This window comes from Xenopus tropicalis, chromosome 7, assembly GCF_000004195.4.
Source record: "Xenopus tropicalis strain Nigerian chromosome 7, UCB_Xtro_10.0, whole genome shotgun sequence".
Taxonomy (NCBI): Eukaryota; Metazoa; Chordata; class Amphibia; order Anura; family Pipidae; genus Xenopus; species Xenopus tropicalis.
The window spans coordinates 62,656,727-62,728,815 of record NC_030683.2 but is presented as its reverse complement, the minus strand read 5'-3'; the positions used below and the strand labels follow the sequence as shown (position 1 = coordinate 62,728,815).

The window sequence follows — 72,089 nt, the reverse complement described above, 5'->3', positions numbered from 1 at the left end:
GCATCTTTTAGGTTTTAAAAGGCATCCTGCTGTTCAGGATTCCACTGCCACACAGTATATTTGGAGAGCAGGAGCCTGAGTGGTGCAGTTATACTTGGTTCATGTGCAATGCACTGCGCAAGTTAGCAAGTCATACCTAGCAGCCTCTGCAAACTTTTTCTGTCATGTGGGCTTGGCATTTCTGTTATTGCCTTCACTTTGTCAGGGTCAAGCATCACTCCCCCACTGGAAATAATATGCCCCATGTAGTGCACTTTCCTTACTTGATACTGAAGTTTGTCTTTGTTGAACTTAAAGTGGACCTGTCACCCAGACATAAAAAGCTGTATAATAAAAGTCCTTTTCAAATTAAACAAAAAGCCCAAATTCATTTTTATATGAACACATCCAAACCCATTATAAAGGCATTTAAAAATCCCAGCTGTCAATCATATATTGCCTGCCCCGCCTCTATGCCTTAGGCATAGAGGCAGGGCAGACAAGTACTTTAACTTTCAATTCAGCTCACACTTTCCCCCTCCCTCCTCACCATCTAATTGTGTAGCCAATGCATGGGCATGGGCACCAGGTCCCTCATTCTGGCACATACACACGATTTTGGGGTGATACAAAGCTTGCCTTAATAACTGTGTCCACAAAATGGCACCTGCCTATTTGATGTGATTGTGTAATTCCAGGACTGAAGGAAACATGATTTATATTACTTATATAGTGTAAATGAAGTTTATTTTGCTTAACAAACACAATACAAAATAATTTCAAATTATTTCTTAGGGTGACAGGTCCCCTTTAACATGCAGCTTGTGCGCTCTGTCCATGGCTCTTTGTAAGATGGCATCATGTTCCTTGCAATTATCATATCATCAGCAATAATATGGACACCTTCAATATCCCCAAAAGATTCAAAATTCTTTTGCTGAAACACTTCACCGATGGAATTTGTACCGTCCCCATGGAGTGTTAAAGGTGCACAAGTCAGCAGATTCACTGTCAAGCTTGATTTGCTAGTATCCACCTTTTTATCTAAGATAATCAACAGCTTTTTTCCAGCTAAGTTGCTTATTACATCCTCAGTTGTTGGGATGGAGAAGTGCTGTCTTAATATAGCTTTATTTAAGTCCCTGGGGTCCAAGCACACCCTCAGTGATCCATTTTTCTTATCTGTGATAACAAGACTGTTCATCCAAGCAGTGGGCTTAGTTACTTTGCTGACCACACCTTGCTGTTCAAGACAAGTCAATAGAACACTTTAGCTTTTCTGTATATGGTATTTTGCGACAGCCATGTATTACAGGGGGAACAGTGGTGTCTATAAAAAATGTGGTGTGTGCCAGGGAAATTCTCCCAGCCCCTCAATCTGCATACTGGCCCATTAGCTGATCTTGTTGTAGGTACAGACTTTGAAAGCTCACAGACTTTGTTTAGCAGATTCAGCTGAACACAGGCTTGCTTTCCTAAGAGAGAGACATCTGACACATTTGTTGGGGCTTGTGCAGTGAGCGTTGCAACCCCTTCTGGTTTAATGCATTCTCCCCCATATGCAATAACCATTGTGTTTGTAGACTTTACACGAACACCTGACATTTGTGAAAGGACTGACACTGGCATGGTATTTGCTTCAGCCCCAGTATCCAGTTTAAATTCAATAACTGCCATTTACAGTAAGTGTTGTGTACCATGAGCTGTCTCTGGCTTTTCTGTGTTTTTTGAGAGCAGCAATGAATAAAGTGTTGACATTCTTTACGAAGGGTTTATCTGTGTTTGTATGAGGAATTCTGGCCCTGCACATTTTGGCAAAATTATTTCTCTTTTTGCATTTATTGCACTCTACTCCATATGCAGGACACCGCTGAGGAGGGTGCTGTCTGCCACATCTGCTGCATGGCTTTGTCTGGGTGCTTGGTTCAGGCTGTGCACTAGCAAAGGAAGTACCTTTACAGTTATTAAGGGCTTGTTGAGTCTCTCTGGGTGTGATTTGTATCGCATAAACACTGCTATCAGCAGGGGTAGTTGCCACATTGCAGTGGTCTGAGCTGATATGATTTCTTTAGCTTTGCATATTTCGATTGCCCTTTCTAGAGTTAACTAATACTGAAAACTATTTTGTCTCTCAAGCACTCCTCCTGGTCTTTAAATTCACAGTTAGCTGCTTTTAGTTTTAGTTCAGTAACAAATTTGTCTATGCCTTGATTTTCTACAAAGGTGTGAGTCCAAAGCTGGTGTCTTTCAAATGCAACATTTCTTTTGGGATGAAAATAAGCTTTCACTGCTTGCATCACTGAATCAAGGGTTCTGTCTGCAGCTTGTGTCTGTGCTGTCCCCATGGTTTTATACACCTCCTGTGCTGCCCCAGCAGTTAATATTTTATATTATGTTTAAAGTTAATGGTTTACATGCATGTCCATTGTTACACTGTCACCTAGTGACCAAGGTTTTATTGCAACTTGTTTACATCTAAGTCTCTATACCCTCCCATCCCCTTTCCTTATATGTGACATCAGTTAATAGAGACTCTGGGCAGAAGGGCTAACGGGTATGTTGTCTCTTCAATCAAAGGTAACATTCATCTACCTTTACCTACTTTAATTGAATGTGATGAAATCCCTAATAACAGGGAGGAGATTCCTACACCAGAAGCTGCATACTACCATTCCCACTTAAGGCACCTGGCCAACCAAATTCCTGCCATTGACAAAGATGCTGAAATCTTGCTCTTGTTGGGTAGAGACATTCTTAGGGTCCATAAGGTACGTCAACAGTGCAATGGCCCTCATGATGCTCCCTATGCTCAAAGACTTGACTTAGGCTGGGTAATAGTGGGTGATGTGTGCCTTGACAAAATGCCCAAGCCGTCTGAATTAGACTCCTTTAAAACTCATGTATTGAGAAGCGGATGCACTACTCACTTCAGACCATGCCCTCGTCATTTCGAGAATACTAAGGATATGATCCCAGCAACCAGTGTCACTCCTACTTCTTGTGATGACAGCTTTGGGAATACAGTATTTCATACTACAAATGATGACAACAAAATTGCACCTTCCATTGAGGATAAAGAGTTCATCAGAATAATGGACAATGAATTCTTTAAAGACAATTCCAACAGTTGGGTTGCACCATTAACATTCCGCAATACCAGAACCAAACTGCCTTTTGTGAGCAAGTCATTTCCAGATTTACCTTTGTTGCATTTGTGAAGAAAATATTTGAAAATTATCACGCGGAACCAGCCCCACCACTACAAGAACATGATGAATGCTGGTACCTACCTTCCTTTGGCGTGTATCACCCCCGTAAACCAAAACAAATCAGGGTGGTATTTGACTCAAGTGCCAAGTATCAAGGTATACCTCTCAATGATGTTCTTCTCACTGGTCCCAACCTAACTAACAACCGTGTGAGAGTGCTCATGAGGTTCAGAAGGGAGCCAGTTGCAATCACGGCTGATATCCAGCAGATGTTCCATCGTTTTATCGTACGAGAGGATCACAAAAATTTCCTCAGATTCCTCTGGCACCACAACAATGACATCAACAGTGAAGTGATAGAATATCGCATAAGTGCATGTCTTTGGTAACAGTTCATCACTTGCTGTTGCAACATATGGCCTAAGAAAGACAGCTCGCAGGGGTGAAAATGAGTATGGTGCAGATGGCACCATATGGCATTTTGTAGAAAGAGACTTCTATGTGGATGACGGCCATAATCTTTACCAATAGATGAAGAGGCTATTGACCTGCTCAAGAGGACACAAAGCATGCTCTCTGTGGCTAACCTGAGACTTCATAAGATTGCTTCAAACAGCAATGCTGTAATAAATCTGATGATCATGCCACAGAATTTAAAGACTTAAATTTGGGAATAGACAATCCACCCATTCAGAGAAGCCTTGGCTTAAGATGGGACTTATTGAATGACACATTTGGTTTCCAGGTTACCACCACAGACCAAACCATTTACAAGGCGTGGTGTCCTGTCAATAGTGAACAGCCTGTATGACCCACTGGGGTTTGTAGCACCCATCACCATACAAGGTAAATCTTTACTAAGACAGTTATCAGAGACTGTTAAAGACTGGGACACTTCTTTACCAACTGATAAACAATCAAAATGGGAGTCTTGGAAGCAATCTCTAAAGGACCTAGAGGAATTCCACATACCTAGATGCTACACTTCAACTTCCCTTGCTGAAAGTCAGAGGAGAGAGATTCACATTTTCTCAGATGCTTCTACTGAGGCCATAGCAGTAGTGGCCTACCTGAAGGTAAGAAACACCTGTGGTAAACCCCATATAGGTTTTCTGTTTGGAAAGGCTAAGGCCCCAAAACCTGAGCACACCATCCCAAGACTTGAACTTTGTAGAGCTGTATTAGCAGTTGAGATTGCAGACTTTATTTTGTGTGAGCTGGATATTCACATTGATGCTGTTAAATTCTACACAGACAGTAAAGTTGTTCTAGGCTACATATACAATCAGACAAGACGCTTTTACGTGTATGTAAGCAATCGAGTAGAAAGAATCAGAAAATCACCAAACCTGAACAGTGGCATTATGTACCATCTGAAATTAACCCTGCCGACCATGCAACCAGGCCAGTGTCCACAGCTATCTTTGCAGGTACTTCCTGGCTAAAGGGTCCTGAATTCTTACTGGATCACTCAGAGGCTACAACTCCAGCAGATGTCTTCAGTCTCTTAGATCCTGACAGAGATCCTGAGATTCATCCTGATGTTTCAACGCTTGCTACAAGAGCTGAGCAAGGATTCAACTTAGGCTACCAGCTAATTAAACGCTTCTCCAAGCGGACAAGACTTAAGTGTGCCTTTGCAAGGTTCCAAAGCCTCACCTCATCATTTTTTGCAAGTTGCAAGGATGGTAATACAAAGACTTTCAGTCGTCCCATCACTGAACTTATACTGCTCTTACCTTTTGAGCACTGAACTCTTAACGTGCTTTGAATTTGCTTAAAGTAAGAGACTCCCAATGATACCCAAGGGAACCTGGTATGGACATACAGTTTACACTGCCATGTTTGTTGCATTGCATGCTTGTTTCTTCTTTATGTTATGTCACAGGAAGGATCTTCAAACAAAATTGCACTAACGTTTATTTTGCACTTCCATAACTGCTGTTATGTTTATAATATAGTGGTACCTAAAGATACCAAACGGGGAGTGTGCTGCCCCAGCAGTTAATATTGTATATGATGTTTAAAGTTAATGGTTTACATGCATGTCCATTGTTACACTGCCACCTAGTGACCAAGGTTGTATTGCAACTTGTTTACTTCTAAGTCTGTATACCCTCCCATCCCCTTCCTTATATGTGTCATCAGTTCCTCCCATCATGCTATTCATGTTCCTGCTTTCTATGTTCCTGTGTGAGGAGCTGCTCCAGGGGTTGGGAAAGCAATATTCCTTTTGACCTCCAGCATTTGTCCATCCACCCCAACATTTGTTCACCCACAACAAATAAAGAACCATTTGTGGATTCCAAGTGTCTGGTGAGTTCTACTATTTGGCAAAGATTGCCCACAGTGGTTGTGCCCAGCTCCATACAGGCCCAGGAAGAGAGGTCTCAGGGGAAACTCAGCCATTATCACAGCGATTGGAGTCAGAATACCTCAAGTGCCTCATCCCCAATACTGTGCAGTAACTGTGCCAATTTTCAGACAGATTGGCACTGATACACATGGGCTGTGGAGGTTTGAAATGAACCATGGCTATGCAGCGTATTTTGCAGTATCAGAGTCTGGTACTCACTATTACTGGAGACTGTTGTGGTTCTTTTGAATATTTGCTTGAGGCTGAAGAGGCGTTTGATACAACTACCTCTCAAGCGAGCACAGGTACCCATTTCCGGTGGCTGTCCTAGTAAAATCTTCACCATGTTGTGTTCAGCTTTTCAGTTTCTGCAGATCATATCAAGGTTCCAGAAACAGGCAGCACATTAAAAACTTTATGTAAATTTATTATTTATAACAAGGAAGATCTAAATCCTAAGCACAGTGTGTAACTCTGTTGTACAAGAGAGAGAACAAGACTTAGCAGAACAGGCACTGAAAATAAAACCACTGCAGGCATAGCACAGCGCCCTCTATATTACTCCCAGTGGTAAACACACAGATAAATATACTACACACAGTACAGTGAAAAAGCTGGCTTTTTTGGTAAAGCAAAATGGAAAATGAGGTTCAATGTTGAAAAGTGCAAAGTTATGCACTTTGGTAGAAATAAATGCAGGTTATACACTAAATGGTAGTGTGTTGAGGGTATCCTTCATTCAGCAGGATCTGGGGATTTTTGTAGATAACAAGTTGTCCAATTCCAGGCAGTGTCATTCTGTGGAAAGGAAAGCAAATAAAGTGCTGTCTTGTAGAAAAAAGGGCATTGACTCAAGGGATGAAAACATCATTTTGCCTCTTTATAGGTACCTGGTAAGACTCACCTTGAGTATGCAGTGCAGTTTTGGGCTCCAGTCCTTAAGAAGGATATTAATGAGCTGGAGAGACTGCAGACATGTGCAACTAAACTGGTAAAGGGAATGGAAGATTTAAACTATGAGGATAGACTGTCAAGGTCGGGGTTGTTTTCTCTAGTACATTATAGGGGGTTAAAGACAGATAAGGGGTGTTCATTTCCCCTTAAAGGGATCAGCGCACCTGAGGCCACCTATTTAGATTAGGGGAACAGAACTTTCATTTGAAGTGGCGTAGGGAAATTTTATGGTAAGGGCAGTAAGGTTGTGGAATGCCCTTCCTAATGATGTTGTAATGGCAGATTCTGTTAATGCCTTTTTGGATGATTTCTTGAACAAGCATAGTATCCAAGGCTATTGTGATACTAAAATCTACAATTACTTTTGATGTTGCTATATATGGTTTGTATGTGTGTGTAAGTGTATAGATAAGTCGGTATAAGTTTATGTGTGTATTGGGTTCACTTGGAAGGGTTGAACTTGATGGACTTCTGTCTTTTTTCAACCCAATTTAAAGGACAAGTTAACCCAAAATATAATTTTTTGTCTGATAAAATAAAAAATAATTCTAAGCAACTTTGCAATATACATTCATTACAAATTTGCAATGTTTGACTTATTTGTATATATAAATGCTATTAGAAGTAGTTTTTGTCAGTCCTTTTCTATTCTGTGCCCTGATGGCTCTGACTGTTGAAACAATGTAACACAAGGCAGTAGACTGACAGACCTATCTTGCTGGAGGAGACTGACCTTTGCAACATTGTTTAAAAAGTAACAACCAGGAGCTCAGCAAATGCTGCTTTCAATAGCAATTACATTTACAAACTTTCAAGCCTCTAACTGCCAGATGATTTGGTCAAAGCCGAACTTGTATTGCCAGACCGTTTTTGAACATTTTGGGCTTTTACTTTAGGTGCTTTTCCTAGAGGGTACTTTTAGTTTACCTGGGAAAACAATGTATTATTTTTTTTGGGACAGCCTAAGCTTTCAAAATATGCTAGAATTTTTGTGTAATTCCACTTCTGTAACAAGATATAGGCTTCTAAATGTCTAAAAAAAATGAAGAAAAAATAGTTTTTAAGGGAAAAACAAAAGACAAAATGATAAAAAAAAATTAAAATTGTGTATACTTGTGTGTACACCTCCAAAAAGTATGTGAATGTGTGTAAGTGTATAAATATGTACAAAAGCATAAAACAAAGTCAGAAAAGCAGATAAAAGCTACATTTAATAAAAGGTGTGTTGTGTGTGTAAATGCATGTATGTGTGTGTGTAAATGTGTGTATATAGGTAAAAAAAAAAGCCACTTTCAACAATCGCATTTCAGGACCGACTTGCCAGCCCCCTTGGCTCGTTGCCTAGGCAAATTCGCAAAACTTCCGTGAAATTCGCAAAACTTCCGTGAAATTTCACCGCAAAAATTTACAGTTGTAAAAAAAAAGGGTGCAGTTTCGTAAAAAAGTGAAAAAGGCAGATTAATGAAAAAAAGTTACATCATATTTGCTGTTTAAACCATCTGGTATTTGAGTATGTAGATGGAATATCCATATCGTTTCAAGTTGTACTAGTCTGGGGATGGGGTCTCCACCCCACTCACTTTTTTCCACGTATCTATAACTATGGTGTAACTTACTGGCATCACTTACATTACATTCACTAAAATGTTTGCCAATGTTTGAGTCAAAACTTATTTTATTGATATCCAAAATACTGTATGTTCTCTTATATAGTGTTTTTACAGTGATCCCCAACCAGTGGCTCCTGAGCAAGATATTGCTCCCCAACTCTTTTTACATTTGAGTGTGGCCCACAGGTAAAAAAGGTTGTGGATCCCTGCCCTACATATTGAATATGGCAGGTCAGACATTCCAAGAGATAAATTACATATGTTGTATTACAATTTATATAGTATCTAATGTCATATTTCTTTTGGGTAATGTGACAGAAAGACATTAGTTTTTTGAACGTGAGAGCAGGAGAGGCATCGTGAGGCACCAAATTTAAACAAGGCCCGACCTTGGTTACATATTTTTTCTTTATGTTGTGGAGACTGCAAGTTAAGGGCTTTTTTTAAAGGGTTATTTAGGTGTATCTCGGAGTACCCTTACAACACCTCTGTCCCCCGGTTACTGTCCATACACGGAGGCGCACTCATTTTAAATCCTCTGCTCACTCTCTTCACTCTTTTTCCTACTATTGCTGGCTGCAGGGGATGTCTCTCCAAACCCTGGGCCTCGTCATTCCTCTGCTGCTTCTAACCTTATTCAGGTTCCCACTCTTCCTTCTTCCAGCCTTCCGTTCTCTTGTGCCCTTCTTAATGTCCGTTCCTTAACTAACAAAGCTACACTAATCCATGATCTGTTCTGCTCTAAATCATTTCATCTCCTCGCACTAACAGAAACCTGGCTTTTGCAAAATGACACCGCCACTGAAGCTGCGCACTCTCATGGTGGTCTGTCTTTCTCCCACACCCCCCGGACCAATGGACGCGGTGGGGGAGTTGGAATTCTCCTCTCCTCCCGTTGCCGGTTCGCATCTATTCCTATTCCCCCTTTTTTGTTTAACTCATTTGAAGTGCATGCCCTTCAGATCTTCCATCCTCTCTCTGTACGGGTGGCTGTCATTTACAGGCCCCCGTCAGCCTCCTCCCCTGCTACCTTCCTCTCTGATTTTGAAACCTGGCTCTCTTTTCCTCTCTACTGACGGCCCTGCAATTATCCTTGGGGACTTCAACTCCCACATTGATGATCCCTCGCAACCCTGGCCCTCACGTTTACTCTGCCTAAGCTCCTCCTTTGAACTCCAGCAGTGGACAAACACTCTGACTCATAAGGATGGCCACTTTATGGATTTAGTCTTTACCAAAAATCTGTCCCTTTCTGATTTTAACAGTGTTCCCTTCCCCTTCTCTGACCATCACCTGGTTACATTTTCTGTCTCTCACTCTCCTTCCCACCCTGCTCCTTCCCCCACTTTACTAATTTAAAATAGATGTGACATAGACCTCCCACCCTTAGCTCACTCTTTCAGGTCCAGTCTCTCCTCCTTTAATGAGATGTCTGACCATGATACCCTGGTTAGCTAGTACAACAGCATACTAGCCTCCACCATTGATTCATTTGCACCCCTTCAGCCTAAGCGTACTCGGGTTCAAAACCCACTCCCCTGGCTGAATGTGCAAACGTGCGGAACGTATGTGGAGGAAATCCCGTACGCAAGCGGACTTTAGCTATTATAAATTCCTATTGGCCTGCCTCAATTCTGCGTTGTCGAAGGCTAAACAGGAATACTATAACACCCTTATAAAAAATAATAAATCCAACCCGAAACGCCTGTTTTCTATATTCAGTTACCCTTCTCCGTCCCTCACAGACTCCATTACCTCACTTTATGCACTCTCCCCAGGACTCCTGATTTCTTCATGAACAAAGTGGAGTCCATCCGCAATCAAATTCCCCCCTCTATTAATACTAACCAGCTCCTCCTTCCTCAGCCCCCTGCTGCATGTCTTAACTCTTTTGGTCCCATAACTGTCACTGAAGTCTCCCGGCTTCTATTGTCGGTTCCCCTCAGCACTTGTTCTCTAGACCCTATGCCTTCTTCTCTGCTTAAACACTGTGCTGCTGAACTTACTCCGGCTCTTACTCACATCTTCAACTCTTCTCTGACTTCTGGAAGTTCCCCCTCTTCCTTCAAACAGGCCTGTGTCAAGCCTATCCTTAAAAAGGCCACGCTGGACCCGTTCTGTCTCTCTAGCTACCGTCCTGTCTCGCTTCTACTGCTTGCCTCCAAAATCTTAGAGCGTATTGTCTTCTCCCGTATAACTAGCTTTCTTAATGCACATAATTTATTGGACCCGCTGCAATCTGGCTTTCGGCCTGCGCACTCTATTGAGACAGCGTTGTGCAGAGTTACGAATGATCTTCAAGTTGCCAAAGTCAAAGGCCACTTTTTTTATACTAATCCTCCTAGATCTATTGGCTGCGTTTGATACGGTTGACCACTCCCTCCTGATGCAGATTCTGCATTCGATTGGTCTCCATAGTCAGGCTGCATCCTGGATCTCTTCTTACCTCTCTAACCATTCATTTACTGTCTCCTATGCTAACAAAATCTCATCTCCAGTTCCTCTTAATGTGGGGGTACCCCAACGCTCTGTACTTGGGCCGTTGTTGTTCTCCCTTCACACGCTGTCTTTGGGAGATCTTATCCGTTCATTTGGCTTTAAATATCATCTGTATGCTGATGATACCCAAATTTACTTTTCGACCCCTTCGTTAACAGTCGAAACTGAGACTCAAATCTCTAACTGCCTCCTGGCCATCTCCAATTGGATGAATCAACGCCACCTCAAACTGAACCTAACAAAAACTGAACTAATGATCTTTCCGCCTAAGCCTGGTCCTACCCCCCCCTTCTCTATCTTTATTGAAGGCACCCTCATCAACCCGGTCGATTCGGAACGTTGTTTGGAGGTGATCTTTGACTCCTGTCTCTCCTTCTCTGACCATATTAACACCACTGTCAAAACCTGTCACTTTTTCCTGCGCAATATTGCCAAAATCTGTCCCTTTCTCTCTACTGCAACAGCTAGGCTGCTCATGCATGCTCTCATCCTATCCCGACTTGACTACTCTAACCTGCTACTAATCGGCCTCCCTAACTCCCATCTTTCCCCCCTACAGTCTATATTAAATACTGCTGCCAGAATTTTCCTCCTCTCATCCAGGAGAGTTCAGGCCCTTCCCCTGCTAAAGTCTTTATCGTGGCTTCCTATTAAACAAAGAATATTTTACAAACTCCTTCTCTTAACCTTTAAAGCCCTCCATTCCTCTGCTCCTCACTACATCTCTTCCCTTGTGTCTCCCTATGTTCCTGGCCGACTCCTTTGTTCCTCGCAGAGCAATCGTTTGGTTGCACCCCCCACTACAACTGCTGTTTCCCGCCTTAAACCTTTCTGCCTTGCTGCCCCTTACATTTGGAATGCCCTCCCTGATTTCCTCTGGAGAGAATCCTCCCTCATTCTTTTTAAAACCAAACTAAAAGACTACCTTTTGGAGCACTCACCCAGCACCTGACCAGGGAACTAGCACTTATATTGTAATGTCACCCACTGTGACCTACAGCACTTATATTTGCCTATTTGTGTCTGTAAGTTACCCTCCCATATAGATTGTAAGCTCTACGGGGCAGGGACCTCCATCCTCTTGTGTCTTTGACTCTTAACTTATTACAATTGTATATTTTATTTATTTGTGCTTATTGTAATACTTTGTATTTATCTATTTTAATACCCCTGTTTATATTAATTTATTCTACTGTACAGCACTGCGTACATAAGTAGCGCTTTATAAATAAAGTTATACATACATACATACATACATACATACCCTCTAGCCCAAAGGATAAATTGTCTCTCATCTGAACAAAGCCGACCTAATCTCATGAAATGTCCCGTTAACTCTGCCCTAATAATATGTTTTGGGTGACACAAGGTGGCTTGTAACAGTGAGTTATAGTCACGTTTTTGTGATTCCCCTTGATTGGACTTGAATGGGGTGTGACCACCTGCCTAAGAGTAAGTGCCCCATAAGGCACAAAATGCATTAGGCTGCTCCTTTTTGGCCTAATTAACACGGGGAGATTAGTGTACCCGAATTGGCATCCCACCGGCGAAAATGTAAATCACCAGTGGGATGGCATACATGGTGCCTTCAGAGGAAACTTCCATGATTTTGTTGAAACTGCGGTGCCGCGTATGCCATTCCACCGGCGATTTACATTTTCACCAGCGGGATGGCATTTCGCGGAGATTAGTCGCCCGAATTGGCATCCCACCGGCGAAAATGTAAATCACCAGTGGGATGGCATACATGGTGCCTTCAGAGGAAACTTCCGTGATTTTGTTGAAACTGCGGTGCCGCGTATGCCATTCCACCGGCGATTTACATTTTCGCCAGCGGGATGGCATTTCGCGGAGATTAGTCGCCCGCGAGGCGACTAATCTCCCCGTGTGCCAGAACCCTCAATATCAGCTTTCAGTATAAATTATCTGCTTAAAAATCTATTAATTCTCCCAGATATCATCTGTTTGTAACCCATTTTTATCAGTTGTTTGATAAACTAGTATGTTAAATAAACTATAAACTTAAACTGTACCTTTCGGTTAAACAGCAAAATAATTAGTGTGGCAGTGGCAGTTACCATTACCAGTCTAGAAGAGGCAATGACAAAAATCACAGACGAGTTTTTGAGAAATTGGCAACATGGAAGTCTTTTTTTTGTTGTTAAAAAGGTAGTTGTAACATAGTGGATCGGTTTTCTGAGAAAAATGCAAGTAATTTTGCCTTCCTATTGACTCTTATGCAAATCAGCTAATTTTTAAGCAAACAGATTTGCTCATTGTGGCATTTTTTTGCACTTTGAACGATGTGTGAGGCATTGTTAATGAGCCCTATTATGTCACTATCCCTTTAAACTGGTGTGTTTTGTCTAAATAACATACAGTTACTGTATCTTAATTCTTGAATTCTTCTTTTAAAAAATATATAAACATTTTGTAGGTTTTCAAAATGTTTTTACAGCTGTTCCTTTTGTGTGGAGAAACCTTAGTTTAGCAAGTGTTACAAATGAATATAAAACTCAATACTGTTTTAATTCAGCCCGATAGACCCCAGTAATATTTTAAAAGTGTATTAAACACACAAGAAAATTGTGAACAAACACTATTTATTCTAAATTAAATAATGGTTAAAGGTTTCTGGAATATAGTGGAAAAAACAATCTTATCAACAAAATCTCTTCCAAGGCTCCTCTTTTATGTTAACAAACTTTGTTTTTGTACAGCTTTCTGCTTTGGCAATATTAATATTAACTCAATATCTTATGTTCTGGACAGAACTAAGTGTTGTGAATTTTATCCCTCTTACAGTGTGAGTTCCAGAGCAGTCAGAGACCAACAGATTGCCAAGATAAACCTTCCCTCTTGCTGGCACAGGTTAAATATGGATCTGCAACTTGTGAACTTGCCATCTGGAGTTCAATAAGTACAGGGAGGATGAGGGGAAATGATGCATTTTAATACTCACCCAGAATTGTATACTTAAAAATGCAGATTTATTTTTCACTATAAGTGGCAGCTGATGCCGAAGACTGCTGTGGTGTTGTTATTACTGTTTGTTGAACCATTATTGCAAAATGATTTATTTCTCATAAAGATGCTGCCAAAAATCAGTAATATCTGCTTTCAGTGTTGTAATATACATAACAGCACATTTCTGCAAGTGCAATAAATGATAACTCTGCCCTTTCTAAGATGCAGCGAACACAGAAGGAATTGCTTTATATTGGTCACAGTGGAATTGCACCAAATTATGCCAAATGGATACAGTTTCCAGTGCAACAAAATGTAACTAAAAATGTTTGAGATTAGGTATTGTTAAATCGTCTGTGACAAGGAACATAGCAGGCAGTCAAAACTTTCTCATGTAGCTCATATTTTCCCACAATTTCTATAGAAACTGCAATAACAATATAATGATAAACATACAACATATCTACAAGAAGCTGCAAGCCATGCAATTAAGTCATCCTTTCAAGACCTGCCTACAAGTGACTAAATTTGTTATCTAATTGACTAACAGAATACCAGAAAAAAGGCTACTATAATACAAACTGATCCTAAGGGGGCTAGCCCCTAACTTTGTATTACCCCAAAACCACACACTATTTCGGCGTTATGCCCCCCTTCTTTAGGTGACACCAGGGCCAGATTTCATTTTTGGCACCCAGAGGCCACCCTCATTCTCTGCCCCCCTCAGGATTGCGCACATGGGCATCCTTGTAGCTTGCATACAGAGCACTGGGGATGGGATTCGCTGAAGTTTTCTGTGCATCCCGTCCCCAGTGCTGCGTATGTGAGCACATTTTACCTGCGGCTGGGCGGCATGCTGCCCCACCAAAATTTATGCCGCCCCTGTTGCCTTGCCACAAATGTGGGCCTGGGCGACGCCCCAAGATCTGATTCTGGTTTCTATTGGCAACATCACCAGTGATGTTTGTCAGTGATGTTAATAAATACTGCCACAAATTCACTGCCCTACAGCTTGTTAAGCCAACCCCACTGCAAACTCCCAGTACCACAGTGAGCCTAGGATCAAATCGCCACTCAGAAAAAAGGATCCACAAATGATTGCCAATACTTGCAAATCATCTTCAATTAAACACTGCTTGCAGCTTCACGTGTAACAGCAGCATGTATTTTTCTGCTGCACTAAATTAAATTATTTTTGCAGGGCTAGAATGCTAGTGAAGCATTCATGGGTGCATAACTCTACCCTATGCATTTAGTCACTCAATGTGACTTTCTCAGGGAGTCAGGCTGGCCGGCCCTGTCCTGTGGAAAGTAATAGTGCTTTTAATTTGTGACATCACCAAGGTAACTACAACTTTTCTTCTATCAAGGGTTTTGAATCACTTAAGCTTTATTTATACAGTTGTGCAAACATGTAAGATTATGTTACTTACATAATTTAAAATGATCATTTGTGGCAAAAATTCTAAAAGTTTTTTCTCAATAGTAAATCTCTTACACAAGTGCTGTTCAACTTTTTTGGTACCAAGGGCAGGAATTTTTGTGGTCTACATGGTGGAGGGCTGATAATGGAAGCCAGTTTTGACCACTCACCCTTTTTAAACTGCACCCACTGCAAACCACACCCATGCTATCACAAGAGCTTTTAAGACCATACTCACATTAATGGTGGTAGCACAGCAAAATCCCAAACGACAAAGACATGCACTTAAATCCATATGCCTCCTCCACCCCTGTGGATAGGACAGCAACCCCCTGCACATAATTAGACACCTTAGGGTCCATTTTCAAATGCTAACAAACTCCCAGAACAATCTGCTGCCCACTGGCAGAGTATGGCACACACAGGCAGCATAAGGCAGGCAGAGTATGGAACACACAGGCAGCATAGGGAAGGCAGAGTACTGCCTGTGTGTGCCATACTCTGCCTGACCTATGCTGCCTGTGTGTGCCATACTCTGCCTGCCCTACACTGCCCATATGTCAGTCACAGCAGCCAGGCAGGTGAGGGGGGCTGTTGAGAATTCATTTTAAATGCCATTAAAAGTCAAGTTTTAATATTTAGTACACAAAAAATTATTTGATATATTTGTCCTGTGCATAAAACACAGTTTGGAAACCACAATCTCTGCTTATCTTTACATAATAAACAGAATATGGCACTGTGTGCTATAGGGTGCATAGATTGCATATACTTTTGATAATGTTTTTACAGAAAATATTTGTAGTCAAAAGATTCAGTTGTGACAAAATTCATTGTCACAATTCTACCCAAAATTCCAGACATTTCCTATATGCATACCAAGTTTTTTTCAAATCTCTGGAAACTATTGTCAGCAGATTCATATGGAGTAAGAAACATCCCAGACTACGGAAATCCATCCTCTATATCTCCAAAAACTCAGGGGGTCTAAGCCTACCAGACTTTACATCATATTACCAAGCCAGTCTATTGACTAAACTAATTGAACATGCCCAAACCACCATAAGCAAACAATGGAAAACACTAGAGGACCACTGGGCAAAACAACCACTACAAAATATCCTCTGGAATAAAGAAACACACCTACACATGAGTATGGGCCATAAACCCCAGATCCAAGCCTTAACTACCTTCTGGAGACCCTTCAATACAAAATATCAACTCACCCCATATCCATCCCCACTGACACCATTGAGCTCTAATCCAGAATACCCTCCTGGTATGACAGATGATAGCTCAACATACGCCTTTGGATTACAAAACCTCCAACTTCGAAATATTCTGGATTCAACTGACAAACCTTTCACGATCAAAATAAACCTCCCGCAATGGAACAAAAGAGACTATTGGAGAAATACACAAGTCAAACATTATCTACATAAAAACCCTGTGCTACAACAAGCCAAAAGGACTCTTACAGACTTGGAAAAAATATGTGACTCTAAAACACCGGTTAACCATCTGATCTCTGTGCTCTACAAATTGATTATACTGAAAAAATACCCAAACTTACCTTACTTCACACGCCCCTGGAAAGAAGAACTCCAATTGGATCTACAAGAGGAAGAATGGGGAAAAATTTTCAGGCTCATAGCAAAATACTCTATTAGCAACAGATATCAGGAAAACTCCTACAAAATTCTTTCAAAATGGTACAGAACTCCTTGTCAACTCTTTCAAATGCGCTTATTACCTAACGACTTATGTTGGAGATGCAATTCTGCCCAGGGGTCTATATCACATATATGGTTTTCCTGTCCCACTCTCATTTTTGGAATACTGTACAAGCTACTTGCCAGGAGATCCTGGGTTGCCAGATAAAACTTACTCCTCAACTAATACTACTAAACCATACAAATTTACCTGAACATACCTTTAAACATAGCCTCCTACTAAAAATGCTACTAGTAGCAAAGATCCTAATCCCTAGGCACTGGAGGGATAACAATCCCCCCATTCAAATATGAATGATATATATCTTATGAAAGAAATTACTTCTTTGATACATGAGAAACAACAGGAGTTTGTTTTAAACTGGCAACCCTGGGTATCTTATTTAAATACTCATAATAGATTATAATCCGAAACAGTAAATCTTGAAATGCCATGCTGAGACACCAAAAATCTACTACACTTACCTTAATAGTGCCATCCAGTTAGATATCTTGTCCGCCTCTTCCTCTCCTCGTTCCCTCCTTCTCCAATTTACCTATAAGATACATCCACAACCAGCTTCTCCTTCTGCCCCTTCTCCCTTTCCTTCCACTCCTGTCGCCCCCTCCCCCCTGGTTAAGACAATTTATGCTACAATATTGTTAATAATTTTACATATTATGGAACAACAATGCAGTTACAATTGCTCTGTATACAACAATAAAGATCTTGTTGAAATACAAAAAAAAAATTCATTGTCACAACATTTTGTCTAGACAAAATAAATTGTTAACACATAAATAATTTTGTTGTCATAAAATGAAATTGTATTCACAAAATGCATTCTGTGCACACATTTATTTTCAGGTGTTTTACTAAGCTAGCGCTATCTGCAAAGGGCAAAATATTGGTGCATGCCCTGCCTAACCAAAGGCATACCGCCCAACTGTCCCGCTTTCCGCGGGACAGTCCCGGTTTTGGCAGCGCGTCCCGCTGTCCCGGATAGTTCCATGAATGTCCCGCATTTCCGTAATGCGGGACATTCATGGAACTATCCCGACAGCGGGATGCGCTGACTGCAGTCAGGCATTCCCCCAGTGGCTCCTCTCTATATGCGGCTCCTTGTTCTGTGGAGCCAGGTCCTTTTATAAGGTTGCGCCCGTGCGTATTGACGTCACGCACGGGTGCAACCTTATAAAAGGGCCTGGCTCCACAGAACAAGGAGCCGCATATAGAGAGGGGACGCTGAAGAAGAAGCTGCAGCATCGGCAGCATGTATGGAGGCACTGTTTGGGGGGCACCTGTGTATGGGGGGGCTAATGTGTATGGGGGGACACTGTGGGGGGGCTACTCTGTATGGGGGGCTAATCTGTATGGGGGGGCACCTGTGTATGGGGGGGCACCTGTGTATGGGGGCTAATGTGTATGGGGGGCTAATGTGTATGGGGGGACACTGTGGGGGGGCTACTCTGTATGGGGGGCTACTCTGTATGGGGGGGCACCTGTGTATGGGGGCTAATGTGTATGGGGGGGACACTGTGGGGGGGCTACTCTGTATGGGGGGGGCACCTGTGTATGGGGGGCTAAAGTGTATGGGGGACACTGTGTGGGGGGGGCTACTGTGTATGGGGGGGCTACTCTGTATGGGTGGGGAACCTGTGTTTGGGGGGGCTACTGTGTATGGGGGCTACTCTGTATGGGGGGGGCACCTGTGTATGGGAGGGCTAATGTGTATGGGGGACACTGTGTGGGGGGGGGCTACTGTGTATGGGGGGACTACTGTGTATGGGGGGGCAAATGTGTATGGGGGACACTGTGTGGGGGGGCTACTGTGTATGGGGGACACTGTGTGGGGGGGCTACTGTGTATGGGGGACACTGTGTGGGGGGGCTACTGTGTATGGGGGACACTGTGGGGGGGGCTACTGTGTATGGGGGGGCACCTGTGTATGGGGGGCTACTGTGTATGGGGGGGTACTGTGTATGGGGGGGCAAAACTGGTAGATAGTTAGAACTCACTTATAACTCACTGCCTTCTCTCTATATTTGTATTTTATATGTAGGAGTTGCTATATGGTTTTCCTTAGGTAGTACAGTATGTGGGTATAGCACATTTGCGTCTGATCCCGCCATTTCAACTATATAAAAGGAGTATTTTTTTTAAAAATGGGGAGTGGCAATTGGGGCGTGGCCACACAAAGTGGGCGTGGTCAAAAAATTTGGCGCGCTAAATATTTTTGTCCCTCTTTTCATTTTTCGAATGTTGGGAGGTATGACCAAAGCCTCCTTCCCCATCTTGGTTCACACATCAAACCACCTGAACCCTGCTACCGTTCTCTCACCACGCCTCCCTGATGCTCTTCAATCACTTCCTTTCGAATTGCACCCCCATCAACTGTGTCTGCACCTGTGTACCTATGCTGTATATCCTAGGTCTGGACCTGGTTTCTAGTGATGAGCAAAACTGATGTGTTTTGCTTCCCCCCCAAAAAAATTTGCCAGGCAGAATTTTGCCAAAATACATTGTCAGTGAGTCAGTGGGAAGGCAAAATTACATTGTTGTTAAGGCTTTTTTTTACTCTGAAATAGCATAAACATGGTCCTCCCTTGCTAAAGAAAATGCTTTCCTCTATGCTACAACTGTTTTTTCATAAAAATGCTGTTTTCAGGTGCCCAGACAGCTCCTTAGGTAGATGGGGGGCTGTGATCCTATTGGTTTATTTGAAAGGTAAGTTTTTTCCTGCACTTAACAGACTTTCTTATTTTTAGCAAAACAGAATGCACGGCAAATTTTACAGCAGATTGGTAAAAGTTTTTGCTGCTTGTACAAAACTGTACTGGATTAAAAAGTTTGCTCATCCCTTTTCTCCCAGACAGAAATATAAGCAGCAAAAGTCAACAGTATCTCCTAGTGACACCACAGGACCTGACCCATGCCACTGTGTACTTTGTGCATAATGTTCTTGGCACTATGAAACAGCATAGCTTGATAACATGAATAAAAAAGAACTAAATATTGAGGAAGATTTGCCATTTGATGCCTCATTACACAATGTCCAATCAACTGACAAAAAATGGCATAACAATTTGTAGGAAATATAAATCAGAGAAAAGCAAACCAGAATAGTTCTTTCATGTGCATGCAGTAAACTGCAGTAAGCTTTTTACTTAGGGTATGATGTTTTAAAGTTACTAATGTTGTAACAGTAAGCCAAAGCTTAAAGCCTTTATTGGTATATGTAACAACAATATCAGGGGAGTAACTTGGTGTGTGGCCTGCCAACATCACTTTATAATTACTATACCATGTAAGTAAAACCTCAGCAGCAATCTATTAAGGAGCTTTAAACACAGGCCTCCCAGTCTAGCCCCATTCCACAGCATCTCTTGGGGACTCTTGGCTCCATGTCCCTATAAAATCTTAATAAAGTCAATGTCAGGAAGCTGCTCTTTTTCTCTCCTTTCCTAAGGGATTGTGGAGATACTAATAGAAGGTCTAAGGAATGTCTCGCCCATTTTGCCTCTTGGGAGAGTCCTGGAATCACATTGCTGACAATTTAACATTTTTGTAAAAAAGGACATGAGACAAAAGAGTTGCTGCACTTAGACTTTTTTGACAATTCACTAACACAGACACATACACCTATAAAACACATAATGAAATGATACTGAATCATGAAATAACAATTATTCCATGGTCGTTCATACTTTAGCACTTGCTTTTACTGAAGTATGATGGTCATGCTGCACACATTCACATTCACACATCAATAGATACACAGAAGGGGTTTGTGGGAGCATTCCAAGGCTAAATAGAGTATACAAATACAATGGATGTGCGACTGATCTGGCCAAATTAACTACAAGCATACAAAAATGAGAGGGGGATTGATTAATGCACATTCACTGGTCCCCTATTTCATAAGTAAATTATCTATGCTAGTGCATGTATTTACCAAAATCAGGGGTTTTTAGTTACAAAATTATGATCATAAGATTGGTGAGCCACCATACCACGTCAAGGTAAACCCCATATGGTGGTCCTATCTATTTACCTCCGGTCATATTTTTCAGAGTTACTCTGCAGGAAGAATGGCCAAACCTCCATGCGCCCCCATACCCGTCACTTTAATGGTGGTCTTATGCCTTTAAAAAAATGGGTGTTGGTTAATGGGCAGTGTCAGGAATGCACTACTCCGAGACGCGTCTGACACCGGGACGGGGCAACAAGGGGGTTACACTCACCTTTCTTTCACTCACCATCTTCCTGCCCCAACAAATGGCTGGATACGGCTGGTCTGATGAGGTTGCTGAATTTGTCACCTTCCCGCAGTCCCTGGTTGCTTATTAAATTAAGGGTCTCTTAGGGGTGTCTGGTGGACAAAGCAAAATGTTGCCAGGTTTCACAATTTACAATGCCAGGGCAATGTTGCCTGGCATGACAGGTGGTCTTCTCTTTTACAAGCCACAAGCGGGGGAGGATTAAACCTGTAGAACCATTGCTGTGGTCTTGGCACAAAAGCTGAAGGCATGGGGGTGGACTAAGCCCTCTGACTCAAACCAGCCCCCAGTTCAAGAATGGCTACTGTGCACGGGAGTGCCAGCCTTTGAAAAATATGACCAGAGGTAAATAGATCGGACCACCATACGGGGTTTACCTTGACGTGGTATGGTGGCTTACCAATCTTATGATCATAATTTTGTAACTAAAACCCCCTGTTTTTTGTAAATACATGCACTAGCATAGATAATTTACTTATGAAACAGGGGACCATGTAATGTGCATTGATCAATCCCCCTCTTTCTTTTTGTACACATTCATCAATCCATCCATCCATAGAGAGCCATGACCGCACAATGTGACACGTTTGCCCGTGCATGGCTTTTTGTATAGGGAGCACAAGCAGATCTCCAACCTTTATGACAAAGGATGATATCTGGAAGTTCTACCTCTCCTCCTATTAGAGGACAGGTAGATATTTTAATTAGTTTTGCTCAAAAGTGGAAGTGAAATGATGTGGCCACTTACCAAGGGAACACAATAGGTTCTGACTAATGCTAGGACTTCACTACAATAGTTGTCATTTGCACTGCTGTACCTGCATAATAATGATACCATCTGGGAAGACCATTGCTCCAACTGTCTTGATAGTTAAGTATTGTTACCAGGTCCCTATTTAGTCTGTACAGTGCCTTTCATATATTTGCCTCTGTGGCCTACCTGTAATTAAAATGGATTTACACAACGCAGTCCATTATGTAGAAAATTTATATAGTTTCAATATTTACAAAGAAAAAGCTTAACCCCCATATGAAATAAAATATGCTAAGTTTGCCCAGTAACAATAACCCATAGCAACCAATAAGATGTTTGCTTTTAAATAGTTGACTGGTACATTCTGTCTGCTGATTGTTTGCTATGGATTACTACTCCTGGGCAAATTTAGTGCCTTGCATTACATAACCCCCTTAGAGTCTAATTTGCAAAATAATTCACCTCCCTTTGCTGTGACATAACCAGTGCCAGCAGAAGTCATATTTTAGTTGAATAAAGTCTACCTGTATTTAACTAATTGTACAGGCTCAGAATACTGTACACTTGTCCCAGAGCTTGTTGAAGAACATATCTGAAAAACAACATGATGAAGACAAAGAAAAAAAAGAGATAGCAAACAAGTCCAAGCTCAAGTTCAAGTTCAAGTTCTGAAGAAGCCCCAGTCAGGGCTGGATTAAAAAACAATTTCCCAAACTTAGAAACTCATTTAGGACATCATTAAATCTATTACTAATGTAACAGGTAGATGGGATGGAGGTACTGCAAAATCACTATTACCTCTTTTGATGTAGCTTAGGCCCGGTTAGATTGGCATCAACTCCCGACAGGACACAAGACTGTGTTATACAAGACTCTTTTTTTTACTTAGGTCGGCCCCTGCTTACTGTTGGAGAAAGGGTTAACCACACTGTATATCCACCACAAAACAGATTCTTCAAAACATGAGTGCCTGTGGTTCTTTAAAAAGAAGATGAACTTCTTATTGACAGATGATACACACCATAAAGTACTAACCTCGTTGGAGCCTCTGACTACTCTAACTACCCTTATCCTGCCTCCCACTAGAGTAAGTTATTTATATCAGCTCCACAGCTGCAGTTCTAGAGGAAAACCTTTTTCATTTTGTATGAGACCTGAGACAAGAGGTTAACATTTTAGCTATGACAATGGTTATAAACAGATAGCTAATAATACACTGGAGTTGTTTAAAATAATGAATCTGACTAAGAATTTTTGGCAGGAATAGGTGGTTCTACCCAGTACTGGTGCAGGGGGAGGACAATTTTGCTACCAATGTTTGGTTTTCTGTTTGATTAACTTATGTGCAATAATAAGAAATATTTTGCACATTTCAAGTATTAGGAATTTTATCATATTAAAACAGTAAATTCCATTTTAATTTCAGATCATAAACTCCCAACATCTTTAAGTAGTGTTCAATTGTCTGGAGAGGCTGACAGTTGTACAACAACAGTATTTAAAGAGCTAAACATTATACATGCATGATAAGAACAATAAAAATACACACAACCAGCACTGTCAGAATTTCACTAATGGTCATTTTAAAGGCTTTTATCCTGATTGCAATAGGCACATTTCTAATCATAACAACATAAATTAGTCATCTGCATTATTTGTTCTATTCATTTTGTTTTTAAAGTAATTAGATGCTTATATGATCTTACTTTTCCCATAAAGATGATTAAAGGAGCAATAATTGGAAATCCTTTCAATATGAATTGTTGCAAACATGGATATATGTGGCATGTGAAAATTTTAGTTTCTGGAAAGAATTTGCAAGAAAAACAATGGAGATTGTTTTTCTCTTTATTTTTCATGCAATTCAGTCTTTTAACTCTAGAAATATATGGGAATGTATGATAATATATTCTAGCAAGATTGCATTGCACGAACAGTATAGACCTATTTGGTTCAAGCCGAACTTCTATTGAGGAAGTCATCCTCCACCCCCTCCCCCTGCACAGGATTGCACATGCAAATCTCTTGTCTGCCTAGTCCTCAGTGCTCTGGATGTTAGCAAGCTTCAGGTGCAGCTGGGTGGCCCTAGGCCCAAACCCAAGTGGCCTTGCCACAAATCCGGGCCTGGTCAGGAGGTGGCAGTAGTAGTAGAGGCACAGAACCTTATTCAGAATGGAAGGACTGAGTGGCGCTGAGTGCAACTATATGGGAGTGCAAAGAACTCCACCCTCCCAACTGTAATAAAGGACCCAATGTCCTGTTTGATCAGACTTAGCCACAGATGGTCACATTTCCTTATAGTGTTAGTTCCTAACTTTCAAAATAGCTAAAAGGGACACATATCTGGATTAGGTGAATAGGGCCTGCATCATAGAGAGACCAGAACTGATGCATGAAAGGCATTTACACAATTGGATAGTGAAAAAATTGTAATGAATGATAACATCCCTTACCATTATGGATATTATGTACAATGTAAAATGCACACCTACTCTCAGTGGAATCATGTCTTGAATAAAATTCACTAAAGGCAGGCAAGTCAGGAAGCTGAATACTAAAACAAGAAAATAAACAATTGTGTTGCAAAAATCTGTCAGATGGACGTGGGGCCCCTCCTGTCTCCCACCTCACGGTGAGGGAATCCCTGGAATGTGAACACCGATGGTTTTAAGGTTTTTTAATGCCCCTTAAATTTAGAGCTGAAGTCATGGAAGCTTGATTCTTCTGAGCACAATGAACATTGTGCAGAATGGGAGAGGGTGGGGGGGGGGGGGGCACTGGCAACTTGTTAGCTTACAGAGAAACTCACAGCTTCCTCCCAAGGGAGAAAGAAACTGTGCAGATCTTTTTTAACTTGAGAAAGAAAAAGAAAATAGCAGTAGGTTTTGAATTCTGGGAGCGAGAGATCAGGGTTATGACCAGAGAAAGGAATTTGGGCTTCAGCAGCTGAACTAAAAGAGGAGGGGGATTTTAGCTCAACCTGGCCATAAAAATAAAATACAAGTCTTCAAGGGGTTTTCAGGAAGGTTAAACTATACAAAGTGCATGGGAGTCTATAATAATATAGCTATAATAATTTAGTCTATATATGAGAGGCATGGCACATTGTCAAAGGTCCAGCAATAGAGCAGTTGCATTTCCCTGTATTTTAAAGTGGGACCTATATTTACCATATGGTAAGAAAAAAATGCTATGGCATAGCACCATTACTACCAAACATATTGTTCGATATCAACCATAAAGGTATGGTAGCAAAAAACACAACATGCCTTCCTCTGGATTAACTAGTAGTTAGGCAGGTTATATATAGGCATTATGGTTGAACTTGATGGACATATGTCTTTTTTCAACCCAACTTACTATGTTACTATGTTACTATGAACAACCACAGGATAAGGTCTCATTTTTTTTAGTGAACAATAATACAAACAATGTGGCTGTTATATTAAAGGGGTAGTTTACCTTTGAGTTAACGTTTATAGTTTTTTTTTTTATAGTTTTTGAATTATCTGCCTTCTTCTTCTGCCTCTTTCCAACTTTTAAATGGGGGTCACTGACCCCAGCCAAATAAATATTTCTCTCTGAGGCTACAATGTTATTGTTATTTTTTATTACTTGTCTTTCTATTCAGCCCCTCTACTATTCATATATCAGTCACTCTTTCAAACCACTTCCTGGTTATTAAGGTTAATTGGACCCTAGCAACCAGATAACTGCTGAAATTCCAAACTGGAGAGCTGCAAAACAAAAAGTAAAGTCATTAAAAATCTACTAATAATAAAAAACAAGAAAAACTGCAAATTTTCTCAGAATAGCTCTCTCTACATCATACTAAAAGTTAACTCAAAGGTAAACAACCCCTTTGATTTGACATGTTCCATGTGTTTACAGGAAGTTGTTGGACTCACTTAAAGTTTTTGCTACTAATCTCACATGTTGAAAGTAAGCATTTTCCTACTCCTCAAGCCACTTACAGTACATGTGTTAGGCTGTGGCACCTTTACAGTAAAGATCCAAATATCTGGAGCACTGATGATAAGCAGTGCCTTATAAGCAGGTTTTTTTTTTTTTATATATCATGAGCTTCCATACTGGGATAATTTTTTCTGTTACATTTAACTGGTTATATCAGGACAGTATAAAGGCGAGTAGGTGTGAAAAATGGTTCTGTTTTTGTCATTTGTGTTAGGATCTAGAGTAAAATAGTACATTTTATACTTATTTTTTTTTACTCATTTTGCACTTTTTCAGGTAAAAAATGTTTGATTTCGATATCTCTAATCCTTCTGCACACACCTCGAAAGGCGGACAAGTCTGTACAGTGTTGTACAGGAGCATTAGGAACCAAAGCCAACAAGTATAATTGCCCCTCCAATGGTGGCCAAAGAAAAAAAAAACCAGAAGTACTCATAGAAGTATCATGCAATATAGATGTGGTATTCCCATTTATAAGAGGCTCAGTGGTGATATTCAGGGCATCTCACAGGAATCTCATGGATTTCCAACCTTAGTTCCCAACTGGTGCTGAAACTGCAATGCGGGTAGCAGGGTATTTATTAAATCTGCAATAGAAATTGAACTGTAAAAAAAAAGTTGGAAGAGGTGCGTAGAATAGAAGTATTGTGGGAAAACTGGTATGGGAAATTGTAAACAATGTCTTTGAAATTTGATTGACTTTTTGGGAATTGGGGATATATATTGCTATTTGTTTTGCTTAGTATACACTTGGTATTTTAATGATGCAATAATATTTTATAGTGAATATGTGAAATTTGAACACAGTTGTTAAAAAGCAAAATTGTTTCATAATTGTTTTGCAGAATTCTGAAAATAAATACTTCCCTATAACTGAATTATTGTCGATAAAATGTTTCATTCCACCAACCTAAAACTTATTGCGTGTCTTAAAATGTAATTAAGCTGAATATTCTGGGCAATACTAACTTTGTCAAGGTCACACAGAAACCTGACACTTGGATAAAAAGCAGGTTTGCCGTACTAGATTAAGGATAAGGATTATTAAAGGGACAATAATATAATATTTATTTATACAGTAAGATGTGATACTTTTGAGTAAAGCCAAATTGTGGTACAAAATGTAACTTATTGTTTAATAGAAAAAAAGTATAAAATCACTTGTCATAGAGGCTTAGAAAGTTGCTTACATTTTCTCTATAAATATTTTAATATATTAAACACAATATTTCAAGTACAATAATAGTAATATTGAACTTATACAGAAGTAATTTTTATACTGGCATAGGGGTGGCCAAAGAGTTAGGACCCATAAATTGTATAGTAAATGTTTTCATGTTATTTGCAGACAATCACAGGTTGTATTAGCTGAATTAGCTGATCATAATCTTAATAATATTCTGCCATATTAGGAGGGCTAGTAAGAGTAGCCAGTAATAGTAGCCAGATTTTGTTTATAAATTTCACCTCCAAACCAAAGTTATTCTGGATTTTCCAGAAACGCTTTGCAAAAACACTTTAATAAAGCAAGGGCATTACTCTGGTGCCCCTAAGTCTTCTATATTTCAACTATATTTTTACCTGAAATAGAAGTTATACAGTACAAATATAGATAGTTCAACACACTTGATAAAATGTCTTTTATGTACTTTATGGTGGGATGGCCAGCACTGACTTTCTTTAACACTTGATTAAACCATTGACTTCTCCTACCATTTGATTATATCAATTAACAGTCTCAGAATATAGTCTCTAAATAAAAAATAAATGGACAATCTAAATAAACTGGATAAACCTGCAGTATAGGAGAAGCTTCTCTTCTATTTTGTAAACAAATACACTAAGTTGGGAAATTAAGCAGTGACTTGCAGTGACTTACTTAAAGTCTCAGTTTGTCTGAATAACATAACATACTTACTATGTAGACTCCAGAAGTTTGCTAATTTAGAAAATCTTGTAGCATTCACATACAGAGTTTACATACATTTATACCATAACATAAGGGTAGTACATATGTTGAGGAAACGCTGTTGGACACCAATTTATGACACTGGTTATTTTTGTCTTGAATGGTTATACATTGTTCCCCACAAGAACTTAATGGAGAGTTCTGTTGGCAGTGGCAGGGGACATAAAAAGGTGTGGCCCTCACCCCCTCATTGGTCAACTTACTGTACTTTGCAAGTGAATAGTAAACTCTATGGTCTCCCCTTTAGGGCTTCTGCATGACACTTCCAGGGCTATCATGTTAGGAACCATGGTCTGTGTGTAAGGCCTATTTCACCAGGCACTCAGTTTTGGTTGCTGTTTGTCTTGCCAAGCTTTATCCCTTGGAGGAAAGTATTAGCACCCTAAATTATGAACATGGGTAAACCAAATGCCCTTGTGAAGTCTTGCATATGGATGCAGTATTGCAACATGGAGTTCTCAATATATTAGGGTCAAAACTGCTGATATACCAGGTGATGGATAGGTTTACAAATAAAACAGAACACTGGAAGCTTAACTGTAGTTTACTAGGTTTCCACAAAACAAAATAAGTAACTCTTTACCTTTATAGCACATAGACAGGACCTTTACTGTTAACATTCACAGTACTCTCTGACCATTTTGCATAAATTATGTTCGATATTTAGACACTCTATACATCACACTTAGTAGCCCAAAGCAATTAACTTCTCTTTGTCATTACACTTGGTTAAAGTGAGAATTTTGAGTAACCTTTTCTTTTGTTTAACAAATAGCAATGTACAACATCACAATAATACAGAGTAAACCTAATGTACCTTAACAGAAGTGTTACCTTTACATAACACTACTCAGGAACCTGGTGTACACCGTGTGTACTATAGGACCAAACTCACTGGATGTAGCAGGCTCCAGTTATGGGATCAGAACAGCAGAGGTTTATGTTTATGGAGCATTTGAAGAAGGCACTTATGAAGTCTGGAGTCCGCAAGGAATTCCTTAAATAGTGCCTAGGGAATTTGTATATCCAGGTAAGCTTCTTAAAAAACTTTTTGCCAACAAAAAAATGGTTTTATGGAATTGGCCCATAAATTGGTTCCCAGTACATGGATAAGTCAGGATGAAATTATTGAAGAACAGGAAGGACGGATGATGCTGATGGGGCAGTTTAATGTTCTGGCCAGAACTGAAGTTAATGCCCTTAAACAAATGCAAATAAACTAGGCTTGAAGCCTTGGTGCAGCTTTGGGCAGCAAGGGTTAATGCAGTAAGCTATTGCAGTCTGTTGATACAACTTTGGTTTAGTTGTTCACCTGCTAGCATGGCTCCTCAGGATCAACATTCCCCAGATAGACTGGAATAATTCTCTTTTCTCTACCTGCTCCTGGTGCTGGAGGGCCCTCTACTGGTTAGGCAGTGCAGTCCGTTCTCCTCTTTCTGCTGCTCAGCTGTTCCGGTTCTCCCCTGTCTCCTTCACAAGCAGCTGGTGGGCGTGTCCCTGTTCTTAGCTGGTCCGTTCTGCTCTATTTCCTGCAAAGCAACTGGTGGGCGTGTCCTCCCTCTGCTGCTTCCTGTTAGCTGTTCCAGAGAGAGACCCTCTCCCCAGGTACATGTAACTCCCCTGATAGCCTCTCAGGTCTCCTGTCAGCACCCTGACACTTCCTCTGCACGTGCTGTTCCTGAGTCTGCCCATGTGCTCCTTCCATAGGCTGATCCCCTGCAGTGTCCACAGCACTAGTACTCAGATCAGCTGTATTAGTAGGATGGCATATTGTTCAGTACACCTCTGGGATCAAGGATCTTAAATATACCTTCCACTACCCCTCTGCTGTTCTTCACAATTAGGCACAGTAAAATGAATATTTACATTTACAGATAACTTAGAACCTCTCTTTAACTTTTCATGTTATTAACTTATTATTACTATGACTTCTTCAGTACTGCCCAAAGCTTCTACCAATTTCTAGTGACTTTATCAAGCAGATTATACATTTATAAAGTAAATACACATTAGTCACATACAGGTAAATAATGCTTTCTTGATGGTTGATACCAAGCCCCTACATGTGGGTGAACTATTTATGAACTCTAAACAAAATGATAAGACAACAAGGAGTTAACTGAGCCAGATGAAGAATACTTCAGTAGTAGCCCCTATTAGTTTGAACCTCAAAACATGTAGTGATACCAATATCAGTATATAGCAGATGAGTTCTGCATGTTTTACTGCTCAACTACCCCCATGATTAATTAGTTTCCTTCCACAATGTCCTTCTTTTACTCTTATAATACCCACTGGGAGGACATTAAACAGATTTTGCAGAGACAGAGGCCAAGTGTGGTCTTGACATCTGTTAACTGAGCTTATGGAGCAAATAAGTCTCAATGTTGTCGGGCTAATTCTGCGTATATTTAATAAAATTAGATAAATTTCCAATTTTAATATGAGATAAAAAATTTAAGGCTCCTTATTAGTCAAACAGGAGGAGTCTTAAATAATATATGCCCAACTCTGAATTCGATATCGAGCGTTCCCAATCAATTGGTATAAAGGTGAAAAATCATGACAATTATTTAATAAAATAATTAATTTATTTAAATATGAATATTACAAAAATGAAATTATTACTTAACACTCCCTGATATCTATCTAATAATTAATCAAAATGAACATTGACCAATAGACATTATTCAATAAATGGCAAGCATCCACAAGATAATATATGTACGTTCACTTTCAATACTTAATAACAAGGTAATTAAATATGTTGAATCAAAGGAAGGGTAAATGATTGATTTTGAGGTCTTAAGGAATTCTATCTTTAAATGTTCTTATTTCCCCATTAGATTGTTAACTTGGATATCATATATCTATACTAATGAAAAATAAAATGGACCCAAATTAAACAGATTATTCCCAGTTTGCAACTCTGGGAAAGTCAATGTTTAGGGTAAAACTATAATACACATAGGAATAATAAATATCCAAGCATACAACTTAATCGAGAAAAAGTATAACAAAATTTATATTTACCAGAGTAGAGTTTTCTTATAGTTGAGAGTAGTTTCTCCTTCCTCTTCCAGTTTTTAGATCCCTCTTAGATTTTCTTTTTCAGGTTCTTTCTTTTTAGATCCCTCTTTTCTTTTTTCTTCCCTTTTCTTAGTCCTCTTGTCTCCTAACTTATCCCTCATCTCTATCTAAAACTCCACCTCTGGGATTTATCAACTAACCAACTGGCATCAAAGGATGGTCTTTAAGTTAATCTATCACCAGTTGATTTAAATATTTATTACAGTGACCTTTGGACCCGTAATGTCCTCCACCATCTGTGGATGTCACTGTTTCCTCAATATTGTGGTCTGAAAATATTCAGAAAATATAAAATAACTTTTGACCTTCCTTAATTCGATGTTACACACTATTGTTGACATTGCTCCACACTAGAACAATGCTGTGTAACTACTTAATACCTTAGTACACATACAATATTCCTGTGAACACACTAGCCATACAAAATTGGTCTGTCCTTGATTAATTATTACCCTCTCAACAGGTGTGCTCTATATTGTGGAGAGTTTGTAAGATCCTTCAAGGTGTTCTCATCTTGTTCACCTAGACACCAAGGATTATATAACCTTTGATATTTGCTTTAACACAAAGGTTATACATCTGGGCTAGTAATCCGATACAAACCTCCTTTTCAACATATACGTTTCTGATCAACTAAACAAAATAACATTCATTATTTATTCCTATATGATTCATCAAAAAGCATAATATCATTCATGAATATATATTCTATTAAGTAACATAATCACGTTATCATTAACAAATCAGAATATTCTTGTAATTAATAATTATCTTATCTGAAAATCCGACAAATCCCCCTTGTTTTTCTAAAATGTTTCCTATAATATGAACATTTTAGGAAAATTACTTAGGGTTTTCAAACTCTTCCTTCATCATACTCATTATGTAAACTTGATCGGCGAGATTTAAGCCATAGTTTTTTTGATGATCTTCATCCAACTTCATCCAACTTCATCCAACGAATTGCTAAGATGGTGATTACAGTTAACCACCCTACTATAATTGTGACCAATATACTCCATATATAGTTTTCCCCCCATGACCAAACAGAAGAAAACAGTATTTCATCATCGGTTGGTGAAAATTATGGAGTATCCATGGTTTTAAGGGATTTGGAATTAGCGATTGTTACTCCGGTTGCAAACACGTTTCCTACTACTGCAAAGATTATAGCAGCAACAATAGCAGAAATAAACCATTTTGGTCTTTGGTTTGACGAAAAAGGCTCTCTGATTAAAGTTTTCCCGGTAGCTCCAGGATTTGAGTAATCCGCTTTTGTGAATATTCAATATGCAGCTGGTACCATGTTTGAATCTCCGGTGATCGAATATTGGATACGTTGACTTGTCTTTCGATGACACAACGTGGATCTAGGCTCATATAAATCTTCTGGGACAAGATTCTCTTGTTGGTCATGATGAATCCCGCTGTATCCTGTAGCATGATCCCGGATGATGGACCTGGCATCACAATCCGCTCAGCGTGTAACTCTTTCCCCAAGATCAGGACTGCATATAAAATAGCGATCATCTTGGATGGCATCTTTGCACCTATAGATAATCAAAAGAAATCATTAGGTTCAGCCGTCATATATACATAGCAAGTTTCAGTTCACTGAGAATATAAAGGATATTTAGAAGGTAGAGAGACATAGGCATATCATGATACAACATCTATATACAATATTAATCTCTACTTCCATCTTTAACTAAAATCTTACTACTCAGTTCTCGACTTGCTCTATTCTCCAAAGCTGTGGGCTAGGATGACAAACACGTAATTGGTTAATGTGCACCCATTTTTCAACAAAATCATCCCCCTTAGGAATTTTAACTTTATAAACCACAGGAGATAATTTATCAGTGATTATATATGGACCTTTCCAGGAAGGTAAGAATTTCCTTTCCTTTACTTGGTCTCTGGCAAAGTTATAAAGATAAACTTTATCATCAACCTGATATTCCTTTTGAGTTGTTTTTAGATCATAGTACGTTTTCGTACTTACTGCAGCTTTCTCAATATTTCTTTGAGCAAACGAAAAAGCATGCTGTAGATGCTTTCGTAAATTTTCTACATATTGATGTGTAGTCATTGCATTCATCAAATTGTGATCTGTGGTTCTATAAAGTAGATGTTGAGGTAATACCATTTTTCTACCCGTAATCATCTCAAATGGAGAAAGTTTGGTTGTCGCACTCGGGGTGGCTCTAATAGCCATGAGAACTAGTGGTAATTTGACATCCCAGTCTTTACCAGATTCTTTGACAAACTTTTTCAGAATGTTTATGATTGATTGATTGTAACGCTCTACTCCACCACTAGAAGCTGGTCTGTAAGCTATGTGTAGCTTCCTTTTTACTCCTAGAATTTCCCACATCTTAGTCATTACTTCGCTGGTGAAGTGACTTCCGCGGTCAGATTCAATACGTTGGGGAAGACCAAATCTGGAAAATATATGGTTAATGAGCAGTGATGCGCATACACTAGAATTACACATCTTGCATGGCAAACCGATGTATAATGTCATTTCCTAAATACATTTGATGTTGCGGTTCCTTTAACACATTGAAAACGTGTTCCGCAGATTTGTTTCCTAGGAAGATAGATAAAATGCATTTTGCAATCACATTTTGACTCTGGTCGTCTTTGTCCAGGTCATAAACCCATTCCTGTAAGGAAGAAAATTTAATCATCTGAGGATTTGTAACCTGCTTTAGAAGTCCTAAACTTATATAGCTGACTTCGGATTTGAGATCCAGCTTGGCATATTTCACCCAGGCAATATTATTTACCTATACGGGAACCAGCATAGTATCATTGGTCTTCTCGATTTCAACCAATGGTTGGATATGTCTGGTTATGCTTGCTACTTCCCGATTTCCCCCTTTAAGAGAAATGGTTAACACATCATCCTCTAGGATTATCTTTTCAATTTTGTCCTGTTGGATATTAATGATGTGGAAGGAAGTATTAATGCTTTCTTCAGGTTTACCGTTTTTTAGGATTGAGACATCTGGTACCTGACTGTTCCGGAAATGGATTTCGACAGAATTAGGTCTTTCTTCAATCATATGGCAACTATTTTGCGGTTTTGCATTGTGGGAACGTTCAAAAGAGATTGGGGTTTTTACCTGAGTCCATATTGCTTCATTAATAAAGTCAATTATGGATCTTAACCTTTTGAGCAGATCAATTCCAATGATCAGCCGATCATATGGAAGATCTACAATCAATGTTGGATGTCTAATGGTCTTTTTACCAATCTTATATGTCAGCCAGGACTTGCCTTTCACTTGTAGACTATCACCACCTACACTTACCAGAGATCCATCAAATACCGTCAATCTCGGTTTATTCTTTGAGGACTCTAAGATCTGTTGGAAATAGCTGAAAGACAAAATAGTGACCTGAGATCCGGTATCCAATAAACCTTGGATTGGTCCGACACATCCATCCTGAAGACAAATATCTATAAAATACCGGCCATCTAACTGTAAGAGATTACAGAGGAAATTGGAGTGTTTTATCATCTGTTGATTTAAAAAGTGATCTCTCTGCAGCGTCAGGATATTTGGAGATTGCTCCTCCTTGTTCTGTCTGCAGGGCATTTGTGTTCCTATGGACTCTATAAATGGAACAGACTGAACCGAAGGTACTTCACACACTGGTTCAAATAACACCGGATTATAAGAATTGTTCTTATTAGGCTGTAAAACAGATGAAATATTAGATTTTCCCTTCCCGGCCCTGAATTCAGGGTCTGGGCAATGCAAAACATGATCATTGACTGAATTTAATTCTTTCCTGTCCATTTCCATATAGCAATTTGGTTCTGTTTCCTTTATTTGGCGGAGCTTGGCCCCGCTTTTTCCTCTAAAAAAACTTCAGGTTGTTTTCCTGCAGAAACTTGAGATAATTTACTTACAATGTCAGTTAACTTGGAAACCTGATCTGCAAGCTGATCAAATCTGCTAGGTCTACCTGGGTTTTGATTCCGTGGACCATTTTGGTTCCCTGTGGGTGATTTACCCCTGGGTGAATCTGGTGATTCCTGCCCTTTTCTCCATTGCTGCCTGGGCCTATTGTTCCAACGTTTGTATCCCTGGGGATCCCGGTATCCTTGGTAACCCCCATATCTTTGGTTACCTCGGTATCCATGGTACCCTTGGTTGAAACGAGGACGGTAACCTTGGCTTCCAGAACCTGAACTATTTCCCTCTGACCCCTTGGCAATTTGAGGTTTAGTTTGTCTGGGATTTAGCTGTTTTTGGTTTTGTTGATTAGGTCCAGTGGCTGAAGGTATTTTTTTTGGCTGGGACTCAAAATTTAAATGAGGTTTTACCCTGGACTCATCAACATTGTGCTCTGGGAATTTTTTAAATTTCCTATCATTTAAGTTTTGGCCCTCACTAATATTAAACAGCAAAGTTGCTGATGTTACCAATCTTTCTAGAGGGTTTTCAAAATCCAGATCATGAGCTAGACTTAATTTGATCTGGGTTGGTAAGGCCTCATAGAATACTTGTTTAAATTCCACAGATTCCCAATCGGGGTTTCTGTAAGCTAAACCATAGGCATTTTTAAGTACAGAGAGAAATTCTCGAGGGCTTTGATTAGATCTACATGTGAGTTTATAAATTTCTCTCTTTGCGGCAGTGGTAGTTCGATAGGGCCCAAATTCTGATTTAATTTCATGTAGGACTGACTGCCATTTGGTGATTCCTCTCTCTTTAAAGGAGGAAAAGTAATGACGGTATCTGTCATCAAAGGCCCATGGAAGAAACCTGATTTTGTCTGCCTCAGATAATTTTAATGAATCCATAGTAAATTCATATAGTTCTAAGTGGTTTGCAATTTGGGAAGAACCTTTCTTAGAAAATTTTGGTATAGCAATATTCAAAAATTTAATTATGCTGGCAGAATTTTGTTTTTCTTTTGGAGATTGGGGATTTTTCCCTTTTGAACCCCTCTTATGGGTATTCTTCCCCCTGTTTGGGAAAGGACCGGATCCCCATGCTCTCTCATCACTCTCAACTTCACTTGCATCAGTATTGGAAACACTACTTCTATGGGATACATTTGACATAGGTGTTTGATTTCGCACATTCCTCACATTCCTCTCTGGGGACGTGTCTGAGGAAGAATCTCTAAGAACCCTTGTTCTGTGATTACCTATTAAGGTGGTCACAGCTTGGCAAGCTTCAGCCAACCGGCCCAAAACATCTTGTGCCTCTGAATCAACATTATCAATTGGTTTGGCTCTAGAAATATATGGTGCCCAATGTTTATATTGGGGAGTGATTATTGGAGGATCAGGAGATCTCTCCACACCATATACACCTGACTGTTGACTTTTAATGTGCTGTTGCTGTAATTCTTCGAAATCCTTTCTGAGCTTACAGTATGCTATGCGACTACGTTCAGCATCAGTTTCTAAATCCCTAATAAAAGCTTCCTTGTTTGAGATATCTATCTCTAGTTTGTTTTTATCAGATTTCATATGTTGGATATCTGATTCTATCTCATGTAACTGAGACCTCAATTTTTCTACATTTTCTTTTCTAGCTTTTGATAGGGTATCTACCTCCATTAATGCATATAAAACAGGAGGTAGGGCACATATTAATTTTTTCTCTTTGTCTGAACTGTTAGAGGCTAAGTTCATACATGTTAAATAGCGTTCAACCAGGCCGTCTGTTGCCCAGATATCATTAAGGTCTGCTCTAGCATTCCTCTTCAAATCATTAATCCAAACATCCATTCCTATATCAAATTTTACCCGTGTATATATGAATTCAACAATTCTGTGGATCATTTGCTCTGGGGTATTCCCATTCTCACTGCTTGCAACACTCATGGTCTCAATTAATAAAAAAATAATTAGCTTGACAGAAGTATTGGAATGGTTTTTCACTATTTGTACCAATATGAGAAAATAATCTCGATCTCAGCAGTGCCTCCAAATATATGTCGGGCTAATTCTGCGTATATTTAATAAAATTAGATAAATTTCCAATTTTAATATGAGATAAAAAATTTAAGGCTCCTTATTAGTCAAACAGGAGGAGTCTTAAATAATATATGCCCAACTCTGAATTCGATATCGAGCGTTCCCAATCAATTGGTATAAAGGTGAAAAATCATGACAATTATTTAATAAAATAATTAATTTATTTAAATATGAATATTACAAAAATGAAATTATTACTTAACACTCCCTGATATCTATCTAATAATTAATCAAAATGAACATTGACCAATAGACATTATTCAATAAATGGCAAGCATCCACAAGATAATATATGTACGTTCACTTTCAATACTTAATAACAAGGTAATTAAATATGTTGAATCAAAGGAAGGGTAAATGATTGATTTTGAGGTCTTAAGGAATTCTATCTTTAAATGTTCTTATTTCCCCATTAGATTGTTAACTTGGATATCATATATCTATACTAATGAAAAATAAAATGGACCCAAATTAAACAGATTATTCCCAGTTTGCAACTCTGGGAAAGTCAATGTTTAGGGTAAAACTATAATACACATAGGAATAATAAATATCCAAGCATACAACTTAATCGAGAAAAAGTATAACAAAATTTATATTTACCAGAGTAGAGTTTTCTTATAGTTGAGAGTAGTTTCTCCTTCCTCTTCCAGTTTTTAGATCCCTCTTAGATTTTCTTTTTCAGGTTCTTTCTTTTTAGATCCCTCTTTTCTTTTTTCTTCCCTTTTCTTAGTCCTCTTGTCTCCTAACTTATCCCTCATCTCTATCTAAAACTCCACCTCTGGGATTTATCAACTAACCAACTGGCATCAAAGGATGGTCTTTAAGTTAATCTATCACCAGTTGATTTAAATATTTATTACAGTGACCTTTGGACCCGTAATGTCCTCCACCATCTGTGGATGTCACTGTTTCCTCAATATTGTGGTCTGAAAATATTCAGAAAATATAAAATAACTTTTGACCTTCCTTAATTCGATGTTACACACTATTGTTGACATTGCTCCACACTAGAACAATGCTGTGTAACTACTTAATACCTTAGTACACATACAATATTCCTGTGAACACACTAGCCATACAAAATTGGTCTGTCCTTGATTAATTATTACCCTCTCAACAGGTGTGCTCTATATTGTGGAGAGTTTGTAAGATCCTTCAAGGTGTTCTCATCTTGTTCACCTAGACACCAAGGATTATATAACCTTTGATATTTGCTTTAACACAAAGGTTATACATCTGGGCTAGTAATCCGATACAAACCTCCTTTTCAACATATACGTTTCTGATCAACTAAACAAAATAACATTCATTATTTATTCCTATATGATTCATCAAAAAGCATAATATCATTCATGAATATATATTCTATTAAGTAACATAATCACGTTATCATTAACAAATCAGAATATTCTTGTAATTAATAATTATCTTATCTGAAAATCCGACAATGTGTATTCTCTGCATGAGGGACAAGCCGTTTTTCACTTGTATCCTTAGGATAGTATTTTAGACTGGTTTGGGTGTGGCCTCATGTGTTGGATTTATGACTACTTACTCTGCATGGCTTTACACAATGCATGAGATTATAGGACAAATTTTGGCCACAATCCATCCACTCCAATGCCCCCCCCCCCCCCACATCAACAGGATGCTTGTCTTCACACAACGTCAAAAATATATGTCTCTCACACATAAGAATGTAGTCTTCCTGACTACCCCAGGGCCTATTCTAGACTCTGGTCCACCCTGTTACTCACAGTTCTCAGTTTCTCAGCCAGTTCACACAGTCTACTACTTCCAAGCCAGCTTTACTGCAGCACTTTCCCAAACAGTGGCTTGCTCCAGGCACAGGCCCCTTGGTACTTTCTCTTCATCAGATGCACCTCTGTTCTCTCTCAGGCTTTCTCTCACACACTGGGAACAGCCAGAACCCCTTTTACCTCTACTGTCAGTTCTACTCACACTTGTAACCAAAACCAAAAGAGGCATCCCCCTACATACCCCTGACTAGGCATCCCCCTACAGCCCATATTATGCACCTTAAATACACACTGTCAGAGTACATAAAGGAATCCTTTTTTCTATTTTTTGTGTCACCTAATCCCTGCTGAATATATTTTGGTCTTGTGCATTAGTCAATTATTTAATCATTTCATGTGGCTTGACTCACTTTGTGATATTAGGAGACTTATAATGGTCGCAATGTTTAAATTCAGGTGACCTGTTCCTGCTAACCACAATGGTTTTGGTCAGCCCCAAAGAATACGATATTCTTGCCTAGGAGCACTTTTTTTAAAATGTACTGTGGAAAGGTAATGTTTAAGTGCAGCCATCAATTCTCTACACTACTTTACATAAGGGCTTTACCAAATGGCATAAGGCAGTGATCCCCAACCAGTGGCTTGTAAGCAACATGTTGCTCACCAACCCCTTGGATGTTGCTCCCAGTGGCCTCAAATCAGGTGCTTTTTTTTAAAATTTCTGGTAAGAAGGCAAGTTTTGGTAACGACAAACAGAGTCTTCTGTAGGCTGCCAGTCCACAAAGGGGCTATTAGGTAGCCAATTATAGCTCTTATTGCTACCCCCAGGAACCTTTTTAATGCTTTTTATGCCAGAGGATCCCTGGCATAAGGGGTTATCTACTGAGACCCCAAATGCAAGTGCAAGAGTAGGTCTAGACTGGGATTCAAAATAGTTCCTGGCATTTTAAGTACACAAAGGTCCAAGCAGTCACCTACCCAGCCCAATAAATAAAATAAATAAAATAAATAGTGACTTTCTATGGCAACTTACAGCAGCCCCCCTGGCATTTGCCAGAATCTGCAGATACCCAGTCTGGCTTAGCGCTCACTTGAAAAGCTCTTGAATCCAACTTCTTGCTGTGCTCTGCACTTCACACCAGAATAAAAACCAAAGCTCAGACATTACATACATTGTACAAGGCTCCATTGCAGCCTGTGCACCCCAGTACTCTCCTGGTGAAAACTGGCTAATACTGCAATATTTTGCTGAATTTTATATAATTGCAGGTATGGGATTTGTTATTCAGAAAGTTCTAAATAACAAAAAGTCCATCTCCCATAGACTTAATTTTAATCAAATAATTTAAATTTGAATAAATGATTAGTATTTGGAAGTAGATTGGATCTAACACAATTATTTAAATAAACTACTTTGATAATAATAATAATAATATAGCACCATAATGTCCTGCAGCACTTTACAGAGTAAGGGGATACAAGTAGGGGATCAGTTATTCGGGAACCCATTATCCAGAAAGCTCCACATTACCGGAACGTTATCTCCCATAGACTACATTTTAATCAAGTAAACCAAATTTTTAAAACAAATTTCCTTTTTCTTTGTAATAACAAAACAGTAGCTTTTACTTGATCCCAACTAAGATATAATTAATCCCTACTGGAGGCAAAGCAATCCTATTGGGTTTATTTAATGTTAAAATTATTTTTTAGTAGACAAAGTAGAAGAATGGAGTTCCAAATTACGGAAAAGCCTAGGTCTCTAGCATCTGGATAACTTGTCCCATACCTATATAAGAAATAACAGTTTGCACATACCGACAGAAATAATTCATCTGTATGTATGCATATAGAAGAGCCAGGCCAAGAAATATGGGTTCAAAGGATGTCTGAAGCCAATATTTGACATCTGCCACTCACTGCCAGCTCACCCCCTAGTTCACCTCTGCTTGCTGCCAGTACCCAGTAAAACAAGCAGAGTACTTAGCACAGTGGAAGCAGATTGGAACTATTAATGTTTTATTTTTCTCCAGAATCGCTCCCCCTCCTTTTGTACTCAAGGTACCTTCCCACCCTGCCTATCCCTTGTTCTGGCCCTGGCACACTGCATATTGCTAGGAGACAATGGGAAAGATGATTGTACATCAGTTTACAAACTACTGTTTCAGAGCAGTCTATTTTCTGTGCATTCACTAAAGTAAAATATTGATATTGATATATAGTGTCACGGTCGGCACCCTAAACCAGAACAGATGCCAAGTTCCCTTGTCTCGGCTCGGCTTCACCAGTATTGTGACCGCCTTTGGCTTCGGGAGGAGCCCTCAGCTACTCAGATGCCACCTGGACTTAACGAGGGGGACAAGGCAGGAGTTCTGGCAAGCAAAGGGGCACGACTGTAGATAAAGTCAGTTAGGCCGAAGATCACGGTACAAAATAGGGTTAAACAAGGTCGTCGTCAGGCAGGCTAGGTCGGGGCGGGCAGTAATCGAGGATAGTCAGACAGGCAAGGGTCAAACCGGATAATCAATACAGCAGGATGAGACGAAATCGTAGTCGAAGTACAAGCCGAGGTCAGATATGGATAATCAGAATAGTCAGGAGCAAGCCGGGTCAAAAACACAGGAAGGCAACAAGCAGGATACAGGAACGAAATACACAAGGCTCAGAAAGGCACCAGGAATGAATTCCTATCACGGGCAATCAATCTAATACAAATGGCCCTTTAAATATTTTGAATTTCGCGCCTTTGCGCGCTGACGTCATGACGTCAGTGCGCATGCGCCTTTAAGACGCGGAAGTGCGCGCGCGCGCGCACCTAGGAAAGAGCCGGCACAGGGAGCAGACGGCGCGGCGGGCGTCCCCGCCGATGGCAGCGCGGCGGGCGTCCCTGCCGTGCCGGTAAGGCACTTTTCCTTACATTACCCCCCTCTCTAGGGGGGGCCACTGGACCCCCAGGCTTCTCAGGAAACTTTAAATGGAATTGTTTCCTGAGGCGATCAGCCTTGATGTCATCAACTGAGACCCAAGAGTTCTCCTCAGGACCGAAGCCTCTCCACCTAGTAAGATATTGAAGTTTACCTCTCACATGGCGGGAGTCGAGGAACTCTTGGATCTCATACTCAGGCTGACCTTCAATCAACACCGGGGGAGGAACAGACTGATGGCGAGTGTTAGCAGCAGGTTTAAGGAGAGAAACATGAAAAGTATTAGAAATTCTGAAATTAGGAGGTAACTGAAGACGGACAGAAGATGGGTTAATTATTGCAATGATGGGATATGGACCAATAAACCTGGGACCCAGTTTGGGAGAGGGAATCTTTAACTTAATATTCCTGGTTGATAACCACACTAAATCCCCCACCTTGTACTGGGGAGCCTCCCTACGGGATTTGTCAGCAGCTTTTTTCTGGGCTAGGGAAGCTGCAGATAGTGAATCATGAACTAGCGACCAGACTTCAGAAAATCTTAAGACAGAGGAATTGGCAGAGGGTACAGGGGAATTAGAGCCAGAAAAAGAAAATGCTTTGGGGTGTAACCCATAAACGACAAAGAAAGGAGACCTCCCTGAGGAGGAATGGGTAGCATTATTGTATGCAAATTCTGCCCAGGGAAGCAGTTCAGACCATGTGGACTGGTTATCGGATACATAGCACCTGAGATACTGTTCAAGGGACTGGTTCACCCTTTCAGTTTGACCGTTAGTTTGGGGGTGATAGGCAGAGGAAAAAGATAATTCCGTCCCAACCAAAGTACAGAAAGCACGCCAAAATTTAGAAACAAATTGAACCCCCCTGTCAGAAACAATATTTTCAGGAAATCCATGAAACTTGAAAATATGCATAATAAATAAATCAGCCAGGGTCTTAGCAGAAGGGAGATGTGGAAGAGGAATAAAATGAGCCATTTTACTGAACCTATCAACCACCACCCAAATCACTGTTTTACCCTGAGAAGAGGGCAACTCTACAACAAAATCCATGGAAATGTGAGACCATGGTTTCTCTGGGATGGGTAAGGGATTTAACAGACCCTGGGACCGATGATGAGATGACTTAGACCTTTGGCAGACTGAACAGGAACTGACAAAAGTTTTAACATCCTGTTTGAAGGAGGGCCACCAAACATGTCGGGACAATAAACAAATGGTTTTTGCAATACCTGGATGACCCGCCACCCTAGAATCATGAGCCTCTCTTAATACTTGCTCCCTAAGTACCTCAGGAACAAACCATTTACCAGATGGGGTTTCAGCAGGAGCAGAAGACTGTAAAGGGGACAATAAGGAAGAGAGGTCAGACCTCAAGGTTGCAACAATTATTTCCCTGGGAATGATAGGAGTGCACTCACTAGAGTCGGAGGAAACTGAGTCGAAACTCCTAGAGAGTGCATCCGCCTTGGTATTCTTTGAACCGGGCTTAAAAGTTAAAGAAAAATTGAACCTTGAAAAGAATAAAGCCCACCTGGCTTGCCTTGGATTCAGGCGCTTAGCAGATTCAATATAAAGTAAATTCTTATGGTCGGTATAGACCGTAACTAGATGTTTAGCCCCCTCTAAAAGATGGCGCCATTCCTCGAAAGCCAATTTCACGGCCAGCAATTCCCTGTTCCCTATGTCGTAATTGATCTCTGCAGGTGAAAACTTTCTAGAGAAAAAGGCACAGGGATGCATCTTGTTGGTTATCGGGTGTCTTTGAGACAGGACTGCCCCAGCTCCTACCTCAGAGGCATCTACCTCTACAATGAAAGGGAGAGCGGAATCGGGAGGTCTAAGGATAGGGGCAGAACTAAACTCTTTTTTGAGGGTTTCAAACGCTTGTACAGCCTCAGGAGGCCATATACTGGGATCAGCGCCCTTTTTAGTTAAATTCGTGATGGGAGCTACAATTAGAGAAAAATTCTTAATAAATTGACGATAATAATTGGCAAAACCAAGAAACCTTTGTATAGCGCGTAACGAAAAGGGTTGGGCCCAATCTAGGACAGCTCTCACTTTACCTGGATCCATCTCTAGACCCTTGCCGGAAATAATAAAACCCAAAAACTGAACAGTAGAAACTTCAAAGGTACATTTCTCTAGTTTTGCATACAGATTATTCTCCCTTAGCCTTTTTAAGACCTCACACACATGTTTACGATGTTCATTTAGATTAGAAGAGAAAATAAGAATATCGTCGAGGTAGACCACTACGAATACCCCCAGTAGGTCACGAAAGATGTCGTTGACAAATTCTTGAAAAACTGCGGGGGCGTTACAGAGCCCAAAGGGCATTACTAAATACTCGTAGTGGCCGTCCCTGGTGTTAAAAGCAGTTTTCCACTCATCCCCCTCTCTAATGCGGATGAGATTGTATGCACCTCTAAGATTAAGCTTGGTATAGATCTTGGCTGTTTTAACCTGGTCAAATAACTCAGAAATTAGAGGGAGAGGGTAGCGATTTTTAATAGTGACTTTGTTTAAGCCCCTGTAATCTATACAAGGACGGAGACCCCCATCCTTCTTACCCACAAAGAAAAACCCAGCACCTGCAGGAGAATTAGAAGGCCGGATAAAACCTCTTTCGAGGTTTTCCTGGATATATTCCTTCATGGATTGGGACTCAGGTAGGGAAAGAGGGTATGTACGACCACGAGGGGGAGAGGAACCTGGAACCAGATCAATGGGACAGTCATACTGTCTGTGTGGGGGTAAGGTCTCGGCCGCCTTTTTGGAAAAGACATCGGCATAAGCCGAATAGGCTGCAGGTAACCCCTCAAGTGAGGTGGCTGCTATAGTTGAGGGAATACAGATACCCCTACAACAAGAACCCCATTGAGAAACCTCCCCAGTAACCCAATTAATCTGGGGGTTATGAACCTGGAGCCAGGGTAAACCCAAAATGAGTGGAGAAGAGGCACCTTCAATAAGAAAAAGGACTATCTCTTCAACATGGAAATCGTTCACACATAAGGATAAAGATACAGTTTTCTTATTTACTACACCAGACCCTAAAGGTCTTTTGTCCACCGTTAATAACCTCATGGGAACACTGAGAGGGACTACAGGAATGCCATGTTTAGCAGCAAATCTGGCCTCAATAAAGTTACCCTCTGCCCCAGAGTCCACGAAAGCGGACAAGTTAACGGAGCCCGTAGGCCAGGACAGTTTGACCGGTAGCTGAACCTTGGAGGCAAATTGGGGAGAGGAAACGCCTGCACCCAAATGAAGCTCCCCTTCTTCATTTAGGCTTGGGCGTTTCCCGGCCTCTTGGTGCATTGTTTGAGAAAGTGACCCTTGTCCCCACAATATAAACATAACCCAAGGGTCCGCCTGCGTGTCTTTTCCTCAGGAGAGAGATGGAATAGGCCTAGTTGCATAGGCTCCTCCTGAGGTGGAGACACCGGGGAAGCCGAAGACTTAACATTGGTCACTAAGTCAGGCCTCATATAAGTAACCCCAGAAAAATTAGTATGACCCCTTTCACTCCTTCTTTCCCTTTGTCTCCTATCAATCTGGATGGCTAGGGACATGAGATCATCCAGACTGGACGACAAGGGGTAATTCACCAGGCTATCTTTAATAGAGTCGGATAGCCCGATACGGAACTGACTGCGCAGGGCTGCATCGTTCCACTCAGTTTCTCCTGCCCACCGGCAGAACTCTGTGCAATACACCTCTGCATCCCGTCTCCCTTGGCGCAGTTTACGAATCGCCGAATCGGCAGATGATGCACGATCCGGGTCATCATAAAGGATTGCCATGGAATGAAAGAATACATCAAGGGAAAAGCGGGCTGGATCAGAGGGAGGCAGCCTAAGGGCCCAAACTTGGGGATCTCCCAGAAGAAGGGTCATAACAAATCTTACTTTCTCCTCACCAGAAGGGAATGAATGAGGGAAAAAGCTAAGATATAATTTACACGCCTCTTTGAAGACGAAAAACTTTGACCTGTCCCCAGAGAATTTCTCGGGAAATGCAATCTTAGGCTCCTGGGGCCTATAGGTGTTACCTCCCATAGCAGATGCCCCCACAGAAGGGGAAGAACTAGGAACAGGTTGCTGCTGCGAAGATTGCGTAGTCTCCAGCTGGCGGGTTAGATTGTGGAAACCCTGCAGGAGATAATTCTGCTTTTGCTCCTGATCCTCCAAGCGCTGTAGCAGGGCAGTAAGAAGCGCTTCAGTGGTAGCAGATGTAGTGGGAGGAGCAGCAGCGGACTCAACGTGATCTTGGTCCTCCATGGCCCGTGATAATGTCACGGTCGGCACCCTAAACCAGAACAGATGCCAAGTTCCCTTGTCTCGGCTCGGCTTCACCAGTATTGTGACCGCCTTTGGCTTCGGGAGGAGCCCTCAGCTACTCAGATGCCACCTGGACTTAACGAGGGGGACAAGGCAGGAGTTCTGGCAAGCAAAGGGGCACGACTGTAGATAAAGTCAGTTAGGAAAGAGCCGGCACAGGGAGCAGACGGCGCGGCGGGCGTCCCCGCCGATGGCAGCGCGGCGGGCGTCCCCGCCGTGCCGGTAAGGCACTTTTCCTTACATATAGATTGTAAGCTCTACGGGGCAGGGACCTCCATCCTCTTGTGTCTTTGACTCTTAACTTATTGCAACTGTAACTGTATCTTGTATTTATTTGTATTTATTGTTATACTTTGTATTTATCTTTTATCTTATCAACCCCGTTTGTATTAATGTATTCTACTGTACAGCGCTGCGTACATAAGTAGCGCTTTATAAATAAAATTATACATACATACATACATACATATTGAGAGTAAAGCAGAATAGTGTGGGAAATGAAATTGCTCTGAGAGTATGCATAAAAATACTTAACTGAAACAAAATGCATACCTCCAATGTGGTTTTGGTCTGTACTGCATTATTAAATTTCCAAGTTTTTCTCTTTAATGTAAGTCATAATTTTAATTTCCAGGTACTTGCTTTTTTCATTCAGACCTTGCTTACCCTCTCTTTATTTTACATATCGGATCTGATATATATAAAACCAGTTTGGGGATTAGAATATTCATTTTGCCATGATATTGATAATCTTCTGATGAATTCTCTGCTCTGTTCTGGAAATGATTATCAATTGAAGTTCTGCCAAATGTATGTAATTTGCATCAGGAGTTTGGAACAGGGAGTGAAGGGACCGTGGGAGCAGGGAGAGAGCTTTTGTTTATTAGAAAAAAAGTGTATCTACTTTTAAAAACATTTAATTTATTTTTTTCTTCTTGGGAGGAGATATTGTTTAACACTTCCTTGTGGATAGAAATTAAATATCAGACTTGTAATTATAAATGCAGAAGGGTAACATTCCCTCTAGTTTTCCTCCAAGCAGCACCAAGTCATACTGCTGCTATACACCCCTAGGATAGTTTTGAATAGTTTATTCTTCTTTAGTTTAGTTTGTGTACTCCACAACCATCTCTTAAAATTCTTTTTAGTGTATCTGCTCACTAATCTTTAATAAAATTAATCACTGGCTGGTCTGGTCCTGTTTCTGTAACTATTTCTCCTAGCAATGGAAATGTGCACATGAATCTGTTGATCTATTTTGATCTGGCAAGCAGATTCATTTAGGATTTAGGGGAGACATGCAACAGCAGGCCCCTCAGCCACATGCACTTAACTCATCTGTACTGGGAGATGTATGAGAGGGGACGCATCTCAGGCACAACTGCTCTCTATCCACAAAATAACAAATTGAACAAACAAATTCTGCTATTAGGGCAGTCACACATTGGCTTTGAATGCTTTTGCATTTTTCAGGCTGATCTCCACTCCATGTAGCTGCACTCAACGATGTGGCTATCAGCGCAGCTACATGGAAATTATCCACTTCTCCCCACCTGCCTACAAAACACACACATGTAACTTTGCCCTTAAAGTTTTTAGGATTGTTTTTTTACCTTGCCTCACTGCAAAAACACAGATTTTTCATAAACATCAACAACATCGTTAATGCTGTTTTGCCCTGATAAATAGCCAGATAGGCACAGGAGGTCCAACCACTGACATGCTAATAATAATAAGTAATAATTTATTTAAAGGGGAATATGTGAAGAACAGTGGACTATTCATGTTGACACCACGTTATTATATGTATAGGCTATGAATAAATGTAGGGGCATGTTTTTGCTGCAGCAGTGCTAATACAGTTCCATTACAATTTGGTACTAGTGGCCGTGACTTTTGTGGTAAGTTCCCTGCTGACTAATAAGCCATGGGTCTAAGGTTTACTTATATCTAATCTGTGGGATAGAGACTTTTTAAAGGCAAGCCATAACTACAGGACTTGATAGCATGCTCCTTGCAGCATATTTTTCATCCAGCACAAGATGCAGAGTGCAGTCTGCAAATACAAATTCACATAGTGCAAGTGCTTTCTGTATGAGACCAAAGAGGCACCCTTAGCAATGGTAAATGAACACTATAGGGTCATATATAATGCCAAATATTTTAAAGAGTGCAGTGCAAGAAACCAGAACTACACTTGCCCTTGTGATTTCACTTTCAGTTCCTTCTCAGATGGAAGTGAACATAGCTGAAGTTTTGTTTTAACTAAAGGTATGTAGGCCAGTATTATGTTGTTAAGTTATTATGTTAAGTTGTGGAATTCTCTCCCCGAATCAGTCGTACTGGCTGCATTATATAGCTTAAGAAGGGGCTGGATGGCTTCTTAGCAAGTGAGGGAATACAGGGTTATGGGAGATAGCTCTTAGTACAAGTTGATACAGGGGCTGGTCCGATTGCCATCTTGGAGTCAGGAAGGAATTTTTTCCCCTCTGCGGCAAATTATAGAGGCTTCAGATGGGGTTTTTTGCCTTCCTCTGGATCAACTAGCAGTTAGGCAGGTTATATATAGGCATTATGGTTGAACGTGATGGATGTATGTCTTTTTTCAACCCAACTTACTATATTACTATGTTACAAATGGGTCATTGGCACCATTTGGGAATAGGTTTTAAATAACCCTTGCTCACTACACTTTTTATACCCCCAAGGATGTCAGAAGACTGATGAAATGTGTTGGGCTCTACTGTATACTTGATATTTGAATTATACTTCAATGTTTGTAAGTGAAACTTTTTTATTAATAAATTGTCAGTATTATGTAGAAACTTTATACATAGTTACATAAGGATAAAAGAGTCCATCAAGTTCAACCCTTTCAAGTGAACCCAGCACACACAAACCTATACTGACCTATCTTTACACTTACATGCATAAACCCTATATACCAATTTCAATACTACTGATGAGTAAATTTTGTCAGCAGGTATGGATTTGCAGTGAATTTCAACATTTCACCATTGGCAAATCATTTTCTGAAACTTTGGTGAAAATGCGCCGGGGAAAAATTTGTCACGCATCAAAAAATTGCATCAAATTGGGTGTGGTCGCGTAAAAAATGGGTGCGGTCGTGTAGGAAAAAGACATGGGCGACAAAAAAAGACTTGGGCGACAAAAAAGTTGCATGACAATTGTGTTTCGCTATTTTTTTCTCTGTTTCGCAAATTTTATGGTGAAGCGAAACAGGGCAGATTCGCTCATCACTAATCAATACTACTGTAGATTTTAGTATCACAGTTGCCTTGGATATTATGCTTGTTCAAAAAAATCATCCCTCTTAACCCTTTTCCTTACCTAAAACGTAGGTACTACGTTGTTTTAAAAAAAGCAGTTATATGCCAATGATGTAGTTTTTGGTACTAGTGTCATTCTCTCTGCACTGGCAGCAAAAGCCGCCGGTGCAGAGAGTCAGCTGTGCCCCCAACCCCCTCGGCAAGGAGCCAAGGGGGCTGGCAAATTGGTCCAGCGATGCGATCGCATCACAGGACCTAGCTACAAGCAGCAGAGCGATCGCATGCGTCTGCTGCTTGTCCTGTCTGTTCCCCTGCTCCTCCTAGCTCCGCTCACGCACTTCCTGTGCTGCGAGGACTGCAGAGAGGACTGCCTCCCTGCGATCCCTGAGACCTTCTGCTGGTAAGTGCTCTTTATTTGCCTAATACACACACCTACAAACATTTACAGGCATTTACACACATATCTACACACAATTTAGCATACTTTTTTTTCCGATTTTGCACACTCTAGCACACTTTAGCACACTTATATACACACTTACACACTATCACACAAATTTTAGATGTGTGCACACATGTATACACAATTTTTTGTGTATACAAATTTTTTTTTTTTTTTTTACCCCTTTGTCTTTAGTTTTTTTCCGTAAAAATTTTATTTTGGCAGCGTGACTATTGGATCTATTATTCTAACCACTAATTACACTATTGTGTGACTTATTTTGTTGTTTCATCGATTTACACAATTTTTGTGGTTTTATTGCATTTTTATCCCTGTATAAGTGTTCCTGATCTGTTTTTAGCATAGCTTTGCCATGTGTAACTTTGGTGTAGAAAAATAACTTTACCTATTTTGAATTCTTTAGAATGTGTACTTTCCAAAAATATATGGGTTTCTGGGGGTCTCTGTATAGTTAGGGGGTGTTATGCATAATACGCTGACAGGGGGCTCTGTGTGCAAAAGCTGAGTTGGCAGGCGAGAAATCCATATGTGCTATTTTCATTTTGGGGTCAGTACATACCGCAGACTTTGGTATATCTATGCATATTGGGCATCAAACTGTTCAGTAGACCTTAGGTGTTCCTATTTGGGGTGATTTGCCTTTGTACACAAGAAATTGTGTGAGATAAATGTGGCAAATTGCAACATTTTTATGCGATTTTCTGAAATATCATAAAAACCACTAACTTTAGGAAAGCTTTTCAGATTGGTACTATGGTGCAGAAAGGAATCTTTACCCTTGTTGGATTTGTCAGAATGTGTACTTTCCAAAAATATATGGTTTTCTGGGGGTCTGTGTATAGTTAGGGGGTCTTATGGCACATAATACGCTGTCAGGGGGCTCTGTGTGCAAAAGCTGAGCTGGCGGGCGAGAAATGCATGAGCGCTATTTTCGTTTAGGGTTCAGTACATACCACAGACTTTGGTATATCTATGCGTATTGGTAATCAAACTGTTCAGTAGACCTTAGGTGTTCCTATTTGGGGTGATTTGCTTTTGTATGCAAGTAATTGTGTGAGATAAATGCGGCAAATTGCAATATTTTTATGCGATTTTCTGAAATGTCATAAAAACCACTATCTTTAGGAAAGCTTTGCAGATTGGTAATTTGGTGTAGAAAGGACTCTTTACCCTTGTTGGATTTGTCAGAATGTGTACTTTCCAAAAATATATGGTTTTCTGGGTTTTTCTGTACAGTTAGGGTGTCTTACGGCACATAATACACGGTCATTGGGCTTTTTTTTGCAGAAATTGAGTTGGCAGCTGAGAAAATTCCTATGCACTATTTTCATTTGGGTGCCTCTGTACACCACATACTTTGGTAAATCTTTGCATATTGGGCATCAAACTGTTCAGTAGACCGCTGGCATTCATATTTAGGGTGATGTGTCATTATATGTAAGAAATGCTGTAAGATAAATATGGCAAATTGCAACAATTTTAGTCCTTTTTCAGAAAAGTCATAAAAACCATCAACTTTAGGAAGGCTTTCCAAATTAGTACTTTGGCGTAGAAAGTCTTCTTTACCCATGTTGAATTTATCAGAATGTGTACTTTCCAAAAAGATATGGCTTTTAGGGGTTACCCTACATTTCTGCAGCTTCTACCCCTCATAAAACTGCCATGTGTTTATGAATTAGGTAAATGTAAGCCATGAAATTAGTGTGCACAAGGTATATTTTGGGGTCTCTAAGTGCTATGTGCTTTGATAAACCTATGTACAGTGGGCATATGTACAGTGGGGTTCATATTTAGGGTGTTTTATCTTGGTACTTAATGACCTGTAGCAGCGCCGGATTTGTAGTGGGGACGCCCCGAGGCTGCCCCCATTTGGCGCCCCCTATCCCCCCCGCCGCGCCAATACGCATGCGTGAATCCCCCTTCCCCCGCCCGCTGAGCGAACGCGCATGCGCAAGCGCCAAAGTTGAATCTCCCATACGGAGCACTGGGGAGAGTTCCCCATTGCTCCGTATGGGATCAAAATGTTAAAATTTGCCTGCGGCGGGGCGGCATGCCGCCCCTATGCTTGTGCCGCCCTAGGCCCGGGCCTTTGTGGCCTCGCCACAAATCCGGGCCTGACCTGTAGAAAATAAGATGCTGCAATATGGAAGTTTTGAGGTGATTTTTGGAAATGTCATAAAAATCGGCCAACTTAGGAAAGCTTTGCAGCTTGGTATTTTGGAGTAAAAAGAAATGGGTACCCATTTTAGATTCAAGGGAATGTGTACTTTCCAAAAATATATAGCTTCCTGTGGTGAGCATACTTTTTTGTAGCATTATCCCACATAAAGCATGTAAATGTGTTGATTTTGCAGGAGCTGAATTTACAGAAATGACAGTACATATGGGGGTATAATCACATTGGGGCCCCTACATGCCACATACTTAGGTGAACCTATACATATTAGGCATCAAACTGTTCAGTGGACCACTGGCATTCAAATTCAGGGTGTTTTATCTTGGGACCTAATGATACGTGGGAGATAAGATGCTGCAAACTGGAAGCTTTGACGGGATTTTTGGAAATGTTATCAAAATTGCCAAATTTAGGAAAGCTTTGCGGCTTGGTACTTTGGAATAGAAAGACAAAAGTACCCGTTTTAGATTCGGGGGAATGTGTACTTTCCAAAAATATATGACTTTCTGGGGTGAGTGTACTTTTTACTAGCTTTATCTCACACAAAATGATGTAAATGTGTTGATTTTGCAGAAGCGGAAATAACAGAAATGATAGATCATATGGGGGTATGTTCACATTGGGACCCCTACATGCCACATATTTAGGTAAATCTATACATATTGGGCATCAAATTGTTCAGTGGACCCCTGGTGTTCAAATTTATGGTGGTTTATCTTGGTACCTAATGCTATGTGGTAGATAAGATGCTGCAAAGTGGAAGCTTTGAGGGGATTTTTGGAAATGTCATCAAAATTACCAACTGTAGAAAAGCTTTGCGGCTTGGTACCCATTTTGAATTCAGGGGAATGTGTACTTTCCAAAAATATATGGCTTTGTGGGATGAGTTTACTTTATACTTGGTTTTGGTTTTGGCCTTTGGCTCGTGTGACCATTGGCCTGGTTCTGGCCTTTGGCTTGCTTGGCCGTTGGCTCTGGTGCTGGCCTTTTGGCTTGCTTGGCCGTTGGCTCTGGTGCTGGCCTTTTGGCTTGCTTGGCCGTTGGCTCTGGTGCTGGCCTTTTGGCTTGCTTGGCCGTTGGCTCTGGTGCTGGCCTTTTGGCTTGCTTGGCCGTTGGCTCTGGTGCTGGCCTTTGGCTTGCTTGGCCGTTGGCTCTGGTTCTGGCCTTTGGCTTGCTTGGAGATTGACTTCAGTTTTGGCCTTTGGTCCTGGTTTGTGGGTCATTTGACCCCGGTTTTAGCCTTGGTTTGCTTGGCAACTAGCCCTGTTTTCTGTCCTTTGGCTCTCAGGGAGACTGGCCCTAGTTATGAACTTAGGCTCATAGGATGCTGGCAATTGTACATGAGGCTGCCAGTTTTGTTGTGGTTCTTGGCACAGGTGGCTGCTGGCCTTGGCTTTAGTCCTTGGCGTATATGGATGCCAGTCATGCTGTGGTCCTTGGTGCAGGCATGTGATTGTCTTCCTTTGATATGGTCTTTGGTTCATGTCATGGTGGGCCTTGGCACTTGTGGCTGTCTACCTTAGCTGCTTTCTTGGCATTTGTGGGTGCTTGTTTTTCACTTTGTATTCCACTCCTATCCCCAAACTAGCCACTGCTAGTAAGGTTTCTTTGCAGTTACAGTATCTGAACAGTGCATCAGTGGTTGCAGGTTTTAAGTTCTCTTGAGCCATGTATTGCAAGCACAGCGCTAGTTTATTGCTATTGCTTGTGTGCTAGCTGTCTTTCACTCTGGCATGTCCACCAGTGCTTTGCTTGGCATGTTCACCGGTCCTTTGTTGGCAGGGTGTTTGGTTTGTCAACTGGTTGTTTAGCATGCATAGTATATGGCTCTTCTCTGATTTTCATGCAGGTTGGTTTGCTGGTGCATTGAGTATGGGCTGGCTGTGCACCAGTCGTTCCATGCATGATTTCCAGTTGATTCCAGTCATGTTAAGCTGGTTAGCTGATCTTCCATCTGCAGGTTGTGTACAGTTCCTAAACCTGGCCCTAACATTGCTGGTTAGGTAGCCTCTCAAAGTTGGTAGCTACAGTGAGTGGTAGGAAGTTGGGTTTCAGCCTGTCACGCTCTGTTACAGGCTGGAGTCCCTAGCTTGTTTGTGCCATAGGGGGCTTGATGGCTAGTGTGCCCTTTCACTGTTGGTCAGTTTCACTTGTAGGTTGCTTCAGATCTGTGCTTTGATTATCTTTTGCTGGTTGTTGAGTTTGACGGCTGTCAACACCAATTTAAGCTGATACCGGTGTGCTTTGGAGCTAGATGCTTGTGGATCGCAATTTTTTTTTCTAGGGCCCCAGGTGCTAAGGATCGGGGGCATTTACAGGTTGTCCTTAGCTTTTCAGATAAAGAAACAGAAAAGAGTTAAAGACTGCACAGCTTGCTTGTTAAAGACTGCCAGACTTCACCAGGAGCGCTACCTTAATAGAAAGCGCTCCCATTCCTTCAATGTCCAGATGGTGTGTGATTCCCACCTGTGTGAGATCTGGTTTCCTGGAAGTGTCCATGATGCCCATATACTGCGTCAGTCAGCCCTTTATGACCGCTGCACTCAAGGAGAAATGCCGCAGGGCGGCTGGTGGGTAAGTACTTTTTAACCATTTTTTTACCACAACTCCCATTAACGGGACCGTCTTGAAGGCACTGTATGTGACTGCTAGTGACAGTTAATTGGTCATGGCGATACCCACCCATTAGTCATATGTGCATACAACTGGCCTGACATTATTTACAATAGAATTTCACTATATAATCATGTCAGTTGTTATTAGTAACAAATTATTTGCCACTTTACTTACCCTTGTTTTACTAAGCATCTTGGGAATGGTAGTTTTGGAAAGCATTTGTTTGAACTTGTCTCTTTCTAATAGACCAATTAACTCCTCACACCTGAGCATGTGTAATAGGTGGGATTTTGGTGAATGGGAGGCAGCCTTGTTACCTTGGAATCGGTCGCATGCATGTATATGTAACTTTTGAATCAAGGGGTGGATGTGCACATTTTTTTGGGGTTAATTGAATAATTGTTATTTTAGGAAATTTCCCTTACTTGGCTCACAGTGGGAGAAGACTGCACGCTGCTGAGTCTGCTGTTGAGACTCAGAAGGATGCGACTCTTGGCCAGCTGTGTGAAATCCCATTGCCTGTGTTCCCTCCAATCAATGGCCCCTTACTGACTGGAGCAATAACTTCACCTTTACACCTTCTTGCCTTTCAGAACTAAATTGATCTAGAAAATGATGATGATCAAGCAAAATAAAGTAACCAAAAGCCATTTTGAATTTGTCTTTTTAATGACAAAATCATAATAAATATCAAATCAATACTTTAAACATCCAGCAAGGTGTATAGATGTTTTTTTTTTTTTTTTTTTAAAACAAAACAAACATTTGAACATTTCCACAAGAAATATAAATAGTTACTGTAGGCCTAGGGGGCATTAGAAACCTGGTTTCAGCATGCTTTTTAGGTTATAACAGCCATGCTTGACCCCTAAAGGACCAAGGCTAAGAAAAGGGTAATGTGCAAAGCACTTATTGCATGACACTTGTTGCGCCCCTACAGCCAGGCAATAGAAACAATATGTTAACAAAAATACAAGATATGATAAACAATATTTAACATTTATCACATTTGTAAACATATCTGGTTCGCTTTGGAAAAGCAGTCACAGATACATGAGGTAAGTGCTGGGCTCTTGTCTTAGGCCCTTACATAGTAGTACAACATTCAATTACCCTTGTAAACTAAAAAACACAATTACTTGTAATAAGTTGATGTTTTGAATTGAATGTCTGAATATGTCTACTAATTTGGGATGTATATTTGTACTATTGTTGATTTTTTTTAATCTATAATTAATATAAGGGTATCTAAGGGATTTAAAGGAATTTTATAAGGAATAATCTATCAGACTATCAAAATATACAATATATCACACCATTGTATTTTTTGCTTTTTTTTTTTTTTTTTTAAATGGAAGTGGCATCATTCACTACACTATTCACTATTGAAACATTTTAATAAAGTTCATCTGGACATAAAAAAACAATATACAGTATTTTTTCAAAATGATCTCTGTAGAAAATGTCTAGGAAATTCACCTAAATTGAAAGAGTACAATGTGTTGAAAATGTGCTTGCCAACCAATAGATATAACAATAAAAATCTATTATCTAAGGTCACTGACCCAAGCAGCCAAATAGTATTTTACTTTCCCTATGAAGTGAATCAGTAAAGAAAGACCAATAATTCAAAATCCACTCAAATAAAAATATAGGCCAGTTATACAGTTGCTCAGATGACTTACCACCGAAACAAGGTCAAATTAAAAGTCAATTTTTATTCTAAAGGTTATCTTAAAATGTAAGGACTTACATATTAAAAAAAGAATTACAAGAAACGAGGCTACCGTATGTTGCAAAGATAGTTCCTATGTTCCAGAATAATAATGTATTAATACATAATGCTTTAAAATATAGTGATTCAAGAGTGGTTTCAAGATCACCAATATGAAGTCAACCATCTTTCATGGATTCTTCAGTTATCACACGTACTGAACCTTTTCATTGATTGCTGTTTTTATTTTGATTAACCATTGAAATGCCCCAAAAGACAAACTTGTACATAGCAGGCCTTCCTTCAATCTCTATGCTATCAACTTGAAATGAGCATTTTTTTATCACACATTTCTATTACAAGTGTCTAAAAATGTTATAATTCCTTTACTGAATATCATCTATTGAATATCATCTATTATCATGTATATGTCTCTTACAAACTCATTATATATCTCATTGCATCCAGTCTTCCAGCTTACAGTTGAACAACCCTTCTCTAGGGAAGACTAGCCAGTTATTTTGCCTGGGAGATCAAATGGTACTAAACATGCATGGTAATTTCTTCAAATAAATGCAAATTTAACATCTTAAATTTTGTTTAATGATTTCTTTATATATCAGGACTAATTACCTGATATATTATGTGGCTAACAGTATTACTCTGTTCCTTATTTTTATCCCGTAACAAATGTGGCCTGTTGTATGCAGTACAATATAACCTTAGAGTCCGGAAAACCCATTAGACACAGACCTTTCTTGTCAAAACATCACACTTCATTTAAACTGCAACTTTTTGTAGAAAAAAGAAGAAAAATAAAGCATGCTTTTTTTTTTTTATAAACTATATTTTCCTGTGACATTAAGCAAGTTAATTAACCTTGTGCCTTCTGGAGAATGTAAATAAATAGCTGTCTGTACTACCAGTTAAATTAGTTTTTTTTCCTACTTATTCCATGGCCAATGACTACTATTTTCAGGCACTCCTAGATTTTTGGTAGCTCTCGCCTCACCCCAGCCCCCAACTTCTGTGTTTGCTATCAATAGTTCAGACCAGTCCAATCTGTCCTAAGTTGAAGAGATAACAGCAGACAGATGTGAAAAGAAACACCAGAGGAATGTGATTATCCTCAGATAATCATCATATGCAAACTAATTAAGTAGCTGGAATTTGCTTGGTGTTCTGTAGGACAATCCTGAGCTAGAACTTGCAACATATGTAGCTTACAGCTTCCTACAAGCTGCTTTGTCAAATAGCAGTACAGTTGTTAAAGTGTAAGTACAAAAAAGCATGGCTTCCATAATAAAAACTTAATTTTGATGAAATAACTAGATAGAACTAGAATTTACAAACCTATAGGAAGGAGACATCAATTTATGAATCAACTTATTTAAATAAATTTTACATATTGATACAAAATAAGCTAAGGGTCCCCAGACAACAAAAGATGGTGAAGAACAGCAAAGGGATGTTCCAAGTTTAAACCAGATGTTAGCTAACCGAAGTAAAACAGGAATTAAAAAAACAGGACCTTTGAACTTTGGTAACAAGCCAGAATTTAATACTGGTATAATATATTACTATAGATGAAGGTCATGAATATCCTTTAAAACATACAGTACCTCTTCAAATAGTGCTTAGTTAAAAAAAACTCGGTAGTTGCAATTAATCCCAACGATTTAACTGCCATAGATTAATAATCTCACATCGTGTGGCGTGTCGATTAGATCACCCCACGTGTCTTCGCCTTTAAAGCCTCACTCTGAGGACATCAGTTTTGGCACAGTGTTTTGGCTAGTAGCACTTTGTTTTATTAATAAAAATGCATATAATTGAGCTGCTTCTCCCATACTTATATTATGAAATACAGTAAACATGCAGAACAGGAATTTATGTTAAAAACATTGAATTTGTGTAAAAAAGTAACAACTTCCTGACAGCAGAGATGTCACCAAGTTAATACAAATCTGAAAAGAAAGTTCGGCAAATTAATTTAAAATAAAAGATAATATCTACATATATTTGACTTTAAACTGATTGTAGTATATATCACTTTACGAAATTAGCTTTTAAATTATGGTCATAAGGGTTTATATGGATGAAGGGGATGAAGTATATTACCTCTAATGTGCTTCCTAGGACAGGAATGAAAGTCAGGTGTTAGAGCCTTTTTTCTTGGTTGCAATTGCTTTGACATATTGATACTATTTTAAATTTTAAAAATAAAATATATATGTTTTTAAAGAAAACACCTCTAGATACTAAATGGACCAGACGGAAATAACAGTATGGCCATTGAATCTTAATGTAAATGTGAGGTAAGCCCGCTTGTGTTAACTTTTACTCATATCCTGTGCTAGTAGCACTCTGTACCTGGTTGCTGAGCAATGAGATGCTACAGGACATAATACTATAACATGAAGCTTTGTACAGCCTCTTTTGAGCAGCCTATCCTTGCCAGGGAACACTGCACTGCAAGGCATGTTGTGGTAGGCAGTGCTTTTAGGAAGGGAATATACTCATACCAACATGTTGCTCCTGGTCCATTATCTCCATCTAATAATAAACATCTGCGCAATAAAGACTTTGGCATGGATCATGACCACTTTGGTCAGTGTTACAAATTCTGATCATTATAAAGGACTTTAAGGCTTCTTTCTTTAACTGAAGACACATTCACATTCAACTGGGACAACGATTCAGAAATATTATCTTTCTGTTACAATGTACACTGAAAACAATACCACGATGGTAACAAGTAAAAGGGACTCTCTCATCCTAAAGACTTGTAGGTCTAAGCATAAATGGTAAGGTTGTTACCTCCAGAACTTTATTTGCTTATACTCTTTCTGTAACTGCTTATTGGTTAGTCTGTGCTACAGCTGCCTTTGTTGTATAGAATGCATGACTTTTGTTATGGTCCTGGAACCTGGCATTTGCATCTTTTAGACAGGTCTTCACACTAAGGTCTTTGTATACTGCAGGATGTTTACCTTGTTAATGGACTGTCAGCAAAAAAAAAAATCTGCATCTCTTAGGACAATGACACATGAAAAGATTTGTCATGTGCGTTAAAAATATGCTACCATGGGAGACAATTCTCACTGGAAATGACTTGCCCTTTGCTAACATCTTAATCAGTGCAAGTAAATTACATTACTTGTGGCGATTTGGCTTAAGGCTAAAGGTGGCCATACACGGGCTGACTATAGCTGCCGATATCGGTCCCTTGGACCGATTCGGCAGCTAATCGGCCTGTGTATGGGGAGAGCAGAGCGGCCTGGCCGACCGATATCTGGCCTGAAATTGGCCAGATCTCGATCGGCCAGGTTAGAAAATCTGGTCGGATCGGGGACCGCATCGGCTCGTTGATGCGGTCCCCGATCCGACTGCCCCATTGCCGCCCACATAATCCGATCGTCTGGCCCCAGGGCCAAACGATCGGATTATTATTTTTTTTACCTAAATGGTCCCCGATATCGCCCACCCGTAGGTGGGGATATCGGGGGAAGATCCGCTCACTTGGCGACATCGCCAAGCGAGCGGATCTGCTCGTGTATGGCCACCTTTAGGAACCACTTACTAGCGGCCGACTAACCGCTCTAAAATGCCATTGCATTGCTTAATTATTCCCAAAAAGGAGTTTCCTACTGCAGGTAACTTTGCACAACGTTGGAATAATGAAGTGATGCACAACGCCTATTGTTGCCAGTGGATAAGCATTTTGGAGTGGTTAGTCACCCGCAATAGCAGAGATCTATCATGGGCGACTGAACTGCTTGTGGGTCCTTAACAAGCTTAAAAGAGAAGAAAAGTTACAAACACTGGGGGTTTGCAAAATGTTAGGCACCCCCCAATGACTGTAATCTCTTACCTTATAACCCAGGCTGGTGCTCCTGTTAGGAGAAATCCGCACCAGCCCGGGGTTGCTGCAAAAGAGTGATCCTCTTCTTCGTCTGTCTTTGTGCTGCTTGCACATGCGCAGTAGAGTGAAACTTTAACAAAAAAGGCAGCTTTTTCACTCTACTGCGCATGCGTTGGCCCTGGTATCACAAATAAAGAAGACAGAAAGAAGAGGATTGCTTGTTCGCAGCTACCCTGGGATGGAGCGGTTTTCCCCTAACAGGAGATTTGTTGTCTGCTGTAGCAAATTTTTAATGTTGGCAACAAATCTCCCTGTGTGTCATTGCCCTTAGATCCTAGCAGTCTGTTCTTGATACATTATGGGCCAGACTGAATTTGATCAGAAAAATTATATCTCCTTATTCAATTCCAAATTTCCTCATTGACTTCTAAGTTTTCATGAGATAAACCACAAGGTAATTATCTCTCATTTAATTAAAACTGCCATGTGTCTTGGTAAAAGGTTGTCAGCAACAAAATAAATAACTGTGTTTCACTGGGCCCATAGATATGGGTGGATGCAGCACACCAATAAAAGAGAAATGTAGAAAATGAATTCACAGTGAATCCACATATAATAATATTTATGAAATTGTTTACAAAACACTAAGTGCCCCTATTCATTTTTTATGGTATTTAAGTGAGAAAATAAAATTGTAGCATTTAACCAACATGTCACAGGTCTAATGATTATTTGTGCTGTATTGTAGGCCCTGAAAAATCCCCTTTTCCTTCACAGGCTGTTGGGTTTTAGTACAATGTAGCCAGTTAGGCTGATGCCACACGTGGCGTTTTTACGCTGCGTTTTTTGTAATTCTCTCAGCGGCTGAAAAATGCCTGATATCATCATCCATAGAAATAACTTGAAAAGACTCGAAGCAAACCACACAAAGCGTAAATACGCTAGAAAACGCCTTAGCACGGATTTTTCAAGCGTTGGCTGAAATACGCCAGTATTTGCACAGCAAGCTATTCCTATGTATACACAAAGGCAGCTGCCAGGCCTAGCTGAAATACGCAGCGTTTTTTACTATTTTGCACTATTAGCACCATGGAAACAGGATTTGCTACGTCACCAGTACTAGGCTGAAAAACGCCATAGTCAGGGGCTGTGTAACTTGTGCGGCGTTTTTAGGCTGAGAAAATACGCAGTGTAAAAACGCCACGTGTGGCATCAGCCTTAGCCAGTTCTGTGAAGGGAAGATCTTCCAATTAGCCAATTGTTTATACAAATACACTTTTCAATAATTATAGAAGTGGAAGTTTCTGTGTTGTCTTTACCTGAATGTGGCTCTGTGGCTTTTTAGATTTGCCTGTTTGTTTTCATTACATCAGATATTCAGCTATAATACCTCTGCAACATTTACAAGCCACAAGCATCCAATGTCCTTACACACTTAACTGTGTGTTTATTAGGACACTGACAATCTGACCACAAATTAGAAACACTTGTCTTCCCTATTACTCACCACTCTTCCAATTTTCAACAGTGCAGTCAAGACTGTTGATATATAAATCTGGTTTTCTTTATCTCAATCAGAAATTCCAGGGGGGGGGGGGGGGGGGGGGAATTCACATAGGTGGTGTTAAAATGAATTTAGTGTAATTGGAGTAAAATGGTTGTGTAATGATACCTGGCGGTCTAGTGGGACGGCGGGGATGCCTGCCGTCTCCTTCCATGCAGGGAAGCCCGCCATATTCTTTAGGCACATGTCCGCTTACCTTTTGACACATATGAGCGCCCTTTGATGCGCTCGCATGCTCACTCGCGTTCCTTCGCTCGGCATGAGTGTGCCGTCATTTTGGTGCCAAATTCGAATATTTAAAGCACTTACTGGCCTGTGTTCATTGCCCAGTATAGGTCTACTTCCTGGTTGCATTCTATGAATTGTTTTGCCGTGTTGTCACTCCTGCCTGTCCTTGACTATCCCTGTATTGCTGCCTGAACCGAACCTTTGCCTGTTTTAACTATTCTGCTGGATTTTGACTTTGTACTGCGCTGCCTGATTGTTGCTGACTCCGACCTGTCCCTGACTACTCCAAATTGTTTCTCTTCCTGCAACATCTTCGCTTCCCTTGCCTGCTCAGAACTCTCTCTAAGATTCACTCATCTTTAAAACATAATGGCACTTCCTTTCTAATTCCACCCTGGAGGATGATCTCTAGTTCTTCCTTCCAGAAATGTTTTAGTGCTACAGGTTTAATAGCAGTTTTAACTTTTATGAAGATATTACTGAAGTAAGTTGGCCATGTGAGATAAGCCTGTTATTTAAAATGGTGTAGAAATTAGCAGTTTGCAGCCATGCTGTAACTCTACAGAGGGGAAACAAGGAAACATGGTGCCCAACAAAGACATCAACTGAATTCTTAAACTGTGGAAGGTTGGAAGGTTTTACCTCCCCTATAAGAAAATACTTTGCTGGCACCATCAATGAGATGGGGTATTGCAGCTAGGATTAAAAATAATCCCAAATTATTTTTTAATTATGTGAATAGTAAAAAAAGGAAGCAAGAACCTTACTATCATGGGGGGGTGAGTAGGTTGATGAGAACAGGGAAAACGCAGAAATTTTGAACTCCAATTTTTCATCTACAGTGGTGTGAAAAACTATTTGCCCCCTTCCTGATTTCTTATTCTTTTGCATGTTTGTCACACTTAAATGTTTCTGCTCATCAAAAACCGTTAACTATTAGTCAAAGATAACATAATTGAACACAAAATGCAGTTTTTAAATGAAGGTTTACGTTATTAAGGGAGAAAAAAAACTCCAAATCTACATGGCCCTGTGTGAAAAAGTGATTGCCCCCCTTGTTAAAAAATAACTTAACTGTGGTTTATCAATTTCAATTTTCAATTTCAATATCAATTTCTGTAGTCACCCCCAGGCCTGATTACTGCCACACCTGTTTCAATCAAGAAATCACTTAAATAGGAGCTACCTGACACAGAGAAGTAGACCAAAAGCACCTCAAAAGCTAGACATCATGCCAAGATCCAATGAAATTCAGGAACAAATGAGAACAAAAGTAATTGAGATCTATCAGTCTGGTAAAGGTTATAAAGCCATTTCTAAAGCTTTGGGACTCCAGCGAACCACAGTGAGAGCCATTATCCACAAATGGCAAAAACATGGAACAGTGGTGAACCTTCCCAGGAGTGGCCGGCCGACCAAAATTACCCCAACTCATCCGAGAGGCCACAAAAGAACCCAGGACAACATCTAAAGAACTGCAGGCCTCACTTGCCTCAATTAAGGGCAGTGTTCACGACTCCACCATAAGAAAGAGACTGGGCAAAAACGGCGCAGACCACTTTTAAGCAAAAAGAACATTAAGGCTCGTCTCAATTTTGCTAAAAAACATCTCAATGATTGCCAAGACTTTTGGGAAAATACCTTGTGGACCGACGAGACAAAAGTTGAACTTTTTGGAAGGTGCGTGTCCCGTTACATCTGGCGTAAAAGTAACACAGCATTTCAGAAAAAGAACATCATACCAACAGTAAAATATGGTGGTGGTAGTGTGATGGTCTGGGGTTGTTTTGCTGCTTCAGGACCTGGAAGGCTTGCTGTGATAGATGGAACCATGAATTCTACTGTCTACCAAAAAATCCTGAAGGAGAATGTCCGGCCATCTGTTCATCAACTCAAGCTGAAGCGATCTTGGGTTCTGCAGCAGGACAATGACCCAAAACACACCAGCAAATCCACCTCTGAATGGCTGAAGAAAAACAAAATGAAGACTTTGGAGTGGCCTAGTCAAAGTCCTGACCTGAATCCTATTGAGATGTTGTGGCATGACCTTAAAAAGGCGGTTCATGCTAGAAAACCCTCAAATAAAGCTGAATTACAACAATTCTGCAAAGATGAGTGGGCCAAAATTCCTCCAGAGCGCTGTAAAAGACTCGTTGCAAGTTATCGCAAACGCTTGATTGCAGTTATTGCTGCTAAGGGTGGCCCAACCAGTTATTAGGTTCAGGGGGCAATTACTTTTTCACACAGGGCCATGTAGGTTTGGATTTTTTTTCTCCCTAAATAATAAAAACTCTCATTTAAAAACTGCATTTTGTGTTTACTTGTGTTATCTTTGACTAATAGTTAAATGTGTTTGATGATCAGAAACATTTTGTGTGACAAACATGCAAAAGAATAAGAAATCAGGAAGGGGGCAAATAGTTTTTCACACCACTGTATCTATACATCTCAGGAGCCAGCTAATGAAGGCTTCCCTTTTAATATGCCCGGTTCTAGTAATATAGCTACTGATGCATGATTCACTCGGGAGGAAATTCAAAAGAGACTTGAACATGTAAAGGTAAACAAAGGTCCAGGACCGGATGGGATTCATCCCAGGGTATTAAGCAAGCTTAGCGCTGTGATTGCCAAGCCTATTCACTTAATTTTTCAGGATTTGTTAAGGTCTGGTATGGTGCAGAGAGACTGGCAAATTGCTAATGCGGTGCCGTTATTTAAAAAGGGATCCCGTTCTCAGCCTGAAAACTATAGGCCTGTTAGTCTGACATCTGTAGTAGGAAAGCTTTTAGAAGGGGTAATAAGGGATAGGGTACTTGAATACATTGCAGTTCACAATACTATAAGTTTGTGCCAGGATGGTTTTATGCGTAACAGATCTTGCCAGACTAATTTAGTCGCCTTTTATGAGGAGGTGAGCAGGAACTTAGATGCTGGAATGGCAGTTGATGTCATCTACTTGGACTTTGGTAAAGCGTTTAATACAGTACCTCACAGAAGGTTAATGATCAAATTGAGGAATATTTTCCTAGAACATAATATTTGTAATTGGATAGAGAACTGGCTGAAGGATAGATTACAAAGAGTGGTGGTAAATGGAACATTTTCTAATTGGACCAGTGTGGTTAGTGGAGTACCGCAGGGGTCAGTCCTTGGTCCTTTTCTTTTTAACTTGCTTATTAATGACCTGGAGGTGGGCATAGAAAGTACTGTTTCTATTTTTGCTGAGAACACTAAATTGTGCAAAACTATAATTCCATGCAGGATGCTGCCACTTTGCAGAGCGATTTGATAAAATTGGAAAACTGGACAGCAAACTGGAAAATGAGGTTCAATGTTGACAAGTGCAAAGTTATGCATTTTGGTAGAAATAATATAAACACGAGCTATCTACTAAATGGTAGTTTGTTGGGAGGATCCTTAATGGAGAAGCATCTGGGGTTTTTTAAAGATAACAAGTTGTCCCATTCCTGGCAATGCCATTTGGTGTCTACTAAAGCAAATAAAGTGCTGTCTAAAAAAGGGCATTGACTCAAGGGATGAGAACATAATTTTGCCTCTTTATAGGTCCCTGGTAAGGCCTCACCTTGAGTATGCAGTACAGTTTTGGGTTCCAGTCCTTAAGAAGGATATTAATGAGCTGGAAAGATTGGATGGAAGATTTAAGCTATGAGGTTAGAGGTATTCGAGGTTGGGGTTGTTTCCTCTGGAAAAGAGGCGCTTCGAGAGGGGACATGATTACTCTGATTACTCTGAAACAACCCCAACCTCGAATACCTCTAACCTCATAGCTTAAATCTTCCATCCAATCTTTCCAGCTCATTAATATCCTAAACATTAGAGGGGATTATAGGCAGATAGGCAGTGTTCTTTTTTTCCCATAAAAACAATCATCGGACCAGAGGCCACCCCTTTAGATTAGAGGAACGGAGTTTCCATTTGAAGCAGCGGAGGTGGTTTTTCACAGTGAGGACAGTGAGGTTGTGGAGTGCCCTGCCTAGTGATGTTGTAATGGCAGATTTTGTTAATGCCTTTAAGAGGGGCCTGGATGAGTTCTTGAACAAGCATAGTATCCAAGGCTATTGTGATGCTAATATCTACAGTTAGTATTAATGGTTGTACATATACAAAGTAGTTTATGTATGTGATAGTATAGATTGGTAAGTATAGATTAAGGGGCTGATTTACTAACCCACGAATCCGACCCGAATTGGAAAAGTTCCGACTTGAAAACGAACATTTTGCGACTTTTTCGTATGTTTTGCGATTTTTTCGGATTCTGTACGAATTTTTCGTTACCAATACGAAAGTTGCGTAAAAAGTTGCGCATTTTTCGTAGCGTTAAAACTTACGCGAAAAGTTGCGCATTTTTCGTAGCGTTAAAATCACACTTGCCAGAAAATACGCTACGTACTATTCAGCAAAATGGGCTAAAGACAAAATTGTTGGCAGAATATTTGCAAAAATTTAACCCATATAGCATATTGATGCTGTTACTGATAAATGTAAGAGTGTAGGAGAAACTACATGAAAAAATAGAATACCATATCAAGGAAGGAAAAATAATTAGACATTAACCAGTTCAAAAGTAGAAAAATAAAAACTTTTATTTTAACAATAAAAAAATAGGGAAAATAAAACTTAGGGCTTGCTGCCCTTGAGTTCTCTGATGTCCCTCCACATCTCGGCCATTTCTCCCCGGAGCTGGGCCAGCTCGGCCTTGATGTTATCCAGGCCCTCCTGCATTGACTGGCGTGATGGTCCCTCGTCGGCAGGAGAACCTGGTGCCTGGGGTCCGGGGGCCTGGGGATGAGGCGCCAGCTGAAGTTCTATGAGATAGTATTGCAAGATGTTATTTTGTGTAATATATTATATATATATATATATATATATATATATATATATATATATATATAAACATTCATACACCATCATAAATAATGGGGCCCCTCACAACAACATTTTTTGGGCCCCCCTCCTCCCACGCCCCCAATGGCCCCTCCCCCTGTGAACCCTCACATCAATACAAAGGACACACAGACATTGTTAGCCAATTCCTGCGCTTCAGGTCCGACCATATGCGCTGGAGCAGGCGGAGGTCCACATCAATGGCAAACCCGTCGCGCAACCCGTTTTGGAGGTCGCGCAGGATTGCCCTCTTCCTCTCGTGGACCCCTAAGGGCCCCAGCAGCAGGTTGTCATATCCTGAGCGCAGGAAAAATGACACAATATAGCGCCTCTCCCCTGGTAGCAGATCAGATACCCCAGGCATGATGCTCTCTGTAGTGTGACTGCAGGCTCAATGACACAAAATGGCTGCAAGTCGCACATGTCACGAGATTACAAAATCGCTACAAAATGTCCACAAGTCGTGAGATTAGAAAGTCGCGACAAAGAAATCGCCAAAATATACCTAGTATACCTATGTATTTTATATATTTTTTTTTTTATATATTTTATGTATTTTATATTTACCGCTACAGTACTGCATATTATGGCGACTAAATATTTACCGCTATAGTACTGCATATTACTTATTGTACAGCGCTGCGGAATATGTTGGCGCTTTATAAATAACTGTTAATGTAATGTAATGTAATATTATGGCGACTAAATATTTACCGCTACAGTACTGCATATTATGGCGACTAAATATAGTAGCGAAATTACATACATGCCAAGACTTTAGTAAAATTTCGTAAAAAAACACATACTTGAATAAATAACACTGATAATACTTTAGTGAATCGCGCGCTAATTTTCGCGTCTATTTTAACGCAAAAAAGCGTGCGATAAAATTTATTGCACTTTAGTGAAGCAGCCATAATTTGTCACCTATTCTAATGAACAGAAAAGAAATATATGTTATCTTCAGTCCTTTCTCAGAAAGCAAAAAATATGTGATCCCTGTAACCTGCATGCCAGAAGAAGTTTGCAAACTTGAATGCTTCCACCGAAAAATTCTCAAAGCTATGTTCGTCATCATTTATTTATAGGGTGCCTGCGAACTACACAGTGCTTTAATAGAGTAATCTAATGTTTGCAAGAACTTACCATGTTATTGTAGGGTATAATTATTTAGCATAATTTAATTATAATTATTCCTTATAATGGAAGGTAAATGGCAATAAGCATAAAGATATTCCAAACAGTCAGCTTCCAGTGCTGCACATTTTCTATTCTGATGGGAGTTGCAGTGCATAAATTCTAACTGAATGAACTGTTAAGCATAAAAATGATAAGGGGAGGGTCACTTGGCTGGTGGTGAGTGCTGGGCAACAACACCTGAGAAGCCACATAATGGACAAGACTGTGGCTACAGTGCGTAGTCACCATTTTGACATACTTTTTGCCTACTTTCTTCCTAGCTGGACCTGCTGATTTAAAAAGCCAAATATGCAACTAATGGCTCTCCTGGTTGCCATATTCTAAAATTAGATAAATGCTTCTGGGAGTTTCTGAAGCACCAATTAAGGCAGCATTTCTCCCCTCACCAATAAAATTTCAGTCATTATTTTTAGTGAAGGATGTTGTAGCAAATCTGCAGCAGAGTTCAAGCGATTTGTAGCACTAATGCCAAGATAAGCTGCTTGCAGTTACTTTATATTTGTTTTTACATTTCAGTTGTTACTATGAGGTGCACATCATTGTTCAGCATTGACCCAGATGACTGTCTCTAGATCCTGATGTGCATGGCCAGCTCAACATTTACACATGCCTAAAAATCTCCTTCCTGAAGAAAGCATGAATTATTTTTCAGTAAATATGAAATTATATACTTTGCTGCCACCTGCTGGCTAACCAACGATTTGTGCATTACATTTTTACCTAGGAGATTGCAGTTTTAAAATATAATTGATCTTTTGAAGCAATGTGGGTTATGTTTTCCTGTCCTTCCGCATGGCAGTGGGCACTAATGGGTTAACCTCTTGTGATGCGGAATGACAGGAAGACCCATAAAATGAATTTTCCCTCCCCCCTACTCATCTCTTTTCTTCCTGTCTTCGCGACGGACTGTGCCCCATAGATGCCGGTAGGGATCTCTTCTACTCTCTGCCCCACCGAAGCTGCCGGTTCTAGTATGCTGGTGGTGCCTCAGGACAGGCAATGCAGATGCAGTAAGGCACGTATATGCGCAGTAAGCCGTCGTCGACGCGGTAATACGCTGTAGCGTTCGGACGCCATTGGGACTTCGGTGGGTCTGCGCATGCGCGGAAAGACACGCGAAGTTTAAAAAAACAGGAAGTAAAGGCAGCTAGCGCTTAGCACTTTGGGGAGAACTGGTTGCACTGTGACTGAGCCATGGCATGTTGGGAGAGCCTGCATGTAAGCACAGCGGAGTTGTATGGTTCAAAGGGTGATTTTGAACATTGTGCCTATTTTCTGTTTTATGGTTACAGTGACCATGAGTTCCAGAAGCCGCAGGTCCCGTTCTTCTTCTGGGGGGTAAGTTACAGAGAGAGTTCTGTACTGGATGAGTACATGGTGATGACTGCCTCTGTTATCTTGATTGTGCCTAGTTCTGTTTTATGTTTACAGTGACCATGAGTTCCAGAAGCCACAGGTCCTGTTCGTCTTCTGGGGGGTAAGTTACAGAGAGAGAGTTCTGTACTGGATGAGTACATGATTATGAATGAATCTGTTATCTTTTTAGTAGATCATCAAGGAGACACAGAGAAAGTCACCACGCCATTGAATTGGAATGCTCCGTTTGTAATAATCCGGCAATGCACAACAAGAAAGTGTGCCAGATGTGCTGGGAGGCCATGTCTGGCAAAAGAATGGATGATCAATGGGCCTCTATGAAGGATTGGTTTAAAGAATCCATGGTTAAGTCTGTGAAGGACTTGGTGGGCATTGTGACTGAAAGCGTTCTGCATAAGGTTTCTTCGTCTGGAGCTGGAGCCTCAAATGTGAAGGTAATAAGTGAAGAGGCCTTGCGTCCTTACCAGTCAGCATCCGTGCATAGTTAGTCGGATAGTTCAGATCAAGAGGAGCTGATAATTCTAGACGAAGAGAATACATTTGATACTGACATGGTGGAGCCGTTGATCAAAGCCATGCGTAAAGTGTTGGATCTGGAGGATCCTGAACAAGAGATGAAACAGGATAAAATGTTTAAGTCGTCTTCTAAAAAAGCGTTGGTCTTTCCCGTGCATGAAGTGTTGAGGAATCTGGTCAAGGAGGTGTGGAACACTCCAGATAAGAAGTTCTTCATATCCAGACAATTTAAGAGAATGTATCCTTATGCAGAGAGTGATGTGAGTCACTGGACAAATCCACCTTAAGTGAATGCAGTGATTACTCGGGTTGCCCGTAAAACTACACTGCCGGTAGATGAGGGGGTTTCCCTTAAGGATCCTGTTGAAAGGAGGCAGGATACGGTGCTGAAGAAAGCCTACTCGGTTTCGGGTCTGCTGTGTAAGCCTTCGATTGGAGTCACGTGTGTGGCCAAAGCAGCTAAAATATGGCTACAGGAGTTGGAGAGTCAGCTGCAAAGTGGGGCAGACAAAAATGAGCTAATTCACACTGTGGATGATCTTAAGGTAGCAGTAGACTACGTTACTGAAGCATCGATGGATATGCTTAAACTAGCAGCTAAAAACATAGGGTATACAGTAGCTGCTAGGAGGATGCTGTGGCTAAAGCATTGGCAAGCTGACACCCCTTCCAAGTTTAATCTCTGTGATCTACCTTTTGAAGGTGACTTGCTGTTTGGTCCTAAACTAGACAGTATTATTTCGAAAGCATCTGCGACCACAGTTCTTTCTTGCCGCAAGAACGGAGGGAGAAGTGTCAGACTTGCAGGACGGACAGGCAGTCCTTTAAGGAAGCAAAGGCTTACAGGCTGGGTAGGGTATATGGTAGGCAGCCCTTTTGGAGGAGTCGGTTGCAGAACCAGGGCAAGAAGGACTCCAAACAAGATAAGTCCTTCTGATGGTGTCGGAACCCAGCAGCCACCAGTAGGGGCGAGGTTGCGCCAGTTTCAGGCTGTCTGGGCAAGTACCACGTTAGACAAATGGGTGTTGGAAGTAATTGCGCAAGGCTATAACTTTACCTATTTTGAATTCATCAGCATGTGTACTTTCCAAAAATATATGGTTAGTTTGGGGGTGTTACGGCACATAATACACTGTCAGGGGGCTCTGTGTGCAAAAAGAGTTGGCAGGCGAGAAATCCATATGCGCTATTTTCATTTTAGGGTCAGTACATACCACAGACTTTGGTATATCTATGCATATTGGGCATCAAACTGTTCAGTAGACCTTAGGTGTTCCTATTTGGGGTGATTTGCCTTTGTGTGCAAGAAATTGTGTGAGATAAATTGCAACATTTTTAGGCAATTTTCTGAAATGTCATAAAAACCACTATATTTAGGAAAGCTTTGCAGATTGGTACTTTGGTGTAGAAAGAACTCTTTACCCATGTTGGATTTGTCAGAATGTGTACTTTCCAAAACTATATGGTTTTCTGGGTTTTTCTGTATAGTTAGGGGGTCTTATGGCACATAATACGCTGTCAGGGGGCTCTGTGTGCAAAAGCTGAGTTGGCAGGCGAGAAATCCATATACTCTATTTTCATTTTGGGGTCAGTACATACCACAGACTTTGGTATATCTATGCATATTGGGCATCAAACTGTTCAGTAGACCTTAGATCAGGGGTGGGCAAACTACGGCCCAAGGGCCACATCCGGCCCGTTTGCCTTTTTAATCCGGCCCGCCGACTCCTGACTTCAGATGCAGCGTAAACCGGGGGACTGACACAGCCAGAGGAGGCAGGAGGTCGCTGGAGGATGGAGCCTAAGGAAACTGTAGGTCGCTGGGGGGAGCTGGTGGGAGGATGTTGAGGAGGATTATGGGAAGGACGCTGGGGGGAGCTGTAGGATGCTTGGTGGGATGCTGAGGGGGGAGCTGCAGGATGCTGGGTGGGATGCTGAGGGGGGAGCTGCAGGATGCTGAGTGGGATGCTAAGGGGGAAGCTGGAGGATGCTGGGGTGGGGAGCTGCAGGATGCCGGGTGGGAGCTGAGAGGCCCCGTGATTTCTAATGGCGGCCCTGGGCGTAACGCTGGTGCGGCCCGGTTCGGGCCGTCTGTAAGTCAATGTGGCCCCTGAGCCAAATGTTTGCCCACCCCTGCCTTAGATGGTGGGGTGATTTAGAAAAGCTTTGCTTGGCTTGGTACTTTGGAGTACAAAGAAATGTGTACCCATTATAGATTTGGGGGAATGTGTACTTTCCACAAATATATGGCTTTCTGGGGTGAGTGTACTTTTATGTAGCATTATCCCACATAAGGAATGGCAATGTGTTGATTTTGCAGACAGAAATGATAGATCATATGGGGGTATG

General features: G+C 40.6%; 1 protein-coding gene across 1 annotated transcript; it reads right to left on the bottom strand.

The window, feature by feature from the left end:
* Positions 1 to 34,596: 34,596 nt before the first annotated feature.
* Positions 34,597 to 36,808, bottom strand: LOC101734687. The gene has a single exon (XM_004912036.4). The coding sequence runs from the start codon at positions 36,633 to 36,635 to the stop codon at positions 34,620 to 34,622; it is 2,016 nt and encodes a 671-aa protein (XP_004912093.2). The 5' UTR covers positions 36,636 to 36,808; the 3' UTR covers positions 34,597 to 34,619.
* Between the last annotated feature and the right edge of the window lie 35,281 nt (positions 36,809 to 72,089).

Bases quoted from the DNA above. Each gene is read 5' to 3' on its own strand.
- LOC101734687 (XM_004912036.4), bottom strand. From the start codon at position 36,635: ATGAGTGTTGCAAGCAGTGAGAATGGGAATACCCCAGAGCAAATGATC.